Source organism: Erinaceus europaeus, chromosome 7 (genome assembly GCF_950295315.1).
Source record: "Erinaceus europaeus chromosome 7, mEriEur2.1, whole genome shotgun sequence".
NCBI lineage: Eukaryota > Metazoa > Chordata > Mammalia > Eulipotyphla > Erinaceidae > Erinaceus > Erinaceus europaeus.
Genome location: NC_080168.1, coordinates 126,200,043 through 126,260,990, shown reverse-complemented (window position 1 = coordinate 126,260,990; position 60,948 = coordinate 126,200,043). Strand labels below are relative to the sequence as shown.

At 45.7% G+C, this 60,948-nt stretch overlaps 2 protein-coding genes across 3 annotated transcripts; one reads left to right on the top strand and one right to left on the bottom strand.

The window, feature by feature from the left end:
• Positions 1 to 1,994: 1,994 nt before the first annotated feature.
• UBE2N (ubiquitin conjugating enzyme E2 N) lies at positions 1,995 to 35,993 on the top strand. The gene is made up of 4 exons (XM_007523206.3): positions 1,995 to 2,270; positions 33,747 to 33,993; positions 34,170 to 34,310; positions 35,246 to 35,993. Exons 1-4 carry the CDS (start codon positions 2,241 to 2,243, stop codon positions 35,284 to 35,286), a joined length of 459 nt encoding a protein of 152 aa, XP_007523268.1. The 5' UTR covers positions 1,995 to 2,240; the 3' UTR covers positions 35,287 to 35,993.
• Positions 35,994 to 45,511: 9,518 nt separating this feature from the next.
• On the bottom strand, positions 45,512 to 58,477 carry NUDT4 (nudix hydrolase 4). Of its 2 annotated transcripts, none has more exons than XM_007523200.3 (5): positions 58,049 to 58,477; positions 50,619 to 50,729; positions 49,247 to 49,291; positions 46,566 to 46,653; positions 45,512 to 46,112 (listed from the first exon to the last, which is right to left on the bottom strand). In XM_007523200.3, exons 1-5 carry the CDS (start codon positions 58,145 to 58,147, stop codon positions 45,910 to 45,912), a joined length of 546 nt encoding a protein of 181 aa, XP_007523262.1. In that variant the 5' UTR covers positions 58,148 to 58,477; the 3' UTR covers positions 45,512 to 45,909. The 2 variants fall into 2 exon arrangements, with proteins under 2 accessions (XP_007523262.1, XP_007523263.1); XM_007523201.3 differs by having other exon boundaries at positions 46,566 to 46,650; positions 58,049 to 58,476.
• Between the last annotated feature and the right edge of the window lie 2,471 nt (positions 58,478 to 60,948).

Genomic DNA, 60,948 nt, shown 5'->3' with positions numbered 1-60,948 from the left:
CCAATCTGGTCCCCTACGCCTACACTGAACTTCTCTGTTCCAGACTCTTGGAAACAGAGCTGCCAGTCAGCTGAGGTAAAGAACAAACCCCTCATCACAGACCCCTGCAAGCGTCAACCCGGCTTTGACCTAGCACGTTATGATCGGGTCCTCCTCAATCGCTATTGAACAGGCCATGGCCGGTGCGCCGCTATGTTCCATCGCTGGGGAGCCAGAGACGACCTGAACTGCCCCTGCGGCTCCAGACAGACTATGACCCACATAGTCAACGACTGCCACCTCTCCAGATTCAAAGGAGGTCTCGAAACTTTACATCAGGCTCAACCTGATGCTGTTGACTGGCTACGGAAGAAGGGCAAATGCTAGAAGAAGAAGAATGAAAGGGCTACAACCAACTGGGCTATTTCTGACATTATTATTATTTACCACAACACTGCTCAGCTCTGGCTAATGGTGGTGTGTGGGGGGATTGAACCTGAGACTTCTGAAGCCTCAGGTATGAGAGTCTCTAACCATTGTACTATCTACCCCCATCGCCATTCTGCATCTGTGAATTTCTGTTTTTTTTTTTTTTAAATATGTATTTCTTCCCTTTTATTGCCCTTGTTTTCTGCATCTCTGTGTGCAGAACACACTTCTCAAGATTGAGGATTAAGGGAGAATAGAGAGCTACATCACAGACAGTTGACAGATAGGTAGATAGACGATAGAAACAGAGAGCAATTGAGAGGGGCGAGGGAAACAGACTGGGGGGCGGGGGCAGGCGGTGGTGCACCTGGTTAAGCACACACATTACCGTGTGCAAGGACCCGGGTTCAAGCCCCTGCTCCCCACCTGCATGTGGAGGGGGGAAGCTACATGAGCGGTGGAGCAGGGCTGCAGGCGTCTATCTTCCCCTCCCCTCTCAATGTCTCCCTGTCTCTGTTCAATAATAAATTAAAAAAAAAATTGTGGTCTGGGAGGTGGCGCAGTGGATAAAGCGCTGGACTCTCAAGCATGAGGTCCTGAGTTCAATCCCTGGCAGCACATGTACCAGAGTGATGTCTGGTTCTTTCTCTCTCCTTTCTTTTTTCTTTCTTTTAAAATATTTATTTATTTGTGTATTTCCTTTAGTTGCCCTTGTTGTTTTATTGCTGTAGTCATTCTTGATGTCGTCGTTGTTGGATAGGACAGAGAGAAATGGAGAGAGGAGGGGAAGACAGAGAGGAGGAGAGAAAGACAGACACCTGCAGACCTGCTTCACCGCCTGTGAAGCGACTCCCCTTGCAGGTGGGGAGCCGGGGGCTCGAACCGGGATCCTTAAGCCGGTCCCTGCGCTTTGCATCTCTTCCTATCTTTCTCGTGAATAAATAAATATATTTTTTTAAAAAGTTAAAAAATAAGAAAACATCAACAAGAAAATAAGGCAGCAAACTGTTTAAAAGCGCGACCTGCTGCAACACTGTTTCACCGCTCGTGACGCTGCTCTTCCCGCAGGTGGGCAGCGGAGGGTGTGTGGGAGGGGAGGACTCGAACCCGGGTCCTTCTGCACTGCGAGGCGGGCGCTCCAGCGGGCGCCCCGCGGGGCCGACTTCCGGCTCCCCCGCCCCCACCCAGGCGCTTGTCCAACAGCCGCAGCGTTTGGCGGCGGCGCCCGCCGGGCCCGCGCACAGTGCGGCTGCGCTGAACCAACGCGCCTAGGAATGAATGAGCGACGGAACGAATGAACCGGGCTGCGTCGGCGGCCGGAGGGGCCTCTGTTACGTCGCTCAGCCGCGCGGACGCGTCTTAAGGCCGTGACACCCGGGGCCGCGCAGGGAGCTCAGTCCCGGCCTGGGAGCCCTCCCTGTTGTGTGTGTGTGTGTGTGTGTGTGTGTGTGTGGGGGGGTGAGATCCGCGCGAGCCGGCACTGCCCCGCCCCCTCGCTCCGCGTCATTTCCGGCCCCCCCCCGTAACTCAACCGCGGGGGAGAGAGAAGGGAGGGGGCGGTGCCGAGACGGAGGGAGAAGCCCGGCGCGAGCCGGAACTACATTTCCCAAGGGGCCTGGCGGCGGCGGCGGCGGCGGACGACAGACGACGGACGACGGTGCGAAGCGACGTCCCCCGGAAGTGGAGCCCCGGGACTTCCACTCGTGCGTGAGGGCGAGCGGAGCCGGAGACGAGAAAGAGAGAGAGGGAGAGAGAGGGAGAGAGAGAGAGGGAGAGAGAGAGCGCGCGCGAGCGAGCGAGCGAGCAGAGAGGCCGAAGTCGGATCTGACAAGATGGCCGGGCTGCCCCGCAGGATCATCAAGGTAACCGCTCCCCTCGGGGGCTCCCCCCCCACCTTCTTTTCCGCTCTCTCCGCTGCGGGGGACCCGGCGGGAGGCGCCGCGGCTCCTTTATTATTTTTTTTTTATTTTTTTATTTTTTTTTTTTTTTTTGCTTCCCGGCCGCCTGGCGGGGCGGCGCGGAGAGGGTCCGGCGGCGGCGCGGAGAGAGAGGGAAGTCGGGCGCGGCGGAAGGGGGCTCCGCGGGGACTTCCGGTGTGTGTGTGTGTGTGTGTGTGTGTCGGGGGGGCGGCTGCGCGGGCTGGGCTCCCCGCACGCGGCCGGGCCGGCTCTGCACCCCCGTTGGCGGAGGGCGGGGCGCGGGGCGCGGGCGGCCTCTCCGAGCACCGCGGGGCGGCGGCCCCGACTCCCGGCGGCCATGGAGGGGGGGGGGACCCCGCGCCCGGCGGTCGCTCCGCGGAAGGCGGGGAATGAATGAAGCGCGAGGGGGAGGCCGGCGCCGCCCCAGCCCCGCACCCTGCGTCCGTCCTTCCTTCCTTCCTTCCTTCCTTCCCCCGGGGGACCCCCTCCGGCCGCCCACCGCAGGGCTCCGCCAGCCTCTCTGATGACCCGCCTAAAAACAACCAACCAACCAACCTCCCCGCCCCACCCCCATACTCCCTCGCGCCCCCCCCCCCCCCAAAATGATAATAATGCATAATAATAATAATGATAATAAACCACAGGTTTCCGCTCGTTATCTTGTTCGGCAAGTGATTTCGCCCACACTCGGCACACACTCTCTCGTCTCTCGGAGCTGCCGTTGTGCTGGGGGAGCAGGAGAGTTTTTCTTCCTCCAGCCTCCGGGGCCGGCGCGGGTTTTATTTGTAGTTGTGTTTTGTTTTTATTATTTTTTTTTTTTATTTTTGTTTTTTTGGGAGGGGGAGGGGGAGGGGGAGGCGTGGGGTGGGCGACCTCGGGTGTCTTTTCGGTTTTGTGCAGCTTGGAGAGGGTTCCACCGGGCAGCCCAAAGTCTTGAATGAAGGGCATGCATGCACGAGTGCCCGTGCAGCATCTCGGTGCTTTTTTAACTAAAAATTCATTCATTCATTCTTTTTTTTTTTTTTTTTTAAGTTTTTTTTTTTTTTTTTTTTGGAAAAATCATCTTTGTTTAGATAGACACAGCCAGATATCGAGAGGGGAAGGGGCTTGATAGAGAGGGAGAGAGACAGGGACAGGCACCTGCAGCCCTGCTTCACCACTCGCAAAGTTCTCCCCCTGCAGTTGGGGACCAGGGGGCTCGAACCTGGGTCCTTGCGCACTGTGACATGTATGCTCAACCAAGTGCTCCCGGCCCCGGTCATTTATTATTATTATTTTTAAAGATACATTAAAACTTTTTTTTTTTTTTTTTTTAAATTGTCTTTATGTATTGGATAGAGACAGCCAGAAACCCAAGAGGGAAAGAGGGAGAGAGAGACTCCCAGCAGCCCTGCTTCACTACGTGCAAAGCTTTGCCTCTTGCAGGTGGGGGACCTGGGCCTCGAGCGCCGGTCCTTGTGCCGTGTTAACGTGTGTGTTCAGCCTGCTGCGCCACCACTCGGCCCCATGTTTATTGTATTTCTATTTAATTTTATTGTTTCTTTTAAGTATTTCCCTTTTTTTGTTGCCCTTGTTGTTTATCGTTGTTATTGTTGCCATTGCTGTTGTTGGATAGGACAGAGAGAAATGGAGAGAGGAGGGGCAGACAGAGAGGGGGAGAGAAAGACAGACACCTGCAGACCTGCTTCACCGCCTGTGAAGCGACTGGGGGAGGGGGTCGAACCCGGATCCTTAACATTGGTCCTCGAGTTTAGCGCCACCTGCGCTCAACCCTCTGTGCTACAGCCCGACCCCCATTGCTGCTGTTTTTAAGTGTTTTATTTATTAGTAGATAGACAGCAATTGAGAGGGAAGGAGAGAGACAGAGAGACACCTGCAGCCCTGCTTCACCACTCGTGAAGTTTTCCCCCTGCAGGTGGGGACCAGGGGCTTGAACCCGGGTCCTTGTGCCCTGTAATGCGTGCACTTAACCAGGTGCACCACTGCCTGATCCCTTATTTATTTTTTATTTTAAAGATTACATATATACATATATGTGTTTTACAGAGAGAAATTGAGAGTGGACGGGAAGACGGGGAGAGAAAGAAACACCTGCATATCAGTTTCACTGCCTGTGAAGCGACCCTCCTACGGGTGGGGAGCCCGGGCTTGAGCCGGGACCCTTACTGTGGTCCTTGCACTTTGCACATGTGCCCTTAACCCGCTGCCCAGTTGTCGTCCCGCCCCTTAAAAAAACTTTTTTTTTTAGCAAGTCTCGATGTCTGGGGATGATGGAAAGGAGGGTGCCTTTCTAGTTCCACAAAACAAAAAAATTGAAAATGAAGGTGTGTTGGGTTTTTTTTTTTTTTTTTTTTAAACCATCATTTTACTTTATTTTTTTATTCCTTTTGGTTGCCCCTGTTGTTTTATTGTCGTTGTTGGATAGGACAGAGAAATGGAGAGAGGAGGGGAAGACAGAGCAGGAGAGAAAGACAGACACCTGCAGACCTGCTTCACCGCCTGTGAAGTGAAGCGACTCCCCTGCAGGGGGGGAGCCGGGGGCTGGAACCGGGATCCTCCCTCCTGTCCTTGCGCTTTGCGCCACTTGCATTTAACCCTCTGCACTACCGCCGGACTCCTGTGTTGCTTTTCATGGATGAAATGAATTACATCTCTACGCTCATTGTGCAGGTTAACGTGACCGCATTCCAGTGAACATGTACTTAATGTTCTTCTAAACTTCTTTTGGGGGGATGGCGGTGGGGGCTTCCATGCTGAATGCAAGACCAGTTGAAGTGTCTTGTGCAACTGCAATTAGAGCTGAGGTGGGGTGATGTCTTTGATCTGAAAGTGCTTGGTTTAGAGGAATAAGTCATTTTATCACGTTGACAATCTTTAAAAATACTATCTAAAGACTTTTAGGGGGCCGGGCAGTGACGCACCCGGTTAAGTGCTCAGTACTAAGTGCAAGGACTCATGCAAGGACCTGGGTTCCAACCCGAATCGCCACCTGGGGGGGGGGTGCTTCACGGTGGTGAAGCAGGTCTGCAGGTGTCTCTCTCTCTCTGTCTCTCTCCCCCTCCTCTCTGTTTCTGTCGGTCTTATCCAATAAAATGGCCTCCAGGAGCAGCGGGTTCATAGTGCAGGCAAGGAGCCCCAGCAATGACCCTGGAGTCAGTTTTTTTTTCCATTTTATATCATAGGATAGAGAAATAGAGGGAGTGAGAAAGACGCCTGCATCCCTGCTTCACCACCCATGCAGCTTCCCCCCCCCCCGCAGGCAGGGATAGGAGTTTGAACCTGGGTCCTTGCACTGTAATGTGTGTGCTCAGGCCGTGCTCCCACCACTTGGCCGCCCCTAAGTTATTAAAGTTGTCCTTGTGTGCGGGAATCTTAAAAGTGTGCACGTTGGTGCCGGGTGTCTTAGCCAGGGCAGTTTAATTGCTCTCTGCGTTAGTGATCTTAGTTAGGCTGTAGTCACATGACCCAGATGGACCTGTATATTGAGGCCCCTGCTGAAAACGGAGGTGAGGAGTGAGCAGTACATTCAACACTCCAGTCCTGGCTATTTACTATTATTCAGGTGACCAGCATAATGCAAATTGTCATTCAAAACCATCCTCCAAAGTACATAACTAACAAGTAACTAACAATCTGATACACCGACACACACACACACACACACACACACACACACACACACACCCGCCCCCCGTTTTTGCTCAGTTGTGTAGATAGATACTGTGCAGGAGTAGTGAAGGCCTGGCGGAGTAGAGACGAGGTCCACTTTAATTCGTTTACTCTGCATGTTTACATTTTGCTAGCGTCTCTCTAGTGGGAGATGCCTTGATTTGGTTTTACAAAAATGCCACATAGAGCTTAAAACTAGTGTTTTTTCCAGTTCCTAGGAAGCATTCTAAGTGGCCACAAACTAGCTCACCGGTCAGGGCATGGGCTTTGTCCCATGTGCACGCCACACAGGCTGGAGCCCTGCACAACACACACGTGCAGTGGAGTTGGAGTGAATTATGGTGCTGCCGTGTCTGTCTCTTTAGCTGAGTAAGGAATAAAGGAACAGTAAGATGCTTTTTCTAGTGCCATTGCTCCTCTGATCTCTTCCATAATCAGTGAAAGTACTTAATTCTTAGAATGCTCTAAAGTGGGAGTCTGGCGGTTGCACAGCGGATTAAGTGTAGGTGGTGCAAAGCGCAAGGACCGGTGTAAGGATCCTGGTTTGGACCCCCCCCCCCGCCCCCGGCTCCCCACCTGCAGGGGGGTCACTTCACAGGCGGTGAAGCAGGTCTGCAGGTGTCTGTCTTTCTCTCCCCTCTCTGTCTTCCCCTCCTCTCTCCATTTCTCTCTGTCCTGTCCAACAACATCACAACAGTGATAACTATAACAATAAAACAAGGGCAACAAAAGGGAATAAATAAATAAATAAATAAATAAAAATATTAATAAAAAAAGGATCCTGCTTCAATCCCCCGGCTCCCCACCTACAGGGGGTCGCTTCACAGGCTATGAAGCAGGTCTGCAGGTGTCTGTCTTTCTCTCCCCCTTTCTGTCTTCTCCATCTCTCTCCATTTCTCTCTGTCCTATCCAACAATGATGACATCAGTAACAACAACAATAACTACAACAGCAAGGGCAACAAAAGGGAATATATAAATAAATAAATATTTAAAAAATGCTAAAGTTTGGGGGTCGGGCGGTGGTGCAGTGGGTTAAGCGCAGGTGGCGCAAAGCGCAAGGACCGGCATAAGGATCCCGGTTCGAGCCCCCGGCTCTCCACCTGCAGGGGAGTCACTTCACAGGCGGTGAAGCAGGTCTGCAGGTGTCTATCTTTCTCTCCCCCTCTCTGTCTTCCCCTCCTCTCTCCATTTCTCTCTGTCCTATCCAACAACGAACAACATCAACAATGGCAATAGTAATAACCAGAACTTGGATCTTGATTCAGTGTAAAGAGACAGTGTAAACTTCTCTGCTTTTTGTTACTCTGAAATGTCATAATATATGTTGAAAAATATGTAATGACTGTGTGCAAACAAGATGATTTTTTAAAAAGTTTTTTAAATTTATTTTTCCTTTTTTCCCCTTATTTTTTTTTTTGTTGTTGTAGTTGTTATTGATGGCATTGTTAGGACAGAGAGAAATGGAGAGAGGAGGGGACGACAGAGGGGGAGAGAAAGACAGACACCCGCAGACCTGCTTCACCGCTTGTGAAGTGACTCCACTGTAGGTGGGGAGCCCGGGGGCTTGAACCAGGATCCTCACGCTGGTCCTTGTGCTTTGCACCACGCGCGCTTAACCCGCTCCATCATTCAGATTCTTACATCCAGTACAGTAGCAGCTTCAGTAGGTTCTACTTTACAGTATGTGCTGACTCCCACATGCAGTTTTCTCTTTGAAACCTTTTCAGTTCATCATTTGTTGTCTTATGTTCTGTATTCTCCTGAGCAGCAGGTCATGGTACTAGAAAAAGAAACAGAGCTTGGCTCTGTCCTATCTGTACAAAACTCTGCACCATCTCATAAGTAAAACAGCACCTTTGCGTTCACCCCTGCGCCCCCAGCTCTGAGGCCTACACCCATCTGGACTGCTTTTTTTTTTTATTTTATTTTTTTTTAAATGGTAGTGCTGAGAACTGAACCTGGGGCTTTGGGAACCTGAGACATGGAAGGCTTTTGCATAACCACTATGACATCTTCCCCTGCACTTAACTGCTTTTCGTGGCTCGACAGTGGCCACTCTTATCTGAAAGATGGGAGGTGAACTTGCTCATAAACATAAAGACTTTCCTCCAGTTGGTCGAGCTGCTTGCTTTACCGTCTGGCTCATTTCTTGGCCTGCACGGCACATCTTCAGAGAGGAGAAATACCTTCACTGTCCAAAGCCAATTCCCGTTTCCTGGGCCCTGTGCTTACTCTCTTTCTCCCCATGCGCCGCCTCTTCTGTACAGTGCTGTCACCACTCATTGCTACATTATTTACTGTTTCCCTCTCCTCGCACTAAAGCACGTGAAGGCAAAGACTTTTGGATGATTTGAACTTTGCTTTCATGATTAAAATAGAAAAGAAGCTCTGAAATAGCAAACTGGGATCTTCAATTTCTGAAAGAAAGCTTTAGAATTGTTATTTTATGGGGGTCGGGCGGTAGCGCAGCGGGTTAAGTGCCAGTGGCGCAAAGCGCAAGGACTGGTGTAAGGATCCCGGTTCGAGCCCCTGGCTCCCCACCTGCAGGGGAGTCGCTTCACAGGCGGTGAAGCAGGTCTGCAGGTGTCTGTCTTTCTCTCCCCCTCTCTGTCTTCCCCTCCTCTCTCCATTTCTCTCTGTCCTATCCAACAACGACATCAACAACAATAACAACAACAGTAAAACAAGGGCAACAAAAGGGAATAAATATAAAAAAAAAAGAATTGACCTCAACTGGAACTGGCGTATTGCACCAAAGTAAAAGTCTCTGGGGTGGATGGTGGAGTTGGGGGGAGAGTACAGGTCCTAAAAGGATGACAGAGGACATAGTGGAGGATGTATTATTATATGGAAAACTGGGAAATGTATGCATGTACAAACTATTGTATTTACTGTTGAATGTAAAACATTAATTCCTCATAAAGAAATTGAAAAAAAAAGAATGCTCTCTTCACAGAATGCAAACCTACTGGATGAATCACTGAAGTCATAGAAACGTATTATTGTCATACAGTGCATCACATCTTAGTAACTAAGTATAAAACTGACTATTCTTTGAGAGACTGGAAAAAAAAAGAATTGTTATTTTATTATTTTTTTAGATTTTCTTTTCAGCGTTGGGCAAGTTTTTAAAAAAAATTTTAAAGATTTTATTTATTTACTAATGAGAAAGATAGGAAGAGAGAGAGAGAGAGAAAGAACCAGACATCACTCTGGTACATGTCCTGCTAGGGATTGAACTTAGGACCTCCTGCTTGAAAGTTCAATGCTTTATCCACTGCGCCACCTCCTGGACCACTGGGCAAGTTCTTAGCTTAATGCAGATGTGGTACTGCTGCTGAATGACACGACCACCCCAGGCTGATTTTTCCTTTTTTTATTTTTGGAGAGAGGAAAGCTCCCATCTTGGCATGCCTCCCACAACTGCCCCCGTCTCCATTCCCGTGTGGTACCAGGGGTCGGACTCAGGCTGTCACCTATGGTAACGTAGGTGCTTTACTTGATGAACTATCTCCCAGACCCTAGGTGAGTTAGTCCAGGTTATAACTTGGAATACAATTACTGTTTCGCGATCATGGTATCCCCCTGCCAGTTAAGTATGTAATTACTGTTTCTTTTTAAAGGACTTGTTTGTGGGACCTTGTGGTTAGACCCTAATTTAGACTAATTGCTTATTGATCATTTTTCTTGTTTTATTATCAGCATTTTTTGCATTTGTTAGATATATTGTATAGTGGCAACTTTATGTTAAGCTAGAATCTTTTTTCTTCTCCTGAGACCGAGTTCTTTTTAGTTTCTTTCTTTCTTTCTTTCTTTCTTTCTTTTTTTTTTTTAAAGATTTTATTTATTCATGAAGACAGAAGGGGAGAGAGAGAGAACCAGACATCATTCTGGTACATGTGCTGCTGGGGATTGAACTCAGGACCTCATGCTTGAGAATCCAACACTTTATCCGCTGTGCCACCTCCCAGACCACTCTTTATTTTCCAAAAGCAGATTTGTCACATAGTTTGAAATCATTGGTCCTCAATAATCTACCTGTCATAAAGATGAACCAGAATTATTTTGGAGGCAAATATGAGATGTGTACTTGTGGTATTAGTTAAAAACAAATTTGCTTCAGCTTTGCTGTTACACTGACAGTCACATTGTTATGTCTTCTAAAAAATTAATAGTGAAGATGGCGCAGTAGATAAAAGCATTGCTACCTTTTGGGTCAAAAGATTTAAATTCTGGGACTCGGGCAGTAGCGCAGCGGGTTATGCACAGGTGGCATAAAGCACAAGGACCGGCATGAGGATCCCAGTTCAAATCCCCAGCTCCCTACCTGCAGGGGAGTCGCTTCACAACCTGTGAAGCAGGTCTGCAGGTGTCTGTCTTTCTCTCCCCATCTCTGTCTTCCCCTCCTCTCCATTTCTCTCTGTCCTATCCTACAACAACGACGGCAATGACAACAAAGATAAACAGCAAGGGCAACAAAAGGGAATAAATAAATAGATAAAAAATATATATATATAGATTTAAATTCTTACAAACTTGTTAAGATCCAGTTTGCATTAAGACTTGAATGCTGTCTTTCAACAATTTTGATAATTAAAAATAGAGGCCACTCATTTGGTATGTATTCTAGTAGTTGAGTTTGTTTGTTTCTGAAGATCTTTCTAAGTTTCCACGAGGGCAGGGGAGGGTAGGGAGAGCAGAAACACCACTCTGGGACATCTGGTGCCAAGGATTGCACCCAAAGCTTCAGTCATGCGAGCCCTGGGCTCTGCCAGTTGAACCATCTCCCCAACATCGTCTTTTTTTTTTTTTTTTTTTTAAGAATTGTTAACAAGCATGGCCGTCCTGGGTGATCACTTTCCCCAGGCTAGGTCTAGGTAGCGCACGAGAGCCCAGGCTCTGCCCACCATGTGTAGTCCCTTCCCACAGTGCTGGAGATGAAGCCAGGCCTTGGGTCTGCTCCTGGGTCTTACAGACTGACACTGACGGAGGAAAGAAACCGTGTGAGAGCAACCTACCAGAGAACCCTCCCTGGGAACAGATGGATTACAGCATCTTCACAACATATCCTCCTTTCTGTACAGCTAGATCACCCTCTTCCTCACCTTGTTCTGTAACTCGCTGGGGATCCATGCTGGGGAGAGAAAGACATCTTCACCCAGCTTTGTGCCCTTTGACTGCATCGGAATCCTGTATCTGGCAGGATGTGAAGTGGACGTACAATTTATCATATTCGAGTCTGCTCAGCTCCTTTTTGGAACTCCTGAAGTTGTGTCAAGGAGATAATAACTCGCTGGTGTAGAGCAACACCTTGCCTTGCTAGACGTACTGGTAGTTCCACCACACGGGAGGCATCAGCGGAGACTCCCCTAGATATCCGTAGCTGGGCTGTGGAGCAGTGATATCTCTCATGTATTTACTAAGTAGAAAGATGAGGGGCCAGGAGGTGGCGCACCTGATCAAGTGTGCAGGGACCCAGGTTCAAGCTCCTAGTCCCCACCTGCAGGGAGAAAGCTGCATGAGTGGTGAAGCAAGGCTGTAGGTGTCTCTGTCTCCCTCCCTATGTCTATCCCTCCTCCCCTCAATTTCTCTCTGCCTTTATTCAATAATAAATAAATAAGTAGATTTAACAAAAGAAAAGGAAAACTAAATAGAAAGATAACCCTGAGACCCTAGGTGTAGTTTCTTACTGTGTCCATTTCAGGGGCCCAGGGTGGTGGCTCACCTCTGAGTGCTCGTGTTATCATGTACAGGAACCTAGTTCAAGCCCCCATTCTGCCTACCTTCAGGAGGGAAGCTTTGTGAAAGGTGAAGCAGTGCTGCTGGTGCCTTAACTTCTACCTCCCTACATCCTCCCCCTCTCAATTTTTTCCTATCAAATTAAGTGTGTGTGTGTGTAATTATATATATATATATATATATATATATATATAAAATACACATTAACGTAATAAAACATTTTTTAAAACTTATTTGTGAGATGGTGGTGTGAGAGAAATTACCAGAGCATCACTCTGGCACATACAGGGCTGGGAATCAAATTTGCTTATCCACTGTGCAATACTTTCTAGACCTTGCTGTGTGTTTTGTTAAACTTTATTTTTTCCCCTTTTGTTGCCCTTGCTTATTGTCTTTGTTGTTATTATTGTTTGTTGTTGTTGATGTCGTTAGTTGTTGGATAGGACAGAGAGAAATGGAGAGAGGAGGGGAAGACAGAGTCTGCAGGTGTCTGTCTTTCCACCTTTCTGTCTTCCCCTCCTCTCTCCATTTCTCTCTGTCCTACCCAACAATAATAACTACAGGGGCAACAAAATGGGAAAAAATGGCCTCCAGGAGCAGTACATTAGTAGTGCAGTCACTGAGCCCCAGCGATAACCCTGGAGGCAAAAAAAAAAAAAAAAAAAAAGACACCTAAAGCATTGGACCCTCAAGTGTGAGATTTCAAGTTGCATCCCCATCATTGCACGTGTGAGAGTAATGTTCTGGCTTTTCTCTCTTCTTCTCTTTCTCATAAATAAATAAGTGAATCTTAGTAAGATCAGGAGTATTTGTTATCTGCTACTTGAAATAGGGAGCTCTTCATAAGTTTGTATGCCATTCTTGTGTAGGAACTGCTGATCTTCTCACTTTTCTGCCTTCAGGGTTATCACTGGGCTTGGTGCCAGCACTATGAATCCACTGCTCCTGTGGCCATTTCCCATTTTACTGGATAGGAGAGAGAGAAATTGGGGGGGGAAGAGAGAAAGACAGACACCCACAGACCTGCTTCACTGCTTGTGAGGTGACCCCCCCCTACAGTTGGGGAGTTGGGGGTTCAAACCTGGATCCTTGCACTGGTCCTGGCGCTTCCTATGTTCTTAACCCAGTGCACCATTCATTGCCCAGCCCCCTGTGCTGAACTTTCTATTGTTCCAATTTTAGCATATGCACCGCTGAAGCAAAAACTCTCAGCAACTTAAAAAAAATACATAGTCGCCCATTCATTCATTCAGGAGGGGTGGAAGGAGGACAGAGAAGTAGAGCATCACTCTGGCACATGCAGCGTCAGAAATCAAACTTGGGACATCACACTTGCAAGGCCAGGGCTTTCTAACTGCACCACTCCCCAGGCCGTCTCACAGCGACTTTTAAAGTGCTTCTACGTGATGGTTTTTGTTTTGTTTTGCTTAATATTTAGTAGTCACGTTAAATTTATAGATGAGAGGAGTGGAGGATCACCACAGCCTAAGAGAACGAGAACTGTGGTATTGATGTCTGGCTCTGGTTAAAAAGGGGGGGGGGGGGCTGTGTGGTGGCGCACCTGGTTGAGCGCACATGTTACAGTTCACAAGGACCCAGGTTCCAGCCCCCAGTCCCCACCTGCAGGGGGAATGCTTTCCAACAGCTGAAACAGTGTTGCAGGTGTCTCTCTCTCTCCCCCTCTATCACCCCCTTCCCTCTCAATTTCTGGCTGTCTCTATCCAGTAAGTAAAAAATAAGGATAATTTTTAAAAAAAGGAAGTACACACAGCATAGTATATTCCAAAAATCTGGAGCCCATCTGTAACTACTACAGTTTAATGCTGAGTTCAGAAAGCTGGCAGCAAGAGCCCTTAGGCAAGTCACGGCATTGAATTTTGAATTACTAAATTCAGATTGAGTCTGTGAATCATATCCACTAGATTAGGGTGTGACAACTTAAAAATTTTTTTTTTTTTCCTCCAAGGTTATTGCTGGTGCTCGGTGCCGGCACTATGAATACATTGCTCCTGTGGCCAGTTTTTCAGTTTTGGTGGTGGTGGGGTAGGCAGGACAGAGAGAGAGGGGGGACTCAGAGAAACACCTGCAGACCTGCTTCACCACCAGTGAAGTGACCCCCTGCAGGTGGGGTGCCGGGGCTCGAGCCAGGATCCTTGCGCGGGTCACCCGTTGCACTCAGTACTGTGTGAGCTTAAGTTGGTGGCCACTGCCTGGCCCCTTGGCAACTGTTGTTGAAGTGAGCTTATCATACAGGTTTTTAGACTTGTTTCATGGGTGCTAGATAGTTTGAGGGAGCATAGGAGTGGAGGTGGGCACCATAGCTGGATTTGGGCATCTGTAGTTCAAGGAACAAACTCAGGAGCTCATGTCTGTGAGTCAGCTACTTCAGCCACTGTGCCACTTCCCAGGCTGCTGGCATACCGACTTTGTTATGTAACAGGCATTTTTTAATCGGGCACATACTATGCATTAAGCACGGCTCTAACCTTGCTGCATACATAAATGTGTCAGTTCTCACAGCAGTCCTCACTTCAGGTGCTAGTTCTGTCCCTGTGTTCATCCACTTGCTGAATGAAACCTGCAGAGATGGGCTGAGCAATCTGACTTGACAGACTGACGTTGTAGGGAGTAGACCGGAGCACTGTCCTGTTCCTCCTAGGTAAAATAACCGGCTACCGGTGTGTTTTTATGCTTTGTTGTTTGGACAGATGGAACAGAAGCAGGATCATGTACAACCTCTAGATGCTCATCTTTCTTTCCATATCAGAAATCTGCTTTGTTGTATTTTAATTGTTTGCACAGTGATTTCCTGTTGAGTAATGTAGTTTGCCCTGATACGGAATGCCTCTGGCATGGAGCAACATACTTCTGCTCTCTTGGATTTCTGGATTGAGAAAATTAGAGTTTGGGTGAGAACTGAAGAGCAATGAACCTTCCTTCTTCCCCTTTCCTCCCTCCTTCCTTCCCTCCCTCCCTCCCTCCCTCCCTCCCTCCCTCCCTCCCATCTTTTCCCCTCTCTTCCTTTCATTTCATGAAAGAGCCTGAAAGGTCAGTATGTTTCCAGTTTACGGGGTGTCAGATTGAAGGCTGAGCCACATGCATGCATATCTTGTCCCCGCTGAGCCAGCCACCTTCTTGGTGCGTTTTTTTCCTCATGTGACTTAGGTGGCACCTGACCCCTCATCCCAGCTCACTCTCAGGCTCGGCTCAGTGGATTCATTCAGGCAAGTGGTAGATGAACCCATCACAACTTTGTGTAGCAAAACCAGGTTATTTCATTTTTTGTGTGTGTGTTCTGATTGCCACCAGGGTTATAGCTAGGCCTCAGTGCCGCATGGCAGCCACTGTCAGTGGCCTTCTTTCTCCTTTCTATTTTATTTCATAGGGTAGATAGACATTGAGATGGGATGGCAAGATAGAGAGGGAGAGAGAAAGATAAGACACTTGCAGACCTGCTTCACCGCTCAGAAAGCTTCCACTCTGCAGATAGGGAGCGGGTTCGGTCCTTTTGCATGGTAACGACGTGCTCAGCCGGGTGCACCACTGCTCAGCCCCCAGCCGTGTGTGTGTGTGTGTGTGTGTGTGTGTGTGTGTGTGTGTGTGTGTATCACCTTATTGGGAAATAATGATTTACAAGGCATTTACGAGATGTTGTCAGCAGCTTCCTTCACAGTGGAGCTCTGCACCCCCACCCCTTTTGTTTCCTCTTGTACCTCCTTACTTACCATGACTAGTCAGAGTCACACCTCACTTTACTGTTTATCAGAAACTGTGTCAGGGCATAATCATTCTGTTCATACAGAAAAAATAACTTTCCTTTTCAGTAAGACCGAAACTAGTTTTCTGTTATCTTCTTATTTATATGCTAAATTGAGTTGTTTCACCAGGGGTGGTTTATTTTGGCTGGAGCTCTGCTTGATGGTGGTGCTGGGAATTGAACCTGGGTGTCTCAGGCTTGACACTCTGTCTGTTGTGTGAACTGCTGTGTTACCTCCCAGCCCTAGGGGAAAGATTGCTTCTCTCTGGGGCTTCCCTGCTGCAGGTAGACGGGGGAGAAGGGAGCTGCTGCATCCAGGCTTCCTCCAGTACAGTAGGGCTGGCCTGGAGCCTGCGTAGCACACTGTCTAAGAAAGAGGATTTTCCAGGGGTGACATTTGAGCTGGGGTTTGAAAGGTAAGTAGAAGTGTGGGGTAGTGGGAGTAGAATGTCCTGGGTTAGACATATCACACTCTTGGGAAGGCATTTGAGCATTGCCAAAGCTGTAAAGTGAGTCAGCACCGCGGACTGTTGACCTGTAGGGCTGGCCTCCCTCCACCTCCACCATTTATCTTATGAGAGACAGAGTTAGAGGCAGAGAATGCTTGAGAATATGAGGCGCTGGGAATTGAACCCAGAGTCTCCTGGCTGCAAGGAGACTCTGCCTCCTGAGAACCGCCCTGGCCACATAAAGAGACTTTTGCAGAAAGCCCCTCCCCGAAGTATAGTTCGTGCATGTCTGCTATATTTTATTAGTACAGATTTGATTATATCTAAAGTATATGTTGTTCTTTTACCATTTCAATATTTTGTCCGTAAGTGAAATGCTCTAGAACATTACTGAATATGGGGGCCTGGCTGCTTGCCCCCCACATGATTCATGCACCATAAGACTCACCCTTCTAGGACCTCTGGGTCGTGGTGTGCCCAATAGAGTGCGCTTGTTGTCCAGCTCCTAGTTACCCTTCTGCAGAAAGGAAGCTTTAGAGCGATACAGCAGTGCTGCGGTGTCTTTCTCTCTCTGCCTTTCCCTCTCAATTTCTCTCTCTTCTGTCAAATTACAAAAAATAAATATGGGCCTACATTGGAAACCTGAATTACTTTTAGAACATTTAAGAAGTAATCTTCCTTTCATCCTTCCTTTTTTATTTATAAAAAGGAAACACTGACAAAACCGTAAGATAAGAGAGGTACAACTCCACACAATTCCCATCACCAGAACTCCGTATCCCGTCCTATCCCTTGGTAGCTTTCCCTGTTCCTTTTTTTAAATATTTATTTTCCCTTTTGTTGCCCTTGTTGTTTTTTATTGTTGTTGTTGTAGTTATTATTGTTGTTATTGATGTAGTTGTTAGATAGGACAGAGAAATGGAGAGAGGAGGGGAAGACAAAGAGGTCTACCTGCAGACCAGCTTCACCGCCTGTGAAGCAAATCCCCTGCAGGTGGGGAGCTGGGGCTAGAACCGGGATCCTTGCGCTTTGCGCCACGTGCGCTTAACCTGCTGCGCTACTGCCCGACTCCCAGCTTTCCTATTTTTTGTCCCTCTGGGAATATGGACCCAGGGTCATTATGGGATGCAGAAGGTGGAAGGTCTGGCTTCTGTAATTGCTTCCCCGCTGAACATGGGTGTTGACAGGTGGATCCATACTCCCAGCCTGCCTTTCTCGAAATTTCCCTAGTGGGGTGGGGTTCTGGGGAATCAAGCTCCAGGACACATTGGTGGGGTTGTCTGTCCAGGGAAGTCTGGTTGGCATAATGATAGCATCTGGAACCTGGTGGCTGAAAAGAGAGTTAACATATAAAGCCAAACAAGTTGTTGACTAATGAATCTAAAGGCTAGAATAGTGCAAATGAAGAATTGGGGGTCTTCCATTTTGTAGATCGCTAGTAGGCATATTTTAGTTATATTCCAAAGGGCCTGTGGCTATACTAGTTTTTTTTTTTTTCCCCCTGAGCCTGAAATCTGATATGCAGGTGGATCCTAGTTATTGTCTGGGGAGATAATATCATGGCTGGAAAAAGGATCAGAAAGCTGAATCAGGGAAGAGAGTAGCTCCCTAATATGGGAAAGGTGTATAAATATTGTTGACTGTAAACCCCATCGATTTGATGTGATCTGGGACCCATATTCAGCTTAGGAGCCTATGTGACCTCTGCATCCCTGTAGGTCTGAGCTCACATTCTGTGGTCATCAGCAGCAAGGTTCCAAGCTGTCCCAATATCAGGACCCATCTTCCTCAGGTGTAGCATAGAGTATGTTGTCCAACTCCCTTCGGAGGATGGAACATTCTCTACCGTTGTGGATCCAAGTTGAGGGCAAGGTCCTATGGGGGCCCACAGAGGGGTCTGTTTTGTTGTTCCTGATAGAGATGCCCGGTAACAATGGAGAGAGGGATTTATTTGAGGTCTAGGCCCATCATGTCTGTTTGGGAATCTCAGGACTCCCCGAATAGGGTCCCAGCTGATGGGGTGGCCTGATAGTGACTAAAGAGTCATCATTAAAGAAAATAATTTAAAAAAGGAATAATCTTTTAGCCTTTAAATCATTATTTTTAAAACTATCAGTGATAGTAAGTCTTTAATGACTTCCAAGGCTGAAGGATATTTCTTAAATGTTCTAAAAGCATTTTTAGATAAAAGTGAATGCCCTTTACAAATTGCAGTTTTAATAAAATGTATTCTAAGGATACATTTAAGCAGTCCTTTACTCCAAGCTGCTACTTAACCAAGGCCATTTGTGATTATTATTCCTGTTAAGGTATGACTAATGTATTAATACACTTTCATGTCTTGTCAGTCTTTTCCACTCCTGAATAACATTTTCAGATCGGGTGGGGGGAGAGAGGGATGAACTGTACTCCGAATCCACTGGTCCTGGAGGCCATCTTTTTTCCGTTGTTGCTGCTGCTGCTGCTACTGCTGATGTTGGATAGGACAGAGAAATTGAGAGAGGAGGGGGAGAACAAGACACCCGCAGACCTGCTTCACTGCTTGTGAAGTAACCCCACCTCGCCCCACCGCAGGTGGGGAGCCCAAGATCCTTGAGCTTCACACTAGGTGTGCTTAATCCAGTGCGCTAACACCCGGCCCCAGGGAGCTTGGAATTCTTGCAAACTAAAGAAAGTTGCACCATGGTCTCTTTGGAGCCAAAAGCCAAAAAGTGGGATCCAGACCTTTTAAGAAAGCCTAGGTGGGCCCGGGCACTGGTGCATCCAGTTAAGCACACAAAATATTAAGCACACAGATCCACACAGGGAACTGAATCCAAGCCCCTGCTTCCCCACCTGCAACGAGGAACCTTCATAAGTGGTGAAGCAGGTCTGCAGGTGCCTCTCTTTCCCTGTCTCCCACCCATCTCAATTTCTCTCCTATCCACGGGGGGAAAAAAAAGGCAGGAGGAGAGGGGAGAAGAAAAGAAGCAAAGTGGTCACCGGGATAAGTCTAGCCTTCTGGGGAGGGAGTGATGATTAAATTGGATTTTCTACTTTTGTTCGGACTTACAGGTTCCTTAGAGGGTCAAGAAGTCAGAAGAGGTAGGCTCTTTCTTGGAGTTTTCTCTAGCATTCATTCTTCAGTCTGCTGAGTTTACCAGGGTGTCCCTGGAGTTTGTAATCCTACTTCCAGAATCTCACAGTAAAGTATGGAAGAGCTAGATGCCTATAGTTCACATATGGGTTGCCTAATGTAGAGGCCTCCCCCCACCTCGTTCCCTATCCCTTCCAAGACCTCTGCTCTGGACCCCCCCCCCCCCCCCCCCCCGTACTCCTGTAGAGGGTGTTTAAGATAGGAAAAATATGATCTCTAGAGAAGAGCAAAAGCCACGTGGAGCTAGCCAAAATGGCCTCAGCGCAGCACCCCTTCCCTGCGTCTAATCACCGGAGTGAAAAGCAGGCAAGAGAGAGGGGAGGAAGAAGAAGGGCTTTATAGGGCAACAACCGGGAGTGACGAGCCTGGACAGGATTGGTTGGGAAGGGCACTTGGAGAATATCGTATTAACGGAGAATATCGTATTAACTCTTGTGGGGACTGGCGCTAGTCTGCGGGGACATCTGCACAGCAGACAGCGATGCACGTTTTCTGGTGTGGGAACACATAGTTTACATATTGATCCCATAAGCTAGGTGATGTCAGAATAGAATCCTCTGGTGCGAGGCACAGGTTTCTTTTCTTCCTTTATTGGGGGCTTAGTGGTTTACAGTCAACAGTAAAATACAGTAGTTTGTACACGTGTAACATTTCTCAGTTTTCCACACAATCAACTCCCTCTAGGTCCTCCTCTGCCATCCTGTTCCAGGACCTGATCCCTCCCCTCAGCCCAGAGTCCTTTACTTTGGTGCAGTGCACCAGAGGCACTGATCTTTAAAGCACAGTGCTTACTTATCAACAGTAGGTAGGAAAAGAGATACTTTGGGCAAAAAAATAGATATTGGTCTTATTAGAATTATATGTAATCACAACAAGGGCAACAAAAGGGAATAAATAAATAAATAAAATAAATATTAAAAAAAAGAAAGAAATAAAAAAGAATTATATGTAATCAGTACTCTACAAGCCAGGCTAGTAATAGCTGATCACTTCATGGTTGCGGAACTCAAATTCCATTCTTACTGGTTTTAAAAGATATTTTCTTTTTTATTTCTTTAAAAAATCTTTTATTATTAGATAGAGACAGAAATAGGGGGACAGGGAGATAGAAAGGAAAGACACCTGCAGTCCTACTTGATCACTTAGGAAACTTTCCTCCTGCAAGTGGGACCAGGGACTTGAACCTGGGCCTTTGTGCACAGTAACGTGTGTGCTTAACCAGGTACAGCACTGCCATGGCCTCCAAATTTCTTTTTTTTAAATTTTTAAAATATTTATTTTAAAATTATATATTTTAATTTTTAGTATTTATTTACTTATTCCTTTTCTGTTGCCCTTGTTTTATTGTTGTAGTTGATGTTATTGGTGTCGTTGTTGAATAGGACAGAGAGAAATGGAGAGAGGAGGGGAAGGCGGGGAGAGAAAGACACTTGCAGACCTGCTTCACCACCTGTGAAGCAACTCCCCAGCAGGTGGGGAGCTGGGGGCGCATACCGGATCCTTCCACCGGTCCTTGCGCTTTGCGCCATCTGTGCTTAACCCGCTGCGCTACCACCGGACTCCCCAAATTTCATTCTTTAATCCAAAGTATCTAGGATCTCGCACTTGTGTAATCTTAGGAGCTCCCAGTCATTCAGACTGTGATGTGAATGTTTCTGTGCTAGAGCTGTGCAGTGGGATAGAATGACTGAGCGAGGCTTGTTTGGGTAGGAGTGGCAGGGTGGAGACCCTCTACTACTTGACTGCTTCCTTATTTTTGTCAGTTAATATGAGGAGTCAAGGAGAAAACAGTTTTCTCTTTTCTGGTGGTTTGAGTTTTGGACAGAATTCTGTTTGTGGAACAATTGAATTGAGAATGCAAATCTGGGTCAACTGAGGCTTGTCTTTATGCCTCACTAAAAATCACAGCTGCTCTGATTCCATCTGTCTTCTTGTCTGGCAGTATAAAACACGGGTTTTCCTTACTAATGGGTTCCTTGGGCATTTAGCTTTTTAATTTTGTTGTGATCACCATGTTTAAAACTGAAGTAACTAATGAGTTGGGAAAAGGGTTGAAAAAGTCATCTCTGTTGGGGTCGGGCAGTAGCGGCACAGCAGGTTAAGCTAAGCGCACATGGTGTGAAGCACAGGACCAAAGCACAAATGCAAGGACCAGCATAATGCCACCCCTGCCCTCACCTGCAGGGGGATCACTTTACTTATATATTTATTTATCCCCTTTTTGATGCCCTTGTATTATTGTTGTAGTTATTGTTGTTATTGATGATGTTGTTGGATAGGACAGAGAGAAATGGAGAGAGGAGGGGGGAGACGGGGAGAGAAAGACAGACACCTGCAGACCTGCTTCACCACTTGTGAAGCGACTCCCCTGCAGGTGGGGAGCTGGGGGCTCAAACCGGGATCCTTGTGCTTTGCGCCACCTGCTCTTAACCTGCTGCGCTACTGTCCAACTCCCAAGTGTCTGTCTTTCTTACCCCCCCATCTCCTCTCCTCTCTCTGTCCTTTCCAACAACATTAATGGCAACAATAGCAATAACAACAAAATGGGGGGAAAAAAGGCTTCCAGGAGCAGTGGATTCTTAGTGCAGTCACCGAGCCCCAGCAGTAACACTAGGCCAAAAAAAAAAAAGAAAAGTCATCTATAGTAGTTGTAGACATATTGTCACGAGGTTGTAGGCTAAAGTACTTGTTTGTTTATGTTAAAATAATTTGCAGACCTGCAGGTGTCTTTTTCTCCATTTCTCTCTGTCCTATCTAATAACAACGACATCAATAACAACTAACAACAATAAAAAGACAACAAGGGCAACAATGGAAAATAAATAAAATTTAAGAAAAAAAATAATTTGCAGAGAATATTGATTTGCCTCTAAAGACAAGCAAATGAAAATATGTTGATCTATTAAGAACTTTTGTATTTGTCAGAGCAAAAAAAGATATATACTAGAATGTTAGCCAGATTTTAGTTATTAGGAGTTCGGCTAATTTTATTTAAGCTGACTTCCTATTTTTCTAATAAACTCGTATGAGAAAAAGACTTAGGGAGAAGCAAAAGCAGGTGCCAGTCCACATTTAGATTGGCTGAAATGCGGAGAATAAAGGTCTCCCTTCATTATGGGAGATTTAATAATTGCATAGTAATCACAGGACTAAAGAGTGTGAAGGGGGACCCGGGGGGTAGGGTAGCTTATCAGGCACACTTCACTCACCGAGCTCAAGATCTGGGTGCCACATAGGAATGCCATGCACAACACCAGGGAAAGCTACGTGAGTGGTGAAGCAGTGCTCTGGTCTTTCTCTCTCTCTATTTCTCTCTCTCCCTCTCCCCCCCTCCTCCCTTTTTTCTCTGAAATTAAAAGGGAGAGTTCCCTGGGAGCAGTAGAATTCTGTGAGTGTGAAACCCTATGCTAAGAGAAAAGGGGATGGCCTACAAGTAGCCATGTAGCAATAAGATCTAAAAAATATTTTTTATTGTATTTTATTGCCACCACCATCACCATTGGGGCTCAGTGCTGGCACTACAAACACAGCACTCTTTCTTGGTGTCTACAGAGTAAATTGAGAGGGTGGGAGAGAGAGAAAGACACTGCAGGGCTGCTTCACTGCTTGTGAAGTCCCCCACACACCCCGGAGGTGGGGCTGAAACCAGGGTCCTTGCCGCCCTGCACCGTTAACATAGTTTTATGGGTGAGGGAACATAGGAAGGAGAGAAAGATTAACCAGACTGACTGTCACTCTAGTACTTGCTCTGCTGGGAATTCAGACTCAGGATTCCTCTGTCTGTCTCCAGTCCCTGGTCCCCACCCGCAGGGGGAAGGCTTTGTGAGTGGTAAAGTAGGGCTGCAGGTGTGTCTCTTGTCTCCCCCCGAGGAAAGCTTCCAATGGATGGGATAGGATATGGAACTCTGGTGGTGGGAATTGTACCCCTCTTATAACTGTTGTCGATCATTATTAAATCAATTTTTAAAAAAAACTTAGATCAGTAAACGTTCTGCCAGTGTTTTCCTCTAAATACTTGATGGTTTCTCATGTAACATCCAAATTCTTTTTTCTTTTTAATTTTTTTAAACTTATTTTTTATTTTATTTATTCCCTTTTGTTGCCCTTGTTGTTTTATTGTTGTTGTTATTGATGTTGTTGTTGTTGGATAGGACAGAGAAATGGTGAGAGGAAGGGTAGACAGAGAGGGGGAGAGAAAGACAGACACCTGCAGACCCGCTTCACCGCCTGTGAAGCTACTCCCCTGCAGGTGGGGAGCCGGGGTCTAGAACTGGGATCCTTAAGCGGGTCCTTGCACTTCGCACCACCTGTGCTTAACCCGCTGTGCTACAGCCCGACTCCCAACATCCAAATTCTTGATCCATTTCGAGTTTACTTTTGTTTGTGGTGAGGTGAAATGGTTCAGCTTCATTCTTCTGCACGTTTCCACCCAATCTCCCCAACACTGTTGAAGTTTGTTTTTTCTCCATTTAATATTTTGAGTCCCTTAATCAGAAATTAGATGTAAGTATAAGGAACTTCATTTTAAAAGGTAGGAGAAGTAAATTGTGTCCTATTGCATAATAAATCAGCCCAGGCAAAATCAGGACCAAGCTCAGCTGCTTGTTTCTCTTCCTTGGTAGGTAGGCATCCCAGGCTACCTAACTGAATGAATGCTCATTAAAGGCGTTTGCCTTGTGTAGAAATTCTTTGTCAAAGAAGTGACCCTACTAACTCCTCTTCCTTTGACTTTATTCAGTCCCCAAAAAGACATGGAATTTTAATACCCCTCTCTCTAGTCTATTAACACTTCTTCACTTTCTTTCATCTCTATTTTAGACTGGGTTTTTGGCAAGAAACACAGAAGCCAAATTTTGCTTCTATTGTATTGAAGTGTGTATTATTGGATACAGCTCTCCTGAGTGCCAAAAAAGCCAGCCAGGAACAAAACTCACATCATGGTGGAAATTTCTGGCATTGTGTGCACCACACTCTGCGGTGTGGTTGCTCGTGGCAGGCACAGAAGGTGACCATCTAGAGGTAAATAGAGTCACTTGCTGCTTCGGCAGGGACACTGTCTGAGAATTTTATCTTCAGACTGTTGTGTGGATGGCAGTGTCCTCACACAAACCTTGACAGCAGAGCCTACTTGCTTAGAGACCATCACTGTATGCACTCTGCAGTTCGCTGAAACTTCATTGTGTCCTGTTAATAATGTACCGCTGGTCTCTTTCCTGTGTCAGCTTTTGATGGACTGATTTTGACAAGGCCTAGACCAGTAGAGTGAGGTAGGGATCCATGATCAGGAGGGTTATTCCCACATGGGGGATTGATTGGTCTAGCCCTCAGAATCCACAACAGATGTCTGCTGCACACATAATGGTGCCTTAGGTTGCCGGGCAGCCTTTCTGCGTTACCATAGGTTAGGCTTTTCTGTACCAGTCACTTCAACATGCCATGTTCTTCTTATGTTCAGAACACCAGCATTATGCTAAGGAAGGGGGAGGGAGCTATGAAAGAGTTGGAGGTGTTTTTTTTTCCCTTCCTAATATATATATTTCCCTTTTTGTTGCCCCCCCCCCTTTTTATTGTTGTAGTTATTATTGCTGTTGTTGTCATTGTTGTTGGATAGGACAGAGAGAAATGGAGAGAGGAGAGGAAGACGGGAGAGAAAGACACTTGCAGACCTGCTTCACTGCTTGTGATGTGGGGAGCCGGGGGCTTGAACTGGGATCCTTACACCGGTCCTTGCGCCATGTGTGCTTAACCTACTGCGCTACCGTCCGACTCCCTTCTTCCTGTTTCTTTTTTTTATTATTATTCCCTTTTGTTGCCCTTGTTGTTTTATTGTTGTAGTTATTATTGTTGTTGTCGTCGTTGTTGGATAGGACAGAGAGAAATGGAGAGAGGAGGGGAAGACGGGGAGAGAAAGACAGACACCTGCAGACCTGCTTCACCACCTGTGAAGCGACTCCCCTGCAGGTGGGGACCCGGGTTTCGAACCGGGATCCTTATGCCGGTCCTTGTGCTTTGCGCCACCTGCGCTTAACCTGTTTCTTAAGAGTAGGCATTTCCAGACAGATGACTGGAGAATTACACATCAGGACCCTAAATTGAATTACTTATATCAGATATCCATATTCTAGATAATCTCTAATTTAAAATCTGGATTTTAAAAATCAGACATTCATTGGTTTTTGCTAATACAGCACATAATTATAGTGCTTAGCATATAGAAACAGACCTTTGAGATTAAGAATAGAGACTTGGGGGAAGTGGTGGTGGTGGGGTGGTCATGGCCTGGTGGCTGGCAGAGTCTCAGGGAAAGGACGTAAATTGAGGGCGGAAGTGTTTGCAGACAGCTATTACAGAGAGCTGAGAAACTGTGCCGCGAGGGCAGCTGCACCGTGAACTGTTAGTCTCCCAGTAAAGCCGCTGTAGGGGAGAAAGGGGCAAAGAGTGGAGGTAAGACTCAATTGCTTGGATTGCAGTCTTGAGTCTGCCACTTGCTAGTCTCGGTTATCTATCCTGTGAAGTGTTCGCACAACTCATTTTCCTCACTTGTACAGTGGAGATGAATGTTAAGAGAGCCAGTACAGGTAGGGCACTTAAACACACATTTAGCATTTGTTCACTTACTGTCACCATGTCACCAGAGTTGATGCTGGGACTTGGTGCTGGCATTATGAATCTACCACTTTTGGCAGATTTTTTTTCTTTTTTCTATATTTTATTTGGACAGAGAAATTGAGAGGGGAGGGGGAAGTTAGAAAGGGAGAGAGAAAGATACCTGCAGACCTGCCTTGTCGGTGGGGAGTGGGGGCTCAAACCCACTTAACTGGGTGCGCTGCTGCACATTTAGGTTTTTTTTTTTTTTTTTCCTCCAGGGTTATTGCTGGGTCTCGCCACTAATCCATTGTTCCTGGAGGCTGTTTTCCTTCCCCCCTTTTGTCGCCCTTTGTTATTGATGTTGTTTTTGTTGTATAGGACAGAGAGAAATCTAGAGAGGAGGAGAGAAAGATAGACACCTGCAGACCTGCTTCACCACCTGGAATCAACCATCCTGGTAGGTGGGGAGCCGGGGCCTCGAAGCAGGATGTTTCCGCCTGTCCTTGCGCTTTGTGCCGTGAGCACTTACCCGCTGCGCTACCGCCCGCCCCCCCCCCCCCCCCATTTAGCTTTAATGCTCCTTGAGTTCTTATTGATTCTTTGAACATCTGGGAACAGTGTTTGATAATCGTCTCTAAGAGTTCCTGCCCTTGTGGAACTTAGAGCCGTGGAGGTAGGAAGGGAAAGAAAGCAGCTGTAGTACAAGCCCAAACCAGTGTGTTTAGTAGAGCAGAGGAATGAGGGGGGGGTCAGTAGGGGGGGAATCAAAGGAATTTGGCCTAACAGCTTTCTTTGTTGGAGTGACAGTTTGTTAGAATTTAAAAATGGATTAAGCACACGTGGTCCAAAGCGCAAGGACCGGGCAGAAGGATCCCGGTTCGATTCCCCCGGCTCCCCACCTGCAGGGGAGTCACTTCACAGGTGGTGAAGCAGGTCTGCAGGTGTCTGTCTTTCTCTCCCCCTCTCTGTCTTCCCCTCCTCTCTCCATTTCTCTCTGTCCTGTCCAACAACAATAACTAGAACAATAATATAAGGGCAACAAAAGCATAAGTAAATATTAGAAAAAGAATTTAAAAATGTCTGTTGTCAGTGATAATGACCGTAGATGCTCTTCCTGAGAAGATACAGTAGACCCCCTCATTGGCTCTGAGATAGCTACGCCCGCATGCATGTGTTGAGGAAACAAGCGGGCCAGCCGGACTTCCTGTCTGCAAATAATTTAGGGTCTGAAATGCTCTAAGGTTTAGTCTTTGAAACAGCTTCCTCCATTTTTCCTTCTCTTACTTTGCCACCAAGGAAATCTTGAGTTTAAGTGGTTGTGGAAGAAAGGAGGGGAAGGAGTGTTTCTTGAGAGCCATTATTGTCATCTTTATGTTAACCAAAGCATGTGCCTATGTGACTTCCTTCCTGGCCCGATTTTTATGTTACATTTTGAGAGGCATCAATAAAGCTCTCCACCATCCACTGTGTTCCAATGGTTTGCATCTTTGTTGCTCTCATAAGATGTCAGGAATTGATCCCAGCCACCTCCCATTCTCCAGAATAAGCATATATTTGTAGAGAATTAGGGTGTAAATTTTTCTTTGGGGGGGTGCCTCCCCGCCCCCATTTGTAAAGGAAATAAGGTTGAATGAAATAAGTGGCTGTTGGCATGTAATCTCCACTAGGGGGTACTGTGGACTGTAAAAACTAAAATTACTCCTCAACTAATGTTTGTTTCGTCGTGAAGTTGTTTTGCTTGAATTGATTTTTGTCCCTGCAAAATTCTAACGTTGCTGTCATTGTTTTTGAACAAAATCCCGTGTCTACTGAAAATAGTAATGCTTATATACATTCTTGTTTTGGTGTTTTCATTTTGTATCGGATTCTTACGGAGGAAAAGAGTAGTTTCTCTGCCAAATTTGACTGTGAAATAAGTTGCTCTTGGTGACCTGTAAATAGCACAGCTGTAACAGGACTGCCTTGTATTTCACTGCCATATATGGTAACTGCTAGTCCTATGCCGCTGCTGTTGGTCAGACGGTATGTTTCTAGTTCACACTTTTTGTTTTTTTGTTGTTGTTGTTGTTTTTAAGTCAGCTAGGTGGTTCTCTGATCTTTTTTTCTTTTTTCCTTCAGGGTTATCTCTGGGGCTCGAATCCACTGCTCCTGGAGGCCAACCCCCCGCCCCATTTTTGTTGCCCTTGTTGATATTATTGTTGGTATTGCTGCTGTTGTTGGATGGGGGGGGCGGGGGAGAAGGATACCTGCAGACCTGCTTCACTGCTTGTGAAGTCCCCCCCCCCCCCCCCAAGCAGGCGGGGAACCAGGGGCTGGAACTGGAATCCTTATGCTGGTCCTTGTGCTTCCCACCATGTGTACTTAACCCGCTGTACTACCGCCCGGCCTTGTTCACACTGCTCTTTGAAGACAGCGTGACTAAAAGTGAAATATATCTAGTTTTTACACTGACTGCATGTTGAAGTGATACAAATTAAAATAGTGCCATAGTAGTCCTGATGGTGGTGCAGTAGATAAAGTGTTGGACTTTCAAGTGTGAGGTTGGGAGTTCAATTCCCAGCAGCACATGTACCAGAATAATACGGTTCTTTCTTTCTCTCTGCCTGTCATTCTTCATGAACAAGTAAATAAAATCTTTTCAAAAAGAATACTACTCATATTATTTAGAATGGTACTTTTAGGATGTTGTAGATTAAATAAAATTTCAAGGCAGCCTGGAAGATGGGTAAAGTGACAGATTCTCAAGCATAAGGTCTTGAGGTTGATTCCTGACGTCACCTTTATTTGAGTGATGTTCTAGTTATCTCTTTCTTCACACATTAATAAAGAACTAAAGGTGAGCTGGGGAATTAGCCCAGTTGGTAGAGCACTGCATATTTGTGCCTCGGATTCCCAGTCTAGCCCTTGATACGGCATGTTTCAGAGTAATTAATGCTCACTGCCCTCTTTGCCTCATGTGGAAACTTCACTCATAGGTAATAAAATGAATTAAATTTTAAAAAACAGGAACTTAAATATTAATACTGTTTTTACCATTTTTTAAAAATTTCTGATGTGGCTACTAGAAAAATTAAAACTAGTTATGTCTTGAGGCAAGACTGGTACTGTTACAGAGGAAAGCACTCATTGGCCATTTTTATCATAAGGGGCAGTGGTAATGATAGTGAGGAAATTGAGCTCAGTTTTGACTGTAACCCCAGCTGGAGTACGTAGTTCTGTTGCGTTCCTAGAATTCACTGTGCTAGCAAAATCTTGCAGCTAAAAAAAAATAATAATAGTAAAACAAGCAGAACTTGTAGAAAAAGTGTAGTAGCATTCAATAAGGTCCTTGTAATATTTTTAAAAAATTCTTATTTACATATAGGTGAGCTTGTACAAACTCTCCAGTGGTTTATAATTGTGTATTTAGTGAAGAATTCACTTTCTTTAAAAAAAAATACTTATTTCGTGGTCCAGGAAGTGGCACAGTGGATAAAGCATTGGATTTTCAACCATGAGGTCCTGAGTTCGATCCTTGGCAGCACATGTACCATAGTGATGTCTGGTTCTTTCTCTCTCATCTCTCTCATGAATGAATAAATAAATTCTTTAAAAAATAGTTTGACATTATAAAAAACATTTATTTCGTAGAGATAGAAATTGAGAGGGGAAAGAAGATAGAGAAGGGAGAGAGAGAAAGAGTGACACTTGGTTCACTGCTTGTAAAGCTTCCTAGCTACAGGCGGGAAGTGGTGGATCGAACCTAGGTCCTTAACCATTGTAACATAGGTGTTCAACAGGCTGCACCACCACTTGGCTCCTGAATTGACTTGGTTACTATAGATTACTGTGTTACTTCATTAATACTGTATTGCTGAACCATTATTTATTAGTAATCCGTCGCTGCAGTTACTGTATTAGTAATGCAACCAGACAGATAAATCTAGTTGTATGCTTCAGAAAACACTTAAGTGTGTTTGTGTGTGTGTGCGCGCGCGCGCATGCGCGCGCATGCATGCCTCTAGGGTTATTGTTGGGGCTCGGTGCCTGCACTACGAATCCACTGCTCCTGAAGGCCAATTTTTCCCATCTTGTTGCCCTTGTTATCGTTGCCATTGCTGCTGCTGCTGTTGGATAGGACAGAGAGAAATCAAGAGGAGGGGAAGACAGAGGGAGAGAAAGATAGACACCTGCAGACCTGCTTCACCGCCAAATGTTGGAAAAAGAACCAGAAAGCTAGATCATGGATGAGAGTAGCTCCCTAGTATGGGTAAGAGGTATAAATATTGACTGCAAACCCCATCGATTTGATCTGATCTGGGGCCCATATTCAGCTTAGGAGCCTATGTGACCTCTGCATCCCTGTAGGTCTGAGCTCACATTCTGTGGTCATCAGCAGCAAGGTTCCAAGCTGTCCCAATATCAGGACCCATCTTCCTCAGGTGTAGCATAGAGTATGTTGTCCAACTCCCTTCGGAGGATGGAACATTCTCTACCGTTGTGGATCCAAGTTGAGGGCAAGGTCCTATGGGGGCCCACAGAGGGGTCTGTTTTGTTGTTCCTGATAGAGATGCCCGGTAACAATAGAGAGAGGGATTTATTTGAGGTCTAGGCCCATCATGTCTGTTTGGGAATCTCAGGACTCCCCGAATAGGCCCCCAGGAATTACTTCTAAATAAGTAGAATCAGGATATGTAACCAGTAGTTATTCTGTTTTCTTTAATAAAGGAACACTCTAATAAATAAACTTGAGATTTGTTGTTGTGCTTTGCTATTACCTTACTTTCCTTTTTAAAAGTTATTATTTATTTTCTCTTTTACCAGAGCACTGCTCAGCTCCGGCTTATGGTGTTGCAGGGGATTGAACTATCACTTATTTTCCCTTTTGTTGCCCTTGTTTTTTATTGTTGTTGTAGTTATTATTGTTGTTGATGTCATTGTTGGATAGGACAGAGAGAAATGGAGAGAGGAAGGGAAGACGGGGAGAGAAAGACACCTGCTGACCTGCATCACCGCCTGTGAAGTAACCCCCCTTGCAGGTGGGGAGCCGGGGGCTCAAACCGGGATCCGTACGCCAATCCTTACGCTTTGCGCCACCTGCGCTTAACCTGCTACGCTACTGCCCGACCACTGGGCACGAAGTGATTTTGTGAGATTATGTTGTCTCCTCCACCCCAAAATTATTAAATGCGGTGCTGGGGAAAAGGTTTCAAGTATGGTACCACCACTGAGCAACTTCCCTGGCCCCAGTTTTTCCCTTGTTTCTTTGAGAAAGACAGAGGAGAGAGGAGAAAGCTGATACTGTCCACAGTGCTCCTGAGGTTCTGGGGCTTGAACCCGTGGCCTCACACACAAGTTATGTGCTCTGCTGGCCGAGATATCTCCCAGACGTTGGCCTTTTGTTTTTTAAGTTTTATTTATTACTTGTGAAAGAGCACCAGAGAGCATCACTCAGGCATGTGTGATACTGGGAACTGAATTCGTGACCTCATGCTTGAGAGTCCGGTGCTTTCTCTCCTGATACTGTGCCACCTCCCAGGCTGCACTGCTTGCTTTCTTTTGAAAAATATTTTAATTTTATATTTATTTGTGGATAGAGATAGAAATTGAGAGGGAAAAGGGAAAGAAAATGACACCTGCAGCACTGCTTCACCAGTTATAAAGCTTCCTTCCCCCAGCAGGTGGGGAGCAGGGACTTGAACCTGGGTCATTGTCATGGCAGCTAATTTGTGCTCTACCAGACGTGCCGTCTCTCACCCCCACTGCCTTCTTTATTAGTTGTAATGTCTCTCCCCCTTTATTGGGGGATTCATGTTTTTCATTTGACTGAATGCAATAGTTTGTACATGCATAACATTCCTCAATTTTCCACATAACAATACAACCCCCCTAGGTCCTCTGTCATCCTTCCGGGACCTGTACTCGCCACCCCCACCCCCCGACTTTGACTTGAGTGCCGTATGGCTCTGTCTCTATATGTCTCTATATAATGTGATCTGTTGAGCTTTTCAGTGTTACCTCACTAACTCTTTTGAGTAACTGCTGTGTAGATTTCAGACAGGCTCAGTAAATCACTTGTTTGAAACTACTGTGTGAAGTCACACACAGTTGAATTTGAAGCTGGTTTATTTCTAGGTTTGGGCCGGGTGGTGGCGCACCTGGTTGAGTGCACAGGTTACAGCACGCAAGGACTCGGGTTTGAGCCCCCAGTCCCCACCTGCAGGGGGGAGGCTTTGCGAGTGGTGCAGCCGGCTGCAGAGGCCTCTCCCTGCCACCCCTTCCCTCTCGGTTTCTGACGGTCTCTGTCCAGTAAGTAAAGATAATAAAAATATTAAAGAGAAAAAGATCATACTTTATTGACTAGAAGGTGTTTCATAGTTAACCACGTGTGACTAGTAGCAGTAAGGATTTTGTTTTCTATCCATTTAAGCCAACTACTGTGGTTAAAAATTATTGATTGATTTTTAACCAGAGCACTGCTCAGCTCTGGCTTACAGTGGTGCGGGGGATTGAACCTGGGACTTTGGATCCTCAAGTATGAGAGTCATTTTGCATAACCATTATGCTGTCCACCCCCACCTGTGGGTAAAAAGTTTTAATGCTAGTTTCTGAAACGTTGCTTTTGAAGTTTATCCTTCTGGTAATTTATGCTGTAGTTTTGGATGTCAGCTGCTATGTAGTTTCAGGCATCTGTTCATTCTTTCCATTAGAACCTGAAAGTATGTAAAAAATAGATAATATATATACACATATATATAAAATATATCATATATATATATATATATATATATATATATATATATATATATATATATATATATATCTCCAGGGTTATCACTGGGGCTCAGTGCCTGCACTGCTCCTGGAGGCCATTTTCCCCATTTTGTTGCCATTGTTGTTATTATTGTTGTTGTCATTGCTGTATAGGACAGAGAAATTGAGTGAGAGAGAGAGGAGAGAAAGATAGACACCTATAGACCTGCTTTGCTGCCTGTGAAGGGGACCCCCCCCTCAGGTGGAGAGCCGGGGGCTCAAGTTATACTTATGCCGGACTGTGCGCCATGTGCACTTAACCCGCTGCGCTACCACCCGACCCCCTGTAAGATCCTATTTCAACCCCCACTAGGTCCTCCTCTGCCATCATGTTCTGGGATCTAAACCCTACCCCAACCTCAGAATCTTTTACTTTGGTACATTACTCAAAGTTATTTTCTTCCCTTTCTGGGGGAACCTGTAGCAGAATTGGCTAAGTTCTACCAAAAGGTGGGAAACTGACCATATAAGAGAGAGAAGTAATGCTAGAGCATTGTTCCTCAGTACCTACATTGTTGTTAAAAATTCGGAGTCTCTAGCCGGCCGGGCTAGCTTGCTTCACGGCGGGTAACAGAGACGCGGAGACAACGGCTGGGCAGGACAGCTGTATTTCTTTATTCAGGAACCACGATTCATAAACTAAGACAAACTAATCACCAAACAGAACTCTGCTGTCTCTTTGCGGCGGCGCAAGCACTCTCCCTTACTCTGGAACTCAATGTAAAGCATACAACACTACGTAGAGGTAACAGCTAGCCATTTCAATTTGCACAAAGTCGTAAGGACACAGGACCCATGGAAACAAAGTGCAGGTGGGCACACAGTGCCCCTGTGGAACTTAGGGAGGCTGTTTCCTCAGTCGTCAGCCCAAAGTGAGCATGGAAACAGAGAAGGAATATACTGCATTTAGGAGAGGAGAATGGTATAAAAGAAAACTAACAATATGATTGTTTGGGAGTAGCTGAGTTACCCTTTGAGGCTGTCAATTTATTATACTAGATTATAATAGCAGCGTTGTCTCCGCTAATTTTATGACAACAAATTGATAGGTATTTATAATGAAAAAGTAGATGTAAGTCGCTACTAGCTTGTACTCACATGCTATTAGCTAATTGTTATTTAGGTGGTCTTTGAGTTTTGTATAATTTTACTGGCCAAATGAAAACATGAAGACATCAGGAATTTTTTTCGGTCCAATTCCAGGAGATGAACCTTTTTAAAGAATTTTCCTATTTAATAGTGAAATGACATCAGTTTTACAAATGTGTTGTGTTTCTTCTGTTGTAGGAAACCCAGCGTTTGCTGGCCGAACCTGTTCCTGGTATTAAAGCAGAACCAGATGAGAGCAACGCCCGCTATTTTCATGTGGTCATTGCTGGCCCTCAGGATTCCCCCTTTGAGGGAGGGACTTTTAAACTTGAACTATTTCTTCCGGAAGAATACCCAATGGCAGCCCCTAAAGTACGTTTCATGACCAAAATTTATCATCCTAATGTAGACAAGTTGGGAAGAATATGTTTAGATATTTTGAAAGGTAAGTGATATGTTATTAAGATTTCTTCTCTTATTCTTAAGCACTTCATATTGAAAATCTAAACATTACAATTTTGCTTTTTTATAAAGACATTAGGAGGGAGTGAAGGCAGGGAAATGCAGCACTTCCGGGGCTGTTTTTCAGGCTTAATCATTCCGGGCCTATTGCTTTCATAGATAAATGGTCCCCAGCACTGCAGATCCGCACAGTTCTGCTATCGATCCAGGCTTTGTTAAGTGCTCCCAACCCAGACGATCCACTAGCAAATGACGTAGCGGAGCAGTGGAAGACGAACGAAGCCCAAGCCATAGAGACAGGTATCTGATGCGCCCTTCACACCACCTCCACTTATAAAACACGTCTCTGCTGTGTGTTTTCTTTTTAAGAAAAAAAATGTATTAAAAAAATAAATCAGAGCTTCATGAAAAAAAAAAACATTTAAGGAGAGAGATACAGAGAAGGGGGGGCGAAGGAAGAGAGACTGGAGCACTACTTAGCGCTGGCTTATGATGGTACTGAGGATTGAACCTGGGACCTCAGAACCTTAGGCATGAAAGGCTTCTGTGTAACTACTGTGCTATTTCCCCAGCCCTTTCTTGCCTTTTTTTTTTTTTTAAATCTGTTTTATTTTAATGTGACGAGAGAGAGATATAGAGATCAGAACACTGATCAGCTCTGGTTTATAGGTGGTGCCGGGGGTTGAACCTGGGATCTTTGTTATCTTCCTTGCTTCTTAATAAATGCCTTTTAATAGAAACCCAAGCTTTGCCACTTGATAAAAGTGTGCTTGTGTGTGGAAGAGTTTGAAATAGGTAAGCATCTTCATGCTACAGAATTGACTGAAGAGCGTTATCTAATCTACAAGGCAGTCATCTTTTCATCCTGTTGAACTGGTAGAACGTCTGGATTCTATTGAAATGCTTTTTCAGTCATTACACATAGAAACAGTCATTCAGCCCTGATCCAATTTGTACAGATTTTTAGATAACACAGAACTGAGTAAAATCAGGGCCAGTGAGTGACTCACCTGGTTAAGAACACACTAAAATGTGCAAGGACCCAGGTTCAAGCTCCTGGTCTGGGGGGGAATGCTTTGCTAGTGGTGAATTAGGGCTGCAGGTGTCTTTTTGTCTCTCTCCCAATCTCCTCCCTTCTCCAATTGCTCTGTCTCTATCCAATAATAGATATAAGAATAAATATAAGTTAAGAAATCTAAGTAAAATAATAATTGCATGTTTGTTTTTGTCTACAGCTAGAGCATGGACTAGGCTATATGCCATGAATAATATTTAAATGGATCTGATCATCACATGTGCATCACTTCTCCTGTTCTGCCAAGACTTCTTCGGTTTTTTTTTTTTTTTTTTTTTTTTTTTTTTTTTTGCATTTAATGGACAGTCTTAGACACATTACAAAATAAAAAAAAGCCCAGATATCTTCAGTCCTTTGGTGATTAAATACACATTAGCAAATCTGTGTCTTGTCCTGATTCACTGTTAAGCATGAACAGAGGCTAGAAGCATCACCTGGATTGTTGCGAAACGTTTAAGAGCAGTGGTCCCTCTCTGCTTTTACTCATTTCCCCATCATGGTTTAAGTATAAGGCACTGTGAATGAAGGTAGTCGTCAGGGTTAGCTGCAGGGGGTGTTTTTTTATTTTTATTTTTTCCTTTGAGGAGGGATGTTTTATATTTTACAGGCTCCTTCCTCCTACTTTATGGTAATCTAATTGCATTGGTTAAAGCAGCTACCCAGTTCTTTAGAATATGCTCTCTAGCCAAGTCTAACTTTTCTTTAGACACTGTAGATGGACAAGCTTTATTGTTTGAACCAAAATGGGAACATTAAGCAAACATCACAGCCCTCACTAATAACATTGTGACTTTGCTGTCAAGTGTAGAATCCTCCCTTCAAGAAAAAGCTTGTGACCATTTTGTATGGCTTGTCTGGGAACTTCTGTAAATCCTTTAAGTTTTAGTAAAATATTTTTTGTTATTCTACTTTGCCTTTGTACAGTTTATTCTACTTGTTCTGTCTATCTCACTTTTCCAACGTGACAATCGTATTTAAAACTTAAAACTGAAGGGCCATTGTTTTGATCTTTACCGTCTGACAAATTGAATGGGAAGAGGCAGATTTTGCCAGTTTCTTTTCACTGGTACAGGCTTGTGTTACAATGCCACTGAATGGAGTATTTATAAGCTGACCCTGAGTGAATCTGACACTTTTTAATGTAGAACTTTGGAGTAAATGTTTGTGTGCTGTCTGATTAGTTAGATGATCATTGCTCTCATGCAACAATGTTTGGAAATCACTGAACAGGAGAGTCACACCGAAGCAGCAGTTTTGACTGACTGTGTAGGACACGCACCACATTTGTATCTGACATTTGGGTTACAGCCTTTCTCTTAGTTCTCGTCTGGAAGATATTATATATATATATGAGTGTGTGTGTGAGTGTGTGTGACTTTGGAGCCTCAGACATAAGAGTCTGTTCGAATAACCATGATGCCATCCCCCCCCCCCCCCCCCCGTTTGAAAACCGTGTGTCCGTTGGCTGTGTGTTATCAGGAAATACCAATTTAAAGTCATCTGGGGGCTTGCTGACACATTTATGTCTTCCTTATAGACTTGATGAGCACATCTTAACAAAATTGCTCAAAGTGTCATCAGTAAAGTTTCTTCCGTTGAAGGCATCACACCCTCTGGAAGGATTCTGTCATCTCTCTAGTATTTGCTATGGGAGCTTCTCCGACTATTTTGAGGCTTGGTGTTAAGGCTTGGTGGTTTGTTCGCCCTGCCCCCCGCCCCCCGCCCCCCGCCCTGACGAACCCTGCCACTTCTCTCTTGAAATATGCAAAACTTGCCCTGCACCTCTCTCCACATCCTGATTCTTAGTAAGTAATCACCGTAGCCACTTATAAATGTTAAACTGTGGATTGGAAATTTTGTCTTTTGCAGCTTAAGGTAATGGATACTGTAGCCTATCTGAATTTTCCCACTCTGACTTCTGGAGTTGCTTCAGAATGTGGTGTATATTATTTGTGTTCCTTGTAAGATGAAGAATTATCTATTAAAATTACATTTTCACATATAAAACTTTTGATGACTGGCATCCTTCCAAATAAGTATTATTTCTTGGAGACAAGTGTTAGTCTAATCTGAATAAAATCGTTTATGACTTTTATATTTGTGAATTTTAAACAGTAGAAGTTGTCAATCTTAGTGTGTTTCAACTAAGGAAACGGTGTGATTTGAGATAAAAAATAAATGAATGTTTAAGAGGTTAGAGATTGGGAGTCAGGCCGTAGCGAAGCGGCTTAAGCACAGGTGGCACAAAGTACAAGGACCGGTGGAAGGATCTGGGTTCGAGCCCCCGGCTCCCCACCTGCAGGCGAGTCGATTCACAAGCGGTGAAGCAGGTCTGCAGGTGTCTGTCTTTCTCTCCCCTCTCTCTGTCTTCCCCTCCTCTCTCCATTTCTCTCTGTCCTATCCAACAATGACGACATCAACAACAACAATAACTACAACAATAAAAAAAAAACCAAGGACAACAAAAGGGAAAATAAATATTAAAAAAAAGAGAGATCAGTTTTATTATTGCAAATGGTACTGCTTTTGATAGATACAGCCACAGTGATTCACAGGTTATAAACCTCCAGGCTTGTTGCACACAAAAAACCTTTAAAATTGGACTTGAGTTAAGTGCATTTGTGAGATAAAGACAGTATAAAAGTGGACTTAGCTTTAGTTTAAAAAACAGCCCCTGTTTTCAAGATACCGTCTCCTCCCCTTTGTGATTTGGTAAGATTTGTCTTTCTTCCTCCCCTCCCCCCCAGTTCTGGGGCTTGGTGCCTGCACTGCAAATTCACTGCTCCTGGCGGCCATTTTTTTTCCCATTTTATTGGACGGGACAGAGAGAAATCGAGAGGAGGGGGAGATGGTGAGAGAGAAAGACAGGCACCTGCAGACCTGCTTGTGAAGCCACTCCATGGCAGGTGGGGAGCCGGGAGCTTGAACCAGGATCTCTGTGTGGTGCTTGTGCTTCATACTATGTGTGCTTAACCCGGTGTGCCACTGCCTGACCCCACTGCCTGACCCCACTGCCTGACCCTCACTGCCTGACCCCCACTGCCTGACCCCCACTGCCTGACCCCCACTGCCTGACCCCACTGCCTGACCCCCACTGCCTGACCCCCACTGCCTGACCCCCACTGCCTGACCCCAAGACTTGCTTTTTCAATCCAGTGAGCGAAACAAGAGCCAGTGGCCTTACTGAATTTTCTTAGGGTGTAGAGGACTCTGAAGAGGCTGGGGGCAAAGGCTGGCATTTACACCTGATTTTCAGGTCTGTTTTCCTACACAATGTAGTTGGTTGAGACTTTTTTTTTTTTTTTTTTAATCAGAGCACTGCTCAGCTCTGGCTATGGACATGCAGGGAATTGAACCTGGGACTTTAGAGCCTCAGGCATGAGAGTCTCTTTGCATAACCATCATGCTATCTACTCCTGCCCGGTTGAGACATTTTTAATTTAAGGCCAGTATTTATAAACTCAGGATATTCACACGAACATCCAGGAATCTGGTAACTAGAATGACCTGAAGATACAGCAGCAACAGCCACGACCCACCAGCACACCTTCCTTTTCATGTAGTCCTGTTCCCTTGTAATAAACCTGTCACTCCTGAACTTTAAAAAAAAAAATTTTTTTTTGACAAAAATATGCCCCCAACATTGTATTACTTGTTGGGGATAATGGAAGTTGGTCAAAGGCTTTCCCTTGTGGGCCTTGTCATCTTCAGTGGGAGAGGGGACATGAGTGCACAGCAGTTGCTACTCTGCTAGGGAAGGGGCTTCAGGATGCAAGGCAGAGAACACCCTCAGGCAAGGGACATAGCAGGAACAAGGTTGGGGAGAGGAAGACAGATCCTTCGCTTCTGGAAAATCAGTGCTTCCTGTTCAGGACCTTTTGTGAAATCCCAAGGTGTTTAATAAACTTAAATGTTTCTCATTTGACTTGTTAAATTTAGTTGCAGTCTACTTCACTGTGATTTCTTTCAGAGGCTGCCTAATAAGATCTTAGATCTGAAATAGGTAGAATCTAAGTCCTGCTCTAGATTCATGAACATAATACAGTCTCTATATAAAAGCCATGGGTGCTAAGGCTTAGTACTGTTGAAGGATAGTAATGGGGGGACGAGTACCTAGAGACATTTATAAACACAGCTCTGAATAGCGGGGAAAGGGATGGTAGCAATCAGTCTTCATTTTTTATCTGATGCCTCAGGAAGCTTTGGCTTCTCTAGTGACATCAGGTTTTTTGTTGGCTGCAAAGACTAGAGACCACTATGAAGACTTGGCCAAAACAAAAACAGTACAACGCCGTGGCTGTGGGACATCTGTGAGGCATCATTCATCAGTGTAATTAAGAGAAATGTACCATCTCAGCGGGGTCATGTATTTGGGACTGGGGTAACAGTTCATTTAGCATGCTGCCTAACTTACGGTGTATCAAGGGTCTGTTTTTTAGATGACTTAATGATCACAAAAGCAGAATATGTTGAATGTAATAACTTGAAATATAAAGAATAAAAAAAGAAAAAAAATAAAAATCTGTAATCTACCACCAAGACTGGTAACACTTTGTCTTTTTCCTTAACTGTACCTCACCTCTGTACTAGTTTGTGTTTTATCATTGAGGGTTGGAAACTGGGAGGATTTGTACCAAGAAGTTACTACTTTTGATAGAACTTTGTCTCATCAAAGTCCTGTCGGCCTGGAAGTGTAGAACTCAACATAAAATGTCTGGGTCTCCTGTGTCCCCTACCATTTCAGCTTTGTCACCAACCAGTTGACCTCATTTCCCTTGTCTCTGTTGTGTGTATTAACATTTCAAGTATGTGAATCTAAACTTATTTGATAATGAGCTGAACCTCAAATTGGCTCATTGTGATGGTTTTATTTAGATGGTAAAAGCAAGCAATTAACTGCCTGGCTATTCAGACCTTGCTTATTTTACCTTTCGTAGTGAAACAACTAAAATCCCATCATAGTGTAAAGATACTTGATAGTGCTCATTAAAAGCATTGCTTTTCTATAAATTAACTATCTTCAAATCAATTTTTTGGAGTTAGATTATAATTTCTTTGTCATCTAGAATAGCAATTGTTCTTCATATGCAGCTTTTTTTTTTTTTAAACCAGAGCTCCGTTTGGCTCTGGTTTACAGTGGTGCTGGAATTGAACCAGGGACTTTTGGTGCTTCCGCATGTCCTTTGCATAGCCATTATGCTATCTCCCAAGTCTTTACTGATCTCACCAAGAGTCACCTTTATGCTTTTTGTCATTAAAGTTCGGGGCTCCAGCAGGCTGGGCTAGTTTCGCGGAGGTAGACAGAGACTTGGGGACACACGGCTGGGCGAGAAGCTGCAGTTTAATCTTTATTCATTCAGGGGCGGGCAAATCGCCACACCATGTGCTTCCCCATTATTCTCCCTCAGCGGCTGCTGCTGCTGGGACTCTGGACGTCCATAGGGGTTCTTTTTGGGGCAGGGACAAGCAGCCCGGCTAAACCACAATCTTCCAGAGGTGGGGAGAAGGGGACCAAACCAATATGAAACATACCAACACTTTTGATTGTCTCAATAGCTCTTATTGTAAAAATCTGAAATTCAAGAGTAGACTATTAAAAACAAGACAGTAACAGACTCTTTAATAATAGAATTGAACTTGGTGCTTCTTTCCTTCCGTTTTTGGCTGGAAGCATTAGGACTTTGAGTAACCGAGGGAACTAGTGGAAAATTCTTGGGGACCCCCCCATATTTTCTAAGACAGTGTGGGGGCTTTGTGGGCCACAAGTCAGGCTCAGTTACTCAATTCTGACTTTTAAATATTTATTATCTTTATTTATTGGATAGAGCCTGTTAGAAACGGAGAAAGGGGAGATAGGTTCCTCCAGCCCTGGTTCACCACTTGCAAAGCTTTCCCTTTGCAGGTAGGGACCCGGGCCTCAAACCTACATCCTTGCACACTGTAGCATGTGCACTCAGCCAGGTGTGCTACCACCCGGCCCCTCGATTCTGACATTGTACTGAGAGAATGTCTAAAGATCATTTAGAAGTGAACGGACACATCTTGGTAACTTTCAGTCTTGTAAATGTAAATGATCCTGTGGGCGCTAAGAAAGCAGGCTGGCTTTGCTTTACACCGTAATCTGAATTCTCTTCCCCTTCTGCTGATCTTTAAAAAGTGGCAGGTTATGGTTACAGGTTTCCGTTTTGGTGTTAAAATGTGTGTGTGTTATGTACAGATAAAACCTTTATCATGTCCCATTTTCTTCTTGGAAGAGATTAAATGTTTCTGTGTCCTCAATTTGAATGTCTTAAAATCATTCAAAGCTTTGGACCTTGGAAGTCAGACAGTGGCACTCGATAAAAGCAGGACTCTGACCATGTGTGGTGAGGCCCTGGGCTGCATGCAGCCAACACGGGTGGTAGAATGTCTCCCTCCGTCCCACTCAATGACGGGAGAAAAGCAGCAGCTCTCAAGGTAGCTCACTCAGCAGGGCGGCACGTGCCTTAACGCACTGGGTTTAAACCCCAGCACTACACGGGAGCACCATCCATAGGTGGGGCAGTGTGGCCACTGTGTCTCTAAAAGTAAAATCAGCCTCTGAAGAATGGAACTGGCTTAATAGGACCCAGGTGAGACCCTGGACTCCCTGCCACTTAAAATGACCTGAGAGGCTGAGGGGACTAGCATAATTAGGTATCACACCAAGACTTGGATGCCCAAGGCTCCCAAGTCCCCGGTGTGAGCTCCATCACCAGAAGCTAGAGCTGAGAAGTGTTCTAGGTAAACAGGGTGACCCCAGCAGGTGAGAGGATGTTTTTTTTTTTTTTACTGGGAACATTGAAGGTAGCACATACTCTGCACATGCTCCCCAACTGAACCCACATGCTCGGCTATGCCATTCCTAGTTGTTGAAAAGATCTCGGCCTTTGGCAGTTTCTTTGATGACCACAGAGAGCCTACTGGATAGTGATCCCAGTCCCATTCTGTACTATGCTAATGTGGCCTTGATTTTTTTTTTTTTTTTGCCTCCAGGGTTATCACTGGGGCTCTGTGCCTGCACTACAAATCCATTGCTCCTGGAGGCTATTTTTTTCCTTTTGTTGCTCTTGTTTATCGTTATTGCTGTTGGATAGGACAGAAATAAGGGTGAGGGGCAGGGAGTTAAGACACCTGCAGATCTGCTTCACAACGCCCCTGCAGGTGGGTAGCCAGGGGCTCGAACCTGACCCGTAAGCCAGCCCTTGCCATCTTAGCCCACTGCACCAGCAACCCCCGTGACCTTGGTTTTTCAAAAAAATAACTTAGTAGAGCACCACTGTCAGGCAATTCATCCTGCATTCTACCCACCAAGCTCCCTCTAGCCTTTGGCTGAACAACTCTCAACCCAAGTATTTTTGTCGACTGGACTTTCAGAAGTGGAATTGTTGGGGTAAAAGGGGTCATGAAGGCTATCCCAGTGTGTGTGTGTGTGTGGGGGGGGGGCAGATGGTAGTGTATGGTTAAGCACAGGGACCGGGCTTTAAGCCTCCCTCTCTATCCTCCCCACTCTGTTACGAGGGGGAAACCGGCTGCTGGGAATGGTGCCTCTGTAGTGCCAGCAGCCAGCCCCAGTGATGGGGGCTCGAGAAATTCTAATTTCTGAGTGAATCTAGGGTTTTGCTCATGTTACTGCTAGAATTTAGCCAATGGCACTAATCAGAAAACACCAGATAGAACGTCACTTCTTCATCTGACCTTGGATGTAAATTGTCAGTATGTGCTTGGTAGGGTAAATAGAATTCTTAAATCTTCATTACCACAAGCTAGGTCTAAGCAGTGCTCTGGTTTAAAAAAGAAAAAGCTTATATTCTAGTGTAAAGGCAATTCCAGTAATTCTAATCAAAAGCCAAATGAGGTTGAGGTAAAGATTATTTTACAGGATTCAGTGTGTGGGGCGGGGGGAGGGAGAGGAACTACAGTAGTTAGATTGGGCCAGGCAATGGCACAGCAGGTTAAGTTCACATGGCGAGAAACCCAAGGACAGGCCTAAGGATCCCAGTTCAAGCCCCTGGCTCCCCACCTGTAAGGGGGGGGGGGTTCACTTCGTGGGTTGTGAAGCAGGTCTGCAGATGTCTTTCCCTCTCTGTCTTCCTTTCTCTCCATTTCTCTCTGTCCTACCCAACAACAGCAATAACAACAAACAAGGGCAACACCTCTAGAAGCAGTGGATTCATTATGCAGGCACCAAGCTTCAGCAATAACCCTGGAGGCAAACAAAACAAAACAAACAAAAAACTAGTGAGTAATGGCAATTCTGTACTGGTGAGCAGTCCTTTCTAAAACTCAATTTCTTTATGTGGTAAGGACAATAAATAAGTACATCAACCAGGAGAGAATATATCATCATCAGTGGGTGCCCAGTGAAACTATTACTAGGAATGCCAGACAGGTTTTTTCAATAGTGTTCAATCGTGTTAGGAAAAAAAAGATAATTTATTTCCGTTTTTATTTGATGTTTCAAATATATATAAAAGTCAAGATTCTTAACACCAGTTATCTCAAATGAAACCATGCAAAGCAATTTAAAGTATACAATAGTCATTTCCTCCATTTAGTTTTGCTTCTCTGTATATTATATTTGTGATTTGACAGAAAGTTGAATGGTTATGTGTCTGGGTGGAAAAAAGGCCCAGCCACAACATGCACGGCAGCTGCTACCTGCTGTCTGCCAGTCACTTTACTGAACGGGTCATTTTGCATTTTATTTAGGAGGCGCGTGGGTCTGAAAAATGTCGCTGCACAACTTTATCCAATTACTTCACAAAAAGCACAAGTGACAGTCCCAACTCTCTCTCTGGAGGATTGAGATAGTAGACACTTATGCCTGGTGGAGTCGAACTATTCAGCCTAAAAGTGTAAGGCCTTTTCTCTTAGCAGAAGCAAATCTTAGAGCCTCCTCTAACTTGGCTAGGGCCCCTCTTAAGACAACTGCTTTCTGCTGTGTTATACAAATATCTGCTGGCTGCACAGACTACAGAGACAGGTGGTTTGCTAAATGACACTGAAGAAACTCCTGACTCAAGTGACACTAAGTCCAGATGCTTCTGACCAAAGAAAATTATACAACAATATTTATAGGCTCACTTATAATAATAAGAGTTGGCTGACATTAATACTGTACATATTTTACAAGTAAAATACATAGTTTAAGAATTTATAAAATCATGCATTATTCTAAGGACATCATGTACAAGACAGCACTCCTAACTCTTGTGATAGCATTTCAGGTGGATAGTCATATATACAGAACAATCCAGTTTCTCTGTTGTGTTAGCTATAGCATTTAAAGAAACTTCAGAGACGGGGGGTTGGGGGGGGAAGGTGTACTCAAGACACAGGAAGTGTCAATCTGTGGGACTTAAATTATTTCCTCTTTAAAAATAGCCAGAATACATTACCTTTGTACAAAGAAAACTATGAAGATTCTGGGTGACCCACGTTTGATCACACTGTGTAATCTAGAATGAAACGTCACTGGCTTCAAGTCTCCACTTTGCTTCGAGAGCATTCATCTGTGTTCGTGTTGACACTGAGTTCAGCTGCTTTGGTGGGACCCATTTTCCTCGACTGTAATAGCACTCTATTGTTAGCAGCAAGTACGTCTTTAAAGGTTAACAATTCACAGGACAAATGGCCGCTTCATACTCTCCCTCTACAGTCTTTACAAAAGGTCACCGTCTACATGTGGAATCATCTTTTACCCCTCTTCCCTCATCCTGCATCTTACTCAGAGGGTTTCCCTCCTGACTCACCTCTGACTGGTTGGAGGGGAGAGTACAGGAGTTCCAGAGTAAGGTAACTGTGGGTCTTGGGTTACCACTTGGAAGTGTGCACAGAGAAAGAGATTCTTAGTGCCCTTCCCCCCCCCCCCCCCATGATAGACAGTACCTACTGATAACTTGTAAAGGATGAGACATTCTGAGGTGTCCTAACAGTTCGGCCGTTTTATTCAGATGCAGTTACCAATGACTGACATTAGGGGTGAGACTCCGATTCTGTGGTTACTGGTAACCAACCAAGTTAAGAGGTAAACATTTAAGTTTAAATACTTGAAAATGTTTTTCCAAGTAATTTACATTGAGGGGAAATAAAAGTTACTCTGGTTAGAGAAGATTATGGATAAAGGGAACTGGCAACTGAGCATGCCAATTCAAATTCCACAAATGTAGTTTTCATGTAAGAGGGATTGATCCATTTTGCCTCTGTCTCCCTTAAAAAACCAACTTCATAGAATTATACAGGAAATGACCATATCAGGTAGCTAGTGATGTTAACACCAGAGGGAGACAAGTGAGCTGAACCTTGCCAAGTCAGTCACTTCACAGCAGATGTCGGCTACACGGAAACACTCCACAGATCTCGTAAGTGTGGGGTCTGTGGGCTGAAATTGTCTTGGGAAACTAGATTTTGTGCGGATAGGTTTAATTATCAGGAATAATTCTTATAAATTGCCACAACAGAAGGACTTGTCAAATGTGTTAATGCTGTGAATGAGGAAACGATTTAGGGGGGAAGAAATCTACAAGTCAACTGATCTGAGAAAAGCCAGACTGATGTGATAGGGAAAAAAAAACCAAAAACGGGGGACAGGTAAGGCATCCAAAAGGAAATTCCACGTGGCTTTGGCTTATTAAAATATTTTACACTATTAAAAAAAAATTGCAAGGCATCTGAAAACGTGCAAATTGCTTGAAATCCCGTATGGCAAATTCAGACAGTTTGCAAGGGTCATTCAGATGTCTGCTGAGAAGAAGCCTGTCCTCACGAGGCTGCAGGCGGCGGGAGCGGTGCCCCCCCTGTGCTCTATCTTACACTAGACGGCAGCCCAGACGTCTGTGCGGCAGTTACGAACAAGGCGTTGTTATCTGGAAGAGAAGGAACTGCGGGATTTCCGTTGGTCGGAGAACAGCCTAGCTTTAGTTTTTCCAGATACTCTGCGTGGACAGGCTTATGACACTGGAGAACTTTGATGGCATCTTCGACTTTGAACCACTCTCTCTTTCTCCCTAGGAAAGAATGTGACAGTGGTTACTATATGGTAACATGTTAAAGTTGTTTCCTATTGTTGGCCTGTATCTCTTCTTTGCTCTCCCTGCAGGTAATGTATTAGGTGGTGGTGGAAGGGTAATGGCTCAGACAACATGTCGGTAAAGAGATTTTAAGATAATTGGATAATTCACAGGTGCATACGTATATACACTTTCCTCTAAAAAAGCAGCTTTTCTATTTGTCACCAGGCTTATCACTAGGGCTCAGGGCCAACACAAGTCCACCACTGCACCAGCCTTTTAAGTTTTTAGTAAGATAGTACAATTGGGAGGAGAGGGTGAGTTAGAGACAAAGAGACACCAGCAGCGCTATCTCACTGCTTGTGAAGCCTCCACACATAAAAAGATGTGAGTTGGCTGCAAAATACAGCATTTAAGCAAATTCAGACAGCAAAAGGAAAGGGAGCTTACCTATATTGACAGAATCTTCCCAGTCTTCCAATATTTCCGTGACAGTAAGAACATAAACATATGTTCTGTGCTTTCGGTCTTGGTTCTGCTTGAATATTTATTAAAAAAAAAAAAAATCGAGTAACATTTCAATCTACAAGTGCTAGCTATGTACACAGAAATTTTAAAGAAAAGACCAGGTCAGCTCTAGCATATGGTGATGTTTGGGACTGAACCGAGACCTTTGGCGACTCTTGTATGCCACTGCACGGCTATTTCCATGGCCCTATATACCTATTTGAGGGGAAAATTCCAACTAAGGCCTAATGCCAATTAACACGACATTATTTGCCAACATACAAGCATACTCATACCATCACAAAGATGAGTTTATATGGAACACAATGGTGAAATTAGCATTCTGGGTTCTACTGGGCACATAACTTCCATAAAAGAAAAATTTAAGATTTCAACAGGGATTTTTAACAAGTGCACTGCATGTTTTAAAAGCCCCAGGGTTAAACCTGATAGCCCTAGGCTTCTATAGAAGGCTTCTTCCTTCAAAGGACGGTAAGAACAAGCAGCCTCAGCCCACCTAGCAGTTCGTAGCATGCTGTGCACAGCCCCGCTAACCTACACTGCGTCTTCTCCAGCCTGATCGTCACAAAGGGGCGAGGTTTTAACAAGTGTCCGAACACGTGTCCGGTGCCTCGGGTTCAAACCACACCACTTCATATGCTAGAGTCGCACGCCAACCTGCCCCCCTGCCCCAACAAAAGAAACCAGCTTTACAGAAACAGACTGATTCAGTCTCAGAGGAAGCCCAAGTAGCAATATATTTATAAAAGTTTCCAGATGAAGCTGTGGACAAGGTTGAGAATTCTGGGTTGGTCTGTTTCTAGAATACTTCAGTATTCTGTATGCTAACACCAAATTTTATCCATATCCATGTGGAAACTGCCACCTGGAGGCCCAGGAAGCATTGCAGTGGCTGAGACACTGGACTCTCAAGCATCAGGTCCTCAGTCTGGTCTCCAGCTTTGCATGTGCCAGTGATGGTGTTTTGGTTCTCTCTCTCTCTCTTTTGTAAGTCAATGTAAATAAATAACCTGAGGAATATATCCAGCTAAACAGGACTTAAGTTTTATCCCTTTCTTTTGAGAAGAAAGGAGGCCAGCAACAGAGTTGTATTTCGCTTAAAGCAAGTTTGATCTCTAGCACTGCATGTGCCAGAGTGGTGGTCTAGTCCTCTGAATAGTAAAACAAAACAAAACAAACAAAAAAACCATGAAAAGGGCAAAGCACAAGGACTGGCGTAAGGATCCCGGTTCAAGCCCCTGGCTCCCCACCTGCAGGGGAGTCGCTTCACAGGCGGTGAAGCAGGTCTGCAGGTGTCTGTCTTTCTCTCCCCCGTCTTCCCCTCCTCTCTCCATTTCTCTCTGTCCTAACAACAATAACAATAAAACAGCAAGGGCAACAAAAGGGAATAATAATAATTTAAAAAAGGCCACTGGGAGCAGTGTAGACCTGCAGGTGGCAGCAGCACTGAGCCCTACTGATAACCCAGATAACTTTGGTTGCAAAGGCAAACAAGCAAAAAGCTACTGTGTTTACAGATTCAATAAAATCACGAGGCTGAATGGGCAGTACACTTCTAATTTTTTGACTACTAATTTATTTATAGTCTATGAAATGTAACAATAAATAGAATTCATAAAATACTATTAAATCCCCATGTTTTAAAAAAAATTTATTTTCCTTTCGTTGCCCTTGTTTTTTTATTGTTGTTGTAGTGATTATTGTTGTTATTGATGTCATCGTTGTTAGATAGGACAGAGAGAAATGAAGAAAGGAGGGGAAGACAGAGGGGAAGAGAAAGACAGACACCTGCAGACCTGCTTCACCACCTGTGAAGCGACTCCCTTGCAGGTGGGGAGCCGGGGGCTCAAACCCAGGATCCTTATGCCGGTCCTTGTGCTTTGCACCATGTGCTCTTAACCCACTGCGCTACTGCCTGACTCTCTTAAGACCCCATAGTAAATAAACTTAATGTGGTAAATCAAAAATCATATCAGTATGTTGCCAAATTTGCTGTAACCACCGAGCCATCCATCCACATGTCTCTCAGTTTGACCAGGAGATGGCACTATTTAGCTGGGTAACAAGTGCAGAGTCCCAGAGGCTTGAAAAGCATACTGAGGAGAGGGAGAGAAATGTGTCCTGTGTTTGGTATACCTTAAGAATGGCTTGGGTCGTAAAACCTCACTTCTCAAAAAAAAAAAAAAAAAAAAAACACACACACACACAAAAAAACCTCACTTCTCCACACCTTCCACAGAATGTCTGTCACTTTCAACTCTTTAAATAAATACATTCCATTAATAGCAATTATGTAGATGAGGTTTTTTTTTTTTTTTTGCATAACCATTAAGCTATCTGCCTGCCAGGCCCAGCTATGTGTCAGAGACCTAAGCTCTCAGGAGACACTGAAATACTATACCTAAAAATTCTAGATTGTGTAGAGTGAACCTGGAGATAACTGCACATGAAAGTTGAGTTTTTAACTTTCCTCCCTCCTAATCCTTGTGATTTAACTGTGTGCCGATTAGAGGAATGTCTGGTTGATCTTGCAAACATTATTTGGCTGGAGAGGAAGATATCATTTATTCTCTTATCAACAGAGGATTACTTTTGTAACTCACCTCAAATATGCCCAGCAGTCTGCCCAATTTTCCTTTGACTCCAGCCTATTAAAAGATGAAACATAACATTTATCTTTTTTAAAAAATATTTATTCCCTTTTGTTACCCCCCCCCCCCCAATTATTGTTATTTTTTCACAACAACCTACTGAAGAGCCATTTTCTAGCTCGTCGAAATGCTTGACTAGAGACAAGGGTGCTGCCACACCAGGCCTGCTGGTCTGAGCTGTGCCCCTCTGGCCTGCGTGCTGGTGGGCAGGGTTGGGGGCCACAGCACCTCCCTTGTGAGTCATTCTGCTGGCCCTCTGTGAAGTCTGTTTTGTTTTCTGGTTTTCGGTTGTGCCAAGATTGATAACCTGTGATTTGCTATAGACACTGGCTTATTTCGTTCCATATAGAATTCCCTACTGGGGTAGGCGGACCACTGGACTTTCTATCGACGTGGGACAAATTTCATGAATGAAAATATCCCATGTATGGAGTGAGAAAACAAAGCTCTTTTCCAGCCTTAAAGGTCTTCCTTTTTCACTTGGCTCACAGGCCCGATTCTCTCTGCTCCCCGTGCGTCTTAAAGCAGACTGTGATTCTAGTGGGCTCCGTCAGATTGAAGTCACCACCAAACTAGTGGCACACGCCTCTTCTGGCTGGAATGCATTCTTCTCTTAGGAAGCGGTTCAGCTCTATGAATACTTTCTTCTTTTTCAAATTGCCACCACAGTGGCAATTTTTTTTCTATTTTATTAGACAGGACAGAAAGAAACTGAGGAGGAATACAGAGAGGCGCCTGCAGACCTGCTTCACTGCTTGTAAAGTGCTCCCCCTGCAGTTGGGGTGTGGGGGCCTGAACCTGGGTCTTTGCAGATGGAGACTTGCGCACTTAAGCGGCGCCCTGTGAAACTTTAAACGGCCCTCTAAGGCTCAGAGAGCTTTAGCATTGTATTCATTAGCTCCTGGCGGCACTTGTCTATTATTATTTTGCCTTTGTGTGAAAGCAAATTCTGTCATCAACGTTGTGATGAGCTGGCCTAATCTTTGCATGTGCCTGCTCTACCTTAAGATGACATTTAAAACGCAACAAAATAAAAGCAATTTGCTTCTTACTAATTTGAAAAAGCACCACAGTACTATACAGTGGGGGGAGGCCCCACACTGAAATTGAAATGGTCTATTTTGATAGGTAGGAAAAGAAAAGAAGAAAAAAAAACAAAACCAGTAAAATGCTACAACCCCGTTTAAAAGTGACGAATCAGAAGTGTGAAACCCACCAGCGCCATGACTTCTCAGGGCTACCCAGCAAGTGTGAGCTTGACACAGAAGGCTACGCTAGAGGCTCCCAGACAGGGCTGATATGGAGGAAGGGCTGTTCATCTCACCTCTTCATAAACCTCCCTCACGGCAGCCCCGCCAGGCTCCTCCTCGGGCTCCATGCCTCCTCCCGGGACGATCCACTGGTCTGGGTACCGGCTGCTGCTCACCAGCAGAACCTGCAAGGCAGACGGTCCCCGTGTGAGAAGCACCGCGGGCACCCGCAGCGTTCGGAGACCTCCGCAAGGCTTTTCTGGTCCATTATCGATGCATTTAAACCTCATTAAAATGAACACACACACACACACACACACACACACACACACACACACACACACACACACACACACGTAGATACTCCTGGGAAATTCCACAAGAGGATGACAGGAAGTTTTTGGAAAAATCATATACTTTTGCATAGACAAATCCAGTATGAGGTTTCTAATGACCCAACAACTCTGCACACCCAATATATTCACTGAAAATATCCAGTTTGTGGAATTGGTTTAGAAGTCCCAGAGCTGCAATGCACTGAGATACGGGGTCACATGAACGATTATTTACAGACCTTCATCATTCGTACAGATACAAGTCACACTTTATCATCACCTATAAAATGTTAAGGCTTAAAAAAAAAAAAACAGTGAGAAAGAACTGTATAAACTGATATAAAGCTGATGCTTGGTGCAGGCAGTACTTGTACCTAGGTGAGTGAATGTTTCTATGCGCAAGGACCCAGGTTCAAGCCCCTGTTCCCCACCTGCAGGTGCTGTTGATGTCTTCGTTGTTGGATAGGACAGAGAAATGGAGGGAGGAGGGGAAGACAGAGGGGGGAGAGAAAGACAGACACCTGCAGACCTGCTTCACTGCCTATGAAGCAACTCCTCTGGAGGGGAGCCGGGGGCTCGAACCGGGATCCTTATGCCGGTCCTTGTGCTTTGCGCCACGTGAGGCTAACACCTGACCGCCCCCCCCCCCCAACTTCTTTATGTGTAACTAAACTCTTTCAATGTCAGTGACAAGGAAGTTCTGGATGGTTCAACATTATCTTTTCATAAACTCCTTTTTAGAAATCCTATGAAAACATCTGTATGTTTTGGAAAAGTTTAGTTGAAACTAAGAACTTAGTGTGCGAGAGTCCCTGACATTCCAAACTGCTTAAGTTTGATTAAGCCATTAACTTCAAATATATCCTTCAAAAAATCCTTTTAGTGGCTAAGGAGATGACTCAGTGGCAGAGTGCCTTCCTTATATGCCCATCGCCCAAGGTGCTGCCCTGGCACCACAAAACATATAAAGAAATAATTGGCACCTAAACTGCTAGCTTAGGAAATTCTGATAATGAACCTGTGTGGTGATACCGATCTGGAAACCAGGATGTTTCTAAGTATTTACCTACTCAGCTTCACTTAGAGTTCAGATGAAGTCAAGGCCACATTTAGGAGGGGGTAACGGTGATAAAGAGCAAGAACTGAGACACACACTTCACAGACTAGATGCCGGAGTGGGAGGAATTAATCTGAACGGCACAAGCAGAAACAGATCATTCAAACCTTTTCTACATACATCGCAGCTATCACTCACTATCTCTTGTTCCCTTCCCACAGCTACAGCTGGGTGAGCAGTTCTGTAACCTCCTCGATCTAACAGATCTATAATATAGCCCTAGACTAACAATATTGAATCCTGCATTACCAAAGCAGCACGGGGGTCTGCGAGGCGGCACGGTGGCCAAAACACTAGATGTTGAGCAAAAGACTGAGTCAGGGCGGGGACAGCTATGCAAAGAGACTTTCTCCCCGACACTCCATATTCTTTCTCTTTCTCATTATGAAATAAACATATTAAATAGTTGACAGATAATTTATGGCCACCCACAGATTTTCAATTCCTTTTCAACTATCCTTCTGAGTTTCTGCCTAACTAAAGAACAGTCTGTCATAATAAGACAAAACGACAAGGTGTAAACAGGCACCAGACCTTCCTTCGAGAGAAGAGCTTAGACCAAAAGGAAAGATGTAAACTAGAGACGCTATTGCCATTTAACTGTTGTTTCAGTAGTGCAACTGTTTCTACAGAGGCTGGAGGTAACGGGTTGTTAACAGCCTCCACCAGGTCACCTGCACTCGCTCTCTGGGTTTTATTGATCATCTCAGATCACCACTTCTTTCCCAGAGCAAAGAAAGCTGTCCAGAGAAACTCTCAGGACATCCCTAAATCAACACAAACAAAGGGACAAACCACTTTTCTTTGTGATTGTTGCTATTTAGGGCGGCTGTTCCTCCCTTCCACATTATCTGGAGTCAGATAGAATGAATGGTTCTGTCTCTCTAGGTAAACGTTTCATTAGCATTTGGCCAAAAAAAAAAAAAAAGAGAGAGACCAGTAACATTAGAAATACCCACTATACACATGATAAAAAAAAAAATGGTTAGGCTTGCCCAATGATTATTCTATCCACGAACCAACCACCTACTACGATTTGCTACTACACCAATTGCAAATACTTTTTGGAGCCTGAGAGGCTAAGATGTAGTTCATGCTATTCCAGTGTGGTCGCTCAAATTACACGGTGAGTAAAATGGAGTGGGTTTCATGGTAAGTTGGATCAGTCATATTTCCTCCTAGCATGCTCAGATGTTTGGAGGAATGATGGCACAAGGTTTTGCACAATCAGACAGTTTTGGTGGGGCTGGGCAGCGGCAGGCCTAGCTGAGTGCGTGTGTCATCAGGAGACTCATGGCCCTGGTCTCCCTGCAGGGGGTTAGGCTTCACAAATGGGAACCAGGGCTGCAGGTGTCTATCTTCCTCCCTCTCCCTCTCAGTTTATCAGTCTCTAGCCACTTAAGTAAAAACATATGAAGTGTTTTTGACCTTGTTGTTGCCTCCAGTGTTATCACGGGGGCTCGGTGCCTGCACTAGGAATCCACCGCTTCTGGAGGCCATTTTTTCCCCCATTTTTGTTGCCCTTGTTGTTGGATAGGACAGAGAGAAATTGAGGGAGGAGGGTAAGACAGAGAAGTGGGAGAGAAGGATAGACACCTGCAGACCTGCTTCACCGCCTGTGAAGCGACCACCCTGCAGGTGGGGAGCCAGGGGCTCGAACTGGGATCCTTATGCAGGTCCATGTGTTTTTTGCGCCATGTGCACTTAAGCCGCTGCACTACAGCCCAGCTCCCATATAAAGTATTTTAAAAAAACTTTTAAGAAACTATTGGCTTCTTTAGGGGAGTCGGGTGATGGCGCAGCGGGTTAAGCACAGGTGGTGCAAAGCGCAAGGACCGGCGTAAGGATCCTGGTTCGAGCCCCCGGCTCCCCACCTGCAGGGGAGTCGCTTCCCAGGCGGTGAAGCAGGTCTGCAGGTGTCTGTCTTTCTCTCCCCCTGTGTCTTCTTCTCCTCTCTTGATTTCTTTCTGTCCTTACCTAACGATGATGACATCAATAACAACAAGGGCAACAAAAGGAAATAAATATATATAAAAGAATTGCCTTCTCTTGAGGAAAATCACTGATAATCCCCGTGTACAGAAAAGTCCTGTGCCACACCCATGTCCAGCAGAGAAACAATGACAGAAGCCAGACCTCCCACCTTCTGCACCTCACAATGATCCTGGGTCCATGCTCCCAGAAGGCTAAAGAATAGGAAAGCTTCCAATGGAGTGGATGGGTTGTGGAACTCTGGTAATGGGAACTGTGTGGAATGGTACCCCTCTCATATTACGGTCTTGTCGATTATAATTAAATCAATAAAAATTAAAAATAAATAAATCAGGAAAAAAGAGAAATGCCCTGCGGCCAGGTGGTGGCGCACCTGGTTAAGTGCACACATTACAGTGCACAAGGACTTGGCTTCCAGCCCCTCGTCTTCATCTGCAGCTGGCTCTCTTCCTCTCCCCCTCAATTTATCTGCCTCTATACAATAATAGAGATTAAAAAAATCCCCTGTAGATAATTGATTTTGATAATTTAAACCTTTGAGAAGTATGAACCCCAGAGCATATCTCTGAAAAATTCAGACTACCTGTTAATGCTGATTGTAAAAATCTAGCAGGATTCAACATTAACACTTCTTGCTATGTTTTTTTTTTCTTTTTGTGGGGGGGAGGGTGTTGTTTCTTAAAACTCAAGTGTTTGAATTCTACAGGTTTCTGACACTTCCACACGTCCCATCCAGAAATAAAGCCATCTGCTTCTTCCTTCAGTACTCTGAGAACTCAACTGACCTAACTCTAACCTCTTACTACAAAACACATCCCTAGTGGAAGTATCAGCTAGGCAAATATGCTCAGCAGAATCTGTTTCCAGCTACTTTTTGTATATATATATATATATATATATATATATTACTGCAGAAACGGAGTATCCCTGTGACTCTGAAACTCTGGTTTGTGGGCAAATCTGGAAGCCCAACTGCTAAAACTAAAGGCGGTTTCCCCTTACAGAAATATCCAGCTGTAGAGAAGACACAGGCCAGAGAAATAGCTCAGCTGGTAGCGCACAGGACTTGCATGCCTCAGGTGCCCAGTTTGATCCCCACTGCCACAAGCTACAGGATCAAGAAGTTATGTGTCTTCCTGTGCAAAGCGCCAATGCTTATGCATCTCATGGGGCAGAAGAAGGTACACAGAAAATACAAAGCCATCCCCAGAGAATATAGACTGGTTGTTTCCCAGAACCACCTTTTCTAAAGCAAGGGCTCAAACAAATTAAATTACTCTTCTATGTCAATCTACACTCTCTAAACATTTAATCCCAATAAAACATAAATCGGACTCTCAACCAGGCTGTTCCTGACACCTATCAGCCAGAAAAGGTAGGTTCAGGCTGGTTTGCATTCTACCCGCAGAAGGCGAGCACATGTGATTTCAACAGAAAGGAAACAAATTCACAGCAACACTGCGAGATGTCTGAAGAAGTTACCCGACAGAATTTATTCTAGAATGGTCACACACAACAGTCACGTCTACATACAGCCACGGAAAATGGTCTAGAGAGCTAAGTCACACAGAGATATTCAGGGAGTTTTGAAGCTCTTCTCAGACCTGCTTTCCCTTCTATTCATGACACACCAGTTAGTTTCTTTCCATTTTCCGTATTTTCCCCAGGGAACTTAATTAAAAAACAAACAAACAAACAAAAAAGCAAAGCCTGAATTGCAACTTCAAGTTATGGCAAGACTTCAGTCACCACTTGGAGAAAGGCCTCCAAGCGCAGGCTCACAAAATCTCACTCATTCAGCAAACTGCTGGGGGCTGGGCCCTGTGCCAAGAGGCCGGAGTGAGGAGCAGGGCCTGGGGCCTCAGTTCTCACTTTACCAAGGTGGCCGTGCGCTGCCACTGCCGCCTCCTCTCCTGTCACCTAGGAGTAGCCGGCACCGAAAGGATTAAAAAGGTCCTCAACGCAAAGGTCTTCACACAGCACTTGGCCAACACTCAACAACGTGGTCACATGGTGACCCAGGCAAGACGCAGAATCTTGTATTTGGCTATTGCAGTCTTTTATCATCCAAGTTTGCTTGGTCTGAAAGTTGCCCTTCCCTCAAGGACTATATATATATATATATGTATATGTATATGTATATATATACACACATATGTATAAAACTTTATTGTGATGAGCTATTTTATAATTGTCAAAAGCTGCCCCCACCCCCGGTCTGTAGCTCTAAGTAGCCTCGGTGTTTGACAGCTTCACAATTTAGGTCTGACACAGGCCACTGGAACTGAGCGCCCATCACTGAGGCTAACAGGGCTTCTAAAAGAGCCACCGTGAAGCTGCGCCGCACAGTGACAACAGCCGCCAGACCCCGGGGGCAGCAGACAGAGGCCAGTGCCCGCCAGCCTCAGAACGCCAGGCCCGTCACCTGGCCAGCTGAGTGGCAGTGCTCGCACGTTGGCCTCCAGCAAGTCTAGAAGCGAAGCGAGCCGCTCTCCGACTCCAGCAAAAACACAAGTGAAAGAAAGAAAACTGCCCCAGACAGATGGGCAGACTCCAGGCGACCCGGCCGGCGGCTTCCTTTGTGAACAGATAAGGCAACTCCATTCCAAATCACGCGGGACACAGCGGGGGGGGGGGGGGGGGGGGGAGAAGAAAAGAAGAAGGGAAAAGCAAAAAAAAAGCTCTGACCAATAAACCAGAAAGCTGGAGATGGCTGTGAGCATGGATGGCAACTGTGCACGGCCCTCGCTCCCTTCCTCCCTACCCACCCCCCAAGCCATCTCAGAGCTTCGGGAGAGAGACAGAGACAGAGAGCCAAAGACAGAGACAGAGAGAAAGAGAGAGACAGACAGAAAGACAGAAAGAGAGAGACAGAGACAGACAGAGACAGAGAGACAGAGAGACAAACAGAAAGAGAGAGACAGAGAGACAGACAGAAAGAGAGACAGACAGAGACAGAGAGACAGAGAGACAAACAGAAAGAGAGAGACAGAGAGACAAACAGAAAGAGAGAGACAGAGAGACAGAAAGAGAGAGACAGAGACAGACAGAAAGAGAGAGAGAAACAGAGACAGAGACAGACAGAAAGAGAGGGAGACAGAGAAACAGAGACACACAGACAGACAGAGAGACAGAAAGAGAGAGACAGACAGAAAGAGACAGACAGACAGACAGAGACAGACAGAAAGAGAGAGACAGAGAGACAGAGACAGACAGAGACAGAGAAACAGAGAGAGAGACAGAGAGACACAGAGAGAGACAGACAGAGAGACAGAAAGAGAGACAGAGACAGACAGAGAGACAGAGACAGAAAGAGAGAGACAGAGACAGACAGAGACACAGAGAGAGACAGACAGAGAGAGAGAGAGAGAGAGAGAGAGAGCGCCAAGTGTGATTTATGCCAAGCGCATGTGAGCTCAAGGATCCACTGAAAAGTGGACCCAGCAGAACTCTCCCGAATGGGCCTGTTATTTCACAGGGGGATTCCACAAACGTGCCTGGGTTTCGCCCCCAAACCGCCCACGGCAAAGGGACATGAACACAGGCACAGACAGACAGACCGACCGACCGACCGACAGACAGACAGACCGGGCTCCGCAGCAGCTCCCACGCGCGGGGACCCTCCCCGGAGGTCGAGGGGCGTCTCGGCCTCGCGGCTGCCCCGGTGGAACCAGGATGGGCCGCGCCTGCCCCTTTGTCTCCTCCATCAGAGGAAGGGAAGGGGAGGGGAGGGGAGGGGAGGGGAGGGGAGGGAAGGAAGGAGAGACGAAGGCAGGCAAGAGAGAAGGAAAAAATAGAATGGAGGGAGGGAAGGAAAGAAGGAGAGAACGGAGGCAAGAAGGGAAGGAAGGAAAGGGAGGATGGAACAAGGGAGGAAAAGAAAGGGAGGGGAGAGGGAAGGAAGAATAGAGTGGAAGGAGGGAAGGAAGGAAAGAATGGGAGAATGGAGGGAGGTGGGGAGGCAGGACGGGGGCAGGGAGGAGGCAGACGAGCATGGAGGAAAGAGGGAAGGGAGGCAGGACGGGGGCAGGGAGGAGCGGGAGCGGGAGCGGGTCGTCACCTCGTCCTCCTGCTCGCTCCGGAAGCACAGGCAGGCCGCCCGCTTCTTGAAGCCCTCGCGGTCGTAGGTCCGCGTCTGGTTGGGCTTGAACTTCATCATGGACCCGGGCTCCGGCTGCCGCCGCCACCCCGCCGGGGACCGGGCGGGCGAGGGCGAGTGGGGCGCGGGGCCGAGCGGGCGCGCCGGTCACTGGAGCCCGGCCGCCGACGAGGAAGCGCCGCCTCTGCCGGGGCGTCCGCCGCTCTCCATGGATCCCGCCGTCCGCTAGCTGCCTCCGGGGCCTCACAGCCGCCTGCGAGAGAGGACGCGGGACGGGCGCGGGGTGGGGGGGGGTGTGCGACGCGGGAGCCGCGGGCTCGAGACCCTCCTGAGCAGTTGCGGAGACTCGCGCCCGCTGGGCAGCCGCGCCGCGTCGGCTTCGCGCCGCCCCCTCCGCCTCTATTTAAGCAGCGCCCGCAGGCTCCTCCCACCCCCCCCCGCGCGCGCGCGCCGAGGCGCATGCGCACTGAAGCCACCGCGGCGGCGCGAGGAGGAGGGGGCGTGGCCTCAGGGCTGGCGGGGGGGGGGGCGGCTGGCGCTCGGGCTGCGCGCGCGGGTGACGCGCCCTCCCGGAGGCGCGTGGTTACCGTCCCTGTCCGCCGGTCACCGCGTCCACCGCGCCCCAGCTCCTTCCTCTGCATAAATGCACGACTTCCCCCCCCCCCAGGACTTTAAATAAGGTGTCCACGCGACAACGGCATGGGGGCGCGGCGGAGATGGTGTCATGTATATTTCCTCCAGCAAAGTTGTTTCCCAGTCATTGCAGGCTCCGCCATGGAGGCCCAGGAGGGGGAAGAGCACGAGGTGTTTTTATTTTATTTTATTTTATTTTATTTTATTTTATTTTATTTCATCTCATCTCATTTCATTTTATTTTATTTCATTTTATTATTTTATTATTTTTATTTTTTTTTTTTTACCAGAGCACTGCTCAGCTCTGGCTTATGCCGGTGTGGGGGACTGAACCTGTGGCTTGAGAGCCTCAGGCATGAAAGTCTCTTTGCATAACCATTATACTATACTCCCACCCTGTTTTTTTGTTGTTGTTGTTGTTTTGGCGTGTCTTGGAGGGGGGGGGTTGTTTTCCAAAGGAAAAAAGGAAAAGGTAGATTTACTTAAGACTTTTTTTTGGGCTTTTGTGTGTGTGTGTGTGTGTGTGTGGGGGGGGGGAGATAGCATAATGGTTATGCAAAAGGACTCTCATGCCTTGAGGCTCCAAGGTCCCAGGTTCAATCCCCATCCACTCCCCCACCCACCACCATAAGCCGGAGCAGTGCTCTGGTTTAAAAAAAATTGAAAAAAAAAAGTCTTTGAAGCTGTGGCAAACATCTGCCAAGCTCTCCAAAGTGTAGCTTTCGGGTTCGAGACCCCTGTCTCCCCACCTGCAGGGGAGTCGCTTCAAAGGCGGAGAAGCAGGTCTGCAGGTGTCTTTCTCTCCTCCTCTCTGTCTCCCCCTCCTCTCTCCATTTCTCTCTGTCCTATCCAATAATGACATCAACAACAGTAATAACTGCAACAATAAAACAACAAGGGCAACAAAAGGGAATAAATAAATATTTAAAAAAAAAGTGTAGCGCTCCCCACACCCCCTGGCTTTGTGCTCGGGAGCTTGGGCTCGCCCCGCCCTCCATCCCGGCCCCGGGTGCGAGGAGCCGCCAGGGCACCAGGGCTGTGCCCCTTTCCGGTCTGGGAAGGCCGACCGTGTGCCAGGCACTGGCCCCTGGAACCAGTCCCGGGCCCTTCCAGGAACTGAGCACCTAAGGGCTGACTCCAACGGGAGCCGGCTTCAGAAACTACACGATTTGCAGTCTTACAAATTCCAGGTATCTGAAATTCTCAAGTCGATGAGGTCTAGGGGAGTAGAGGTTAAAAAAAAAAAAATATATATATATATATATATATATTGCTTCCAAGGTTATCGCTGGACCTCGGTGCCTGCACTACAAATCCACTGCTCCTGGCATCCATTCCCCCCTCATTTTTGTTGCCCTTGTTGTTATTGTAGCTGTTGTTTGTTGGATAGGACAGAGAGAAATGGAGAGAGGAGGGGAAGACAGAGGGGGAGAGAAAGAAAGACACCTGCAGACCTGCTTCACCGTGCATGAAGCCACCCCCCTGCAGGTGGGGGGGGGGCTCGAATCAGGATCCTTAGGCCTGTCTTTTCACTTCAGGCTATGGGTGCTTAACTCTGTGGGTTACTGCCCAGCCCCCTTTAAAATATATTTTTAAAATTGTTATTATCCTTTTTTATTATTTATTTTTATTATCCTTATTTATTATTTATTTTTATTATCCTTATTTATTATTTATTTTTATTATCCTTATTTATTATTTATTTTTATTATCCTTATTTATTATTTATTTTTATTATCCTTATTAATTATTATTTATTATTGTTATTTATTATTATTATTAGATACAAACAGTCAGAAATCTGGAGCAAAAGTATAATAGTTATGCAAAAAAGACTCTCAAGTGTGAGGCTCCAAGGCCCCAGGTTCATTCCCCCTCCCCCACCACCCACCAGTGCGAGCAGTGGTAAATAAATGAATCAATACACAGATAACTCAGTCAGAAGTCGAGAGAGAGATTGGGGAGATAGAGAGACACCTGCAGCCCGGTTTCACTGCTTGTTTGTGAAGCTTTGCCCCTGCAGGTGGGGCGGGTCGGGGAGGAGTAGAGGGTTTCACAGAAAGATGGGATGTGATCTTTTAAGTCAGAAAAAGCTTCCTAGAGGCCTCCTGGAGGGTGGGGAGGGGAGCTGAGGCTTAGAGGAGGAGCCTACTCAACTTTCAAGGCTGAGGGCATTGGGACTTATGCAAAGTCCAGTGGGGGAGGAAGTGAGGAGAGTTCCAAGAAAT

Bases quoted from the DNA above. Each gene is read 5' to 3' on its own strand.
- NUDT4 (XM_007523200.3), bottom strand. From the start codon at position 58,147: ATGATGAAGTTCAAGCCCAACCAGACGCGGACCTACGACCGCGAGGGC. The intron at 50,730-58,048 runs GTGACGACCCGC...TCTGCCTTGCAG, and splicing joins GGAGCGAGCAGGAGGACGAG to GTTCTGCTGGTGAGCAGCAG. The intron at 46,113-46,565 runs GTAAGCTCCCTT...ATTCTTTCCTAG, and splicing joins GGAAGATTCTGTCAATATAG to GGAGAAAGAGAGAGTGGTTC.
- UBE2N (XM_007523206.3), top strand. From the start codon at position 2,241: ATGGCCGGGCTGCCCCGCAGGATCATCAAG. The intron at 2,271-33,746 runs GTAACCGCTCCC...CTTCTGTTGTAG, and splicing joins TGCCCCGCAGGATCATCAAG to GAAACCCAGCGTTTGCTGGC. The intron at 34,311-35,245 runs GTATCTGATGCG...TTTTGTCTACAG, and splicing joins AGCCCAAGCCATAGAGACAG to CTAGAGCATGGACTAGGCTA.